Consider the following 58,773-nt stretch of genomic DNA (forward strand, 5'->3'; position numbering starts at 1 on the left):
CAGGGGCTTTCCTTTGAAGTGGAGAGGAATGCCTTTCTTAAAATAATTCTGCCCAGTAAATCAGCGCGCAGGAGCAGGGGCCCCAGAGCCATTGGCTATGCAAATACTGAGGGAAAGGGGGGGAGGGTTACTCACTTTCATTTAAAGAGATCCTTCCTTTCTCTTTCATTTTTCCAGTGGGCTGTGGACGTGTGTTGCACTCGTGGGAGGGACCCCCACCACCACCGTGCCTTCATTCGGGCAGAGATCTGACACAACTTCCAATACACGTTTTTCCTGTGCACCAGTCTGAGCTTTGTGTACACACAAAAAATATAAACAACTACAAAGGGAGATATCAGGACAGAAAGATACAGAGAAAAAACAGAAAGCTGAAAAGAGAAGAAATCTCAAAGAAAGACAAACGGAAAACTATTATTTTTAAAAGGTGGAGAGAGTACTTGTCTGGCGTGATTTCTAGGAAAAATTGTTGTATTGTTGCCACAAAGGTGTTAACATTTTATTTGCTTGTACTAGGAAAAGAAATCAAACAAGAGACAAGATCTTTTGTTGTACATTTGCAAACGAGTTAATTCAAAGCATTGTAATTTTCCTTCATACATTGTAGCAGCGTTTCTTTTGAGAAATACATTTCATTTTCCAAATGAGCATGGCGCGCTGATTACCAATCATTCCCTGAAGTACTTTCTTTACCACTTGAGCAAACTGTGGCACAAGGTAATTAGTAAGAGGGGATTCGCAGCAGCACTGACATATTACAGCAGAAGAAATGTTGACGTAGAGAGGGACCTTAGATGATTGACATAGTTAGAGTCAAAAAGGATTATTCTCCCACCCACCTCTTACAGAACTAACAGAGTCTTTTTTTCACCTCTTCTCCCCCGTCCTCGGCTTAACATATAGATAGAACCTTTGTACATTCAGAAGAAGACTTGTCTGCCTTTGACTTTACCAACTATATAGCTATGTGGCATCCAGGAGCAAAGTGGTGCAGTATAACAGTACTTATATACCAGAGACTTTGGGGGCCGATATTCAGACCATGGGAGTTAGTCAGGCTGCCTCCCGCGGTTGGCACAGAGCCCAGATACTCAATGCCAGGCCATTTCCGGTAACCGGCATTGAATATCTGGTTTATTTTTGGTTTCAACTTAACTGGCCAAGTCAATTTTCAGCCTTGGCCGGTTAAGTTGAAACCAGCCAAAGACTGGTCTGCTATTTTGGTAGCCCAATTTGGCTGTCAAACTTAGTCAGCAATGCACTGAATATTAGCACAAATGCTGACCACAAATATTCAGTGGGAATTAACCAGCTACCTCCTTTCCTGGCCAGTTAAATAGCGCTGAATATTGGCGGCCTATGTTTTAGCATAGCTGAGCCTTCATATAGTTCTGTAAGATCCCAGAGGCCACCTTAGCGAGGGAGGAGACGGAGGCTGTAATGGCGTGGCACTCTTGAAAAGCCACTCATTTCAGGGCTCAGGTCAATTTCCTTTAGGTCGACAACAGACTTTAAGTCAAAGTTCTGCAGGATGGTGGTGATAAACAGGAAGATCTCCATGCGGGCCAGACCTTCGCCAGGGCAGATTCGTCTACCTGTACATCAAAGAAAAAAAATGGTAAGAACTGTAGATAGTTTATAATTCATTTACATTTGATATACCACCTTTCCTAACATGCTGTTCAAAGAGGTTTACAATAAAAAACAAACAGAGCAGGAAAGGAACTACAATTTATAACAGAAAAGATGAGAAATTTTCACTCATACAGCAGAAGATAGCAAAACAAGCAATAAGGGGAAAAGCAAAGTCAGGAAGGGGTAAAGTGGCAGTCACCAAGGTAACACTCCTAGAGCATGATCGCAATCAGCCTATGAGCACCTCCTACCACCTTGCTGTGTTCCTTGCTGTTCTGGAGTCAAGCATCAGATGGGGGGGCCTTGGCTCCATGCTCTTAGGGTGGTTTACTTCTCTCTACTGCTCTGTCTCTGTTCCCTATGGCTGCCTGCTGCTATTGCAGATAGCTCCTCTAACCTTTGCTCACTAACACGCATGTCTACCCAAGCAGTGAGCCCCCAGGACACAAGGGGTTGGATTGAGAGCGGGAGACGGCATGGTGTCGAAGGGTTGAGGCCACGGAGGTTGGTCTGTGTTCTTCCCCCCCACCCCCCCCACCCCCGCACAGCCATCATCCCCATGCACATTGCTGCATCCACATTGTCGTTCTTTATTGTTGTGGAATTTTTGTTTGATCTCATTTGTGTCTTTAGGCATGCCAGCTTGTGCGGTATGCAGATGTACACAGAGGAAGTAGAGTTGTGATTTATTGTGAGTCATGATCAGTGTGTCATTTGGAAAGCCTGGTTGTGGGGACACCCTAGCATGTGTTGTATTAATATGGAGATTATTTTCTCCTGGTGAAAGGCCACTAAAGGAAACATGAGATTCAGGTACTTAACATTCAAAGTATCTATCTATCTATCTATCTAATGACTTATTTTATGACATTTTATGTATATAACAGTCAGAGATTCCAGTATTATGATTGGGAGTATTCATCTTGCGAGCAGGGTGGTATAAACCAAGACATGCACTAAGGGATATGAATTGGTTGAAACCTGGGAGTATTTGAATTCTTTTTTGTTTTCCTGTGTCTGGGTCAAGGGAGGGGGAATGGTTTGTGGGAACTTGCTCCTTTTGTTTTGTGGGGGGTGCAGTGGTATATTATAAAGGTGCACTTAATATTTGTTGCTGCTATTTAAGAGAGAGACATTGAGTGATGGGGCAGAGCTACCATCATACAGAAGTCAAGAATCAGTCTGTGTGTATCAACATTTTCCAGTTTTGTGGTTTATATTAATTTTGTCTTCAAATCTCTTTGGTCGTGAAAGGTATGTTTTGTATTGTTTGTTAGGTTTTTTTTTTTTTTGGGGGGGGGGAGGGGGTTAATCTTTGTCTCCCAGCTCTGTGTTTGTATATAGATGAGTACCAGGAATAATGATGACTAAAGGAAAGCAGCAGTAGAACAGTTGGAGCTGAATAACAATTTATGTTTTCCAAATGGAGATGCATAGCTTGATGGGATATTCTTGTTGTAAGACCAGAGTAAATCATTTCTTAACTTCTTGCTTAAAATTAACCAAGGAGGAACAACTGTATTATTCTGTCTCACTGTAGTTCTAGTTTTGGCATAGTATAAGTAATCACAAGGACAAAATATAAGAAAACCAGTGGACTGCATTAGGGGCTTATAGCCCATGTAGTTATGTTTAAACAAATGAGAGATCTGCATGAAAGAAAATATTTATTTTTATTATTTTGACTTATGAAAACCACTTGTCCCTGAAACATGCTCAAAACAGAATAATCCATTTGTACAGAAGAGGTGAGGTGAAGATGAGAGTCCGTGTGCCCCAATGAAAGAGTTTCATTTTAATTCTATTTAATTTTAGTATATTCCTTCTTTATAACACCAGACTTCCCAAGGCAGATTATAACAACAGTTAAGATGACCCAAAATCTCCAGCCTGAAACTGGTTAACTTGACATCTGTGCGGGCTGGTGCCAGGCCACAGAAGAATATCACATTTTTGGTCATTTATTCTAATGAGGGTTGATCTGTGTTCTGCATGTGACTGAGGTTAGAGATTCTGCTGGCATGTGGTTTGTGTGGAAATCTATATCAGTCTGACTTTGTTTGGTTTTTCCAATGGGACCTGTATTGCTGTTTTGTATATTCACTGCTGCCTTTTTAAGGTACTGTTAATGGTATTTGTGGGTTCAGAATTGGTGTTCAGGTTTGCTAAATAGGCTCTAAGAAGCGTCTTCATAAGATTTAGTGTTATTTAACAAAGAATCTGGCAGTGAATGGATTTTGTGTTACTGAGCTCCTACCAGAATTTGAATACATTTTTTTTCTATGGACAACTGTAAGAGGAAACATGTTAGCTGTGGCCTATGACAGATCTGCCAAGTAATTTTAGGCCGCTATCCAATTTGCCATTTTAGAAAAGGTGGTTTTTAACACAATTTAATCATACATTTAAGTTTCTTATAAAATAAAGTTTGAAGGATATGTGCTATTGCTGTAATTATTTTTGCAGGATACTGTGATGTGTGTTTAGCTGTTTGTCATTATAGTAGACTTATATCTGGTCAAGTTTAAGTGTTTCTTGTCTAGTAATTGACATGCAAACTTTTATGTATGTTCTATACACTATTAATCAGAGGATAGAAGAGACCAATTTAAATCACATGAGAAGAGACCTTTCCTAGGGGTGCCAGATAGAGCATACACTAGCCAATAGCACATTTAAAGCTGAGAATTACAGAGGTATGTGTACACTTATCTGTGAAAGTGCTGCTATTCTGTCCATTTACAGATACAAAGTGGCACATACTCAGAATCTGTGGGTGTGCAATTAGTTGGGTGGTGTGTGCTTTGGCTGGCACTTTTGGGAGAGGTTTCTTCTCATGAAATTTTATGTATGCAACAGTTGTAAGCTGCCTAAAATTGTGGCATAGTGCAGGATTGACATTTTAAAATTTACTTAAACAATTTCTGTGTTCCGTAAAGTATGTATGTTGATGCAGGACATCTGTTGGGTAGATAATTTTGTCATCAAGTGCACACTAAGGCATTATTTAGACTGTCCCATGAAACACGACTCATAGTTATACATAGGACCCACCCATATTAGCTCTGGGCCCATCCAAAATGTAAGATCTGGCTACGCCACTGCTTGTACGGACACCTAGACTCGTCCCATCACTGTACTCTCCTCCACTGTCAGCTCCACCACAGCTTGCAGTCAATGCGCCATTGCTTGCTGTTGTAGCTCACTCGCCAATTCTGCACTGCACCCTGCTAAGCCACTCCTGCGCTCTTTTATAGGGCAAATCTCCACATTCTCCACATGCACCAGTCTACTGCTTGGTAAACATGTGTGTGACATCACTCAGACCAAACGATAGCCGGAATGGTTAAAAAGTGAGGTGAAGGAAGCTATTAGAGCTATAAGAAAATCTTTCAGAAAATGGAAGAAGGAACCGACTGAAAATAATAAGAAGCAGCATAAGGAATGTCAAGTCAATTGGAAAGCGCTGATAAGAAAGGCAAACAGAGACTTTGAAAAAAAGATTGCGTTGGAGGCAAAAACACATGTTTTTTAGGTATATTAAAAGCAGGAAGCCGGTAAAAGAATTGGTTGGCAGGGGGGCGTGTCAAGATGGTGACGTGAAGGCGTCTGTTGAGCGACCGTTGTGCTTTTTCTGGGCTTTTAACTTTTTCTTCTAACTGCGATGCCTCATACTAAAAGAAAAGGAACATTGAGATTTGTTCCCTCGCCTACCTCAACCTCCTCACCAGTCCAACAAAGCCTCGATCACTACCTCGCCGGAGCCTCAATAAGTGAACTGGGGGTGGCAAGACCCATTGCGCAGTTAACCGAAGGAGCGGAAGCTGCACTGGGTCAGGAAACATCTTTGTCTCCGCCCTCAGATTCTAATATTCCGCCATGCCCAGCGTTAGCAGCGATGCTAGGAGATAGCTTCCAAACTACATGAAGTGTAGAAGGACAGTTGCCTGGCGTGGGCCCTGCATTGCGACAGAAGCACTTGGAAGACGAGGCCCGAGATTTAGTCGGAGCCTCGGGACCAACCATGGAGATAAGTCTTGAAAAAATCTGGATAAAACTGAATGCGATGGATAACACCTTACAAAAGTCTTCAGGTGAGATCTCAGTATTATCTCTTAAGTTTGAAGAAATGGCTAAAACAGTAGACATTGTGAAAGAAGATTTAACATCTTGTGTTAATTTGATGCAAAAAGATATTAAGCAAATACAAGAATATAATTCTGTTTTGGCAAAGGACAAAATGGCTATTCAAAGAAAAATTGAACAGATTGAAAACCACAATAGGAGACTTATCTTCGTGTATTGAATTTTCCAAAAGTACCAGGAATACTACCTCTAGAATTATTTTAAAACTTTTTGTCCGAAAATTTAAAAATTCCCTTCATCATTTTTCCCAGGCCTTTGAGGAAGATAACAAATCTTATTTATAGGAGGAATAGCTTTTAAGGGAATTTTTAAATTTTCGGACAAAAAGTTTTAAAATAATTCTAGAGGTAGTATTCCTGGTACTTTTGGAAAATTCAATACACGAAGATAAGTCTCCTGAAATTGACAATTTGGATTTAAACAATATTTCAGAAATTCTGGAACAATTGATTGATAATACATCTGAAAGAGCCACATTATTGGTCTCTTTTGTATTCGAACAGGATCTCAATAATATCTTGAGACTATACTTTAAACATTCTAAAGACCTGTTTGGAGGTGGAAAAATCTGGATTTATCCAAATGTTACCAGAGTTACTCTTAGAAATGAAACAACAAGTGTTTGATCTTGGAGCCACGTTTTTCCTAGCTTACCCGTGTAAATGCATGATAAGACTTGGAGACTCAAAGTATATATTTTATGTGCCAGAACAATTAAAAGTTTTTCCAGATTTGAAAAAAGTAATATTAGAGAATGTAAAAGTAGAGTCTCTATTCAGTGCCTTGATTTAATTTGTTGTTTTTTCCTATTTTACGCCTTTATTCCATAATCACCCCCCCCCCCCCACACACACACACACCACACACACACAAAATGTGGTCTAAGAAAGTTAATGTTTTAATTTCCTTTTTTTTTCCTTTGTAAAATTCTTCATTAATAATATTCCATACTGTGTTTCTGTAAACAAGTGTTTGACTTGTAATAATATATGAAAATTAATATAAATAAATAAAAAAAGAATTGGTTGGACCGCTAAATGGCCGAGGGGTAAAAGGGGCAATCAGGGAAGACAAAGCCATAGTGGAGAGATTAAATGAATTCTTTGCTTAGGTCTTCACTGAGGAAGATTTGGGAGAGATACAAGTGTCAGAAACACTGGTTCGCAGGCTTTTAAACAACAAGAACTTACCAGGTCTCAGTGAACTCGGTTACTTCTGATCCTTGGAAGGCCTCCTGTGGGGTTCCGCAGGGCTCCCCACTTTCACCTGCCTTATTCAATATTATGTTGATGCCTTTAGCTGCTGTTCTCGCAAAACTGGACCTTAACCCTTTCATCTATGCCGACGATATTACAGTCTACATTCCCTTTTGCACCACCGTGTTGGAAATTGTTCACCTCATTGATGCCTGCTTCTCCACCTTAGAACATTGGGCTCAGGTCTTCCATTTCAAATTAAACAAGGACAAAACACAGTGTCTCATCCTCTCGTCCGTCCACACTCCAGTAATTGACACGGTGCTCCCAGTATTGGGCTCTGCCCTTCCGATTGCCACAAGCCTGCGGCTCTTATGAGTGCAACTGGACACACCTCCAGCTGGACAATCATGTGCACTTGGTCACTAAAAAAATGTTTCATGCCATGTGGAGGCTTTGGCGTATAAGATACTTCCTTACTAGAGATTTGCTCCGCACACTTGTCCACTGGCTTGTCCTCTCCCACTTGGACTATTGCAGCGGAATTTACGCGGGCTGCCAGGCCTCTCTGTTGAAAAAGTTCCAAACAGTTCAGAACACTGCTGCGAGACTCATCCTAAGAGAGCGACGCTTTGCACATGCTGAACCCTTACGTTTCAAATTACACTGGCTGCCTGTACAGGAGCGCATTGCCTTTAAACTCTGCTCCTTGACCCATAAAATTATCTATGGGTTTGCCCCGGAGTATATGCACCCCTTGATCAACCTCCCGCCCAGGAATGCCAACCCTGCTGCTCGTTCCTACCTCCACCTTCACTTCCCAAACTGTAAGGGTGTCAAGTAAAAGAAAATCTTCACCTCATCCTTCCGCTATTGGAGTCCTAAGCACTGGAATGCTCTCCCGCAGCACCTTAAAACTCAAGCGGACCATGCCCTCTTCAAGAAGTTGTTGAAGACCTACTTCTTTGCCAAGACCTACTCCTCACTTTATACCGCTGCTTGATGCACCCTCCATGGCTCCTAACCTGCTAGTTCACCCTGTTAGATGTTTTTTCCCCCTGCATACTCCTTGTATACTCTTCTAAGTTTTCCTATTTTGTAATTTTATTTAATGTTTGTAAGCCACATTGTGCCTGCATGAGTGGGAAAATGTGGGATATAAGTGAACAATAAATAAATAAATAAACCTGGAGGATGTAATGGGGCAGTTTTGGCAAATTGAAGAGTAGCAAATCTCTTGGACTGGATGGTATTCATCCCAGAGTACAGATACAATTGAAAAATGAACTGGCAGAACTAATGTTAATAATATGTATTTTATCTTTAAAAACAAGTGTGGTACCAGAAGATTGGAGGGTAGCCCATGTAACGCTGATATTTTAAAAATGTTCCAGAGGGGATCCGGGAAATTATAGATGGGTGAGCCTGACATCAGTGCTGGGAAAATGGTAGACACTATTATAAAGGACAAAATTACAGAGCATATTCAAAAGCATGGGTTAATGAGACAAAGCCAACATGGATTTAGTGAAGGGAAATCTCGCCTCATCAATCTATTACATTTCTTTGAAGGGGTGAACAAACATGTGGATAAAGGCAAGCTGGGAGATAGTGGTGTTTCCCAGGGGTCTGTAATGGGACCACTGCTTTTTAACATTTGTAAATGATCTAGAGATGGCAGTAACTAATGAGGTAATTAAATTTGCTGACGACACAAAGTTGTTAAATCGCGAGAGGATTGTGAAAAATTACAAGAGGACCTTACGCGACTGGGAGACTGGGCGTCTAAATGGCAGATGACGTTTAATGTTAGCAAGTGCAAAATGATGCATGTGGGAAAGAGAAACCCGAATTATAGCTACATCATGCAAGGTTCTACGTTAGGAGTCACAGACCAAGAAAGGGATTTCTACGTCATTGCTGATACGTTGAAACTCTCTGCTCAGTGTGCTGCGGCTGCTAAAAAAGCAAATAGAATGTTAGGTATTATTAGGAAAGGAATGGAAAGCAAAAGTGGGGATGTTATAATGCCTTTGTATCAATCCATGGTGCGACCGCACCTCAAATGTTCTGTTCAATTCTGGTCACCGCATCTCAAACAAGATATACTGGAAAAAGTACCGAGAAGGGCGATGAAAATGATAAAAGGGATGGGAGGACTTCCCTATGAGGAAAGGCTAGTGTCTAGGGCTCTTCAGTCTGGAGAAAAAAAGGCTGGCCACCTTTAAATCTAGACTGAAAGCCCACCTCTTTAACATTGCTTTTGACTCGTAACCACTTGTAACCACTCATCTCCACCTACCCTCCTCTCTTCCTTCCCGTTCACATTAATTGATTTGATTTGCTTACTTTATTTATTTTTTGTCTATTAGATTGCAAGCTCTTTGAGCAGGGACTGTCTTTCTTCTATGTTTGTGCAGCGCTGCATATGCCTTGTAGCGCTATAGAAATGCTAAATAGTAGTAGTAGTAGTAATAAGATAGAGGTCTATAAAATAATGAGTCAAATGGAATGGGTAGACGTGAATCATTTGTTTACTCTTTCCAAAAGTACTAGGACTAGGGGGCATGAGATGAAGCTACAAAGTAGTAAATTTAATACGAATTAGAGAAAAGTTTTCTTCACTCAACGTGTTATTAAACTCTGAAATTTGTTGCCAGAGAATGTGGTAAAGGCGGTTAGCTTAGCAGGGTTTATAAAAGGTCTGGACATGTTCCTAAAGGAAAAGTTCATAGACGATTATTAAATTGACTTGGGGAAGATCCACTGCTATTTCTGGGATAAGCAGCATAAAATGTATGAACTTTTTCTGGATCTTGCCAGGTATTTGTGACCTAGATTGGCCACTGTTGGAAACAGGATGCTGGGCTTGATGGACCTTTGGTCTGCCCCAGTGTGGCAATACTTATGTACTTATGTACTTAACCAAGTAACAGTTCACATGATAGCATACAGTTATGATGGCATCTCAGGCTTGATCTTACAGAGACACAAGAGCAGATAACGTTTCCTTCTTGGGTTATGCATGTGTGCAAAACCCTTATGCCTGACCTGTAGCCAGATGGTGTTCCGCAGTCAGTTTCTCCGATATAATACCATTATCATCAGAGAGCATTACTGTCCTAGTCTTTCAGGGATTTACCCTTAAAGAAATCACCAGCCATGGGCATACAGTGTCATACCCTTGAGCCCAGTTTGCAGCAAGACTCCACAATCTCAGCCCACAGTTTGGCTCCTCTGTTGACTAAGGAGATTAACTGTCAGGGCTGTCTCAACAGGTACCTCCCTCCCTCTTTCCACTGGATCACTTGGTAGGGGTATAGAAGTTCTCAAACACAGGGTACCAAGGACAAATTCTACAATATTATCCTCATATACTAATTATCAGCTCTACCCCACACTGAGATTCCACAAATCAGGGTATTCTCAAGTGCTAGATGGACTCATGAATTTGCCCTGCTGAGCTCTTCCTGCCCAGGGCTCCATTCATAGGTCTCAATATAGCAAAGGGTTACAATAGCTTCCTTTAAGAAAAGTCCATAAGCCATTATTAAAATGGACTTGGGGAATATCCACTGCTTATTTCTAGGATAAGCAGCATAAAATGTATTGTACTGTTTTGGGATCTTGTCAGGTACTTGTAACCTGGATTGGCTACTGTTGGACACAGGATACTGGGCTTGATGGACCTTTGGTCTGTCTCAGTATGGCAACACTTATGTACTTATGTGCTTATATATATAAATAGAGTACCTGTATGGTAATAACTGCCTGAACCATCTGACAGACTCCTATGTCCACGGAGGCTCCACCAGGGCTCCAAAAGAGCTTACAACAGTTCTGGTTTGTCCTTTAGGGCACACCTCTTTGGCTGCTCCCTATAGCTGTATCCTGCAGCTATGCCACAGGGGTTGCTAGAATTTCATTCTAGAGGTCAGTCTGCAATGATGACATCAGCAGGCCAGTTCTCACTGGGCTCCTCTCAGTGGCTTCTCTATCAGCTGTTCCATAGCTAGCTTCTCACTAGGTATGCCTTCTCCTTTGTCTGTATAAATACTGTTTTATATGTGTAAAAGGCCTCTTATAACACTGACCCATGGGAAACAGATATAAAAGTACACATAATGACAAAAAGCATACACTTTTATGTGTTCTATGCATACACTTGTTTGGAGAAATAGTTTGGGTGAAACATGGGCAGAGTCATGTGGCACACACATAGTTTATAAAATACTAGTAAAAAAGGCCCGTTTCTGTGAGCAATGAAACGGGCGCTAGCAAGGTTTACCTGCGGCAGCGTGGGGAGGGCGCAGGACGGCAGCGTGGGGAGGGTGCAGGTGGGTATGTTTTTTTGGAGGGCGGCAGCTTCGGGGTCCCGGAGGATCAGGTATTCGGAGGGCACTCCTCCCCCTGCGTAGCTTGGTGTTTGTCGCTGTGCGTCGGGGGGGGGGGGGGTGGAGGCCCTGCGTAGGCCGCTGTTTCTCGCAGTGCGTTGGAGGGGGTAGCGTTGGAGGGCAGTGGAACTGGCGATTGGCTGAGTGTCATAGCCTTGCCCTCCACGTCATCACGTTGTGACGCGAGGGTGGGGGAGACACTCATGGGATCTTGCAACTACAAATTTACATTTAGAATGTTGTGGTTCTGAATTATGTGGATGGGGCGTGGGTGAGGGCAAGGCTATGAGTGAGAGTGAGTGGTGCTGACAGCCTAGAAGACTACAGGGCTTCAGTGTTTCCCTGCCACACAGTGAGGTTCAGAACGTTGGAGGTGAGAATTATTTATATAGACGTCTCTACACACAAGCTTCACCAAAGTACATCAGTTATAAAACAGGTGTAACTGTAAGTAGCTGCAATTATGGCACCTTTTATGAAGCAATTTAAATAAAGACACGAGGAGGGGCATTTTCAAAAGGGATGTCCAAGTTTCGATTTGGACGTCCTTGCAAAACAGCAAAATCTAGGGACGGGGAAACCCGTATTTTCGAAACAAGATGGACGTCCATCTTTCATTTCGAAAATACCATCAGGGACATCCAAATCCTTAAATTTCACCATCCCTAGATTTGGACACCCCTAGATATGGACATTTCTCATTTTCAGTGATTTTCGAAACCAAAGACGTCCATATCAGAAACAACCAAATGCAAGCCATTTGGTCGTGGGAGGAGCCAGCATTTGTAGTGCACTGGTCCCACTTACATACCAGGACACCAACCGAGCACCCTAGGGGGCACTCCAGTGGACTTCATAAATTGCTCCCAGGTACATAGCTCCCTTACCATATGTGCTGAGCCCCCAACCCCCCCAAAACCCACTACCCCCAACTGTACACCACTACCATAGCCCTTATGTGTGAAAGGGGGCACCTAGGTGTGAGTACAGTGGGTTTGGGAGGGTTGCTGTTTCCTCCACAAATGTAACAGGTGGGGGGGATGGGGCTGGGTCCGCCTGTCTGAAGTGCACTGCAGTACCCACTAAAACTGCTCCAGGTACCTGCATGCACTGTCATGGACCTGAGTATGACATCTGAGGCTCACACGACATATTTTTAAATATGTTTTTTGAGGATGGGAGAGTGTTAGTGACCACTGGGGGAGTAAGGGAAGGTCATCCCCGATTCCCTCCGGTGGTCATCTGGTCATTTTGGGCATCTTTTTGTGCCTTAGTCATAAGAAAAACAGGTCCGGGTGAAAACGTCCAAGTGTTCCTCAGGGATGTCCTTGTTTTTTTCGATTATGGGTCAAGGACGTCCAAGTTTTAGGCATGCCCAAGTCCTGCCTTCGCTACGACTCCAACATGCCCCCTTGAACTTTGGCCATCCTTGCGACGGAGTGCAGTTGGACGTCCTAAATTGAGCTTCGATTATACCAATTTGGAAGTCCCTGGCAGAAGGACGTCTATCTTCCGATTTATGTCGAAAGATGGATGTCCTCTTTCAAAAATGAGCCCAATAGGGATTGATATTCAAAGCAATTCAATACCTGCCCAGATATATCAATCTAACAAGCCCTAGAGTAAATATTCAGTGGCACCTAATGAAAAAAGCTGCTGAATATATGCTCAGAGTGATGGATCACTCTTCATTTAGTATTGAGCGGTCTGGGAAGCAGATTTGGGGGAGACCCAGACATTATCTGGGCTCTGTCGATATTCAATGGCACTGCACAGAGAATTATCCAGGCACCTAGAATAAAAAAAACAACAGTCCTAACTTGTCTAGATAGTTGTCAAAGTACCTGTACTGATATTCAGTGCTGGTACCTGGATTGGGTTTGATCTTTAATATGCAGGTCAAATTTAGACACCAGCTGAATATCAGCCCATCGGCATCAATGTGTCATTATAAAATCTGGATGTAACATCTAGGTTGAAAGTGGTCCATGGATGGTTGACTCAATACAGACAATAATTGATTGAATATTGATAAAAATAAGTTATATATGCTGTCTCTGATCGAGGAGTGGAATTGCTATTAACATTGTTGGGAGTCACTAACAAGACATCAAAACAAGTAAAAAACCTGGGAGTTTTGATGGATTCCATGTTCTCTTTTAGACCTCAAGTGCAGGTTTTAATTCATAGTGTGTATTTTAAGATGTGTATGTTATATAAATTGAAGTCTTTACTACCTTGGCATGATTTTTAAAAAGTGTTACAAGCTATGATTATTGGAAATTTGGCTTACTGTAATGTGATCTATTTAAATTTACCAAACCACTGTATTCAGTCACTTCAGGTGGAAAAAAGATTAAGCAGTTAGACTTTTGTTTGGCTTGTCAAGGTCCAAGCATGTGACAGTCCACCTCAAGCGATTGAAATGGTTACCTATGAGTTATCGTATACTGTATAAACTACTGTTGATTATTCATTGTGTGTTGTGCTATGACTCATCTCTATATTTAAAGAATGCTGTATTGTGGTATGTACCAATGTGCTCTTTAAGTTCATTGGAGAACTTTAATCTTGTACCTCCTTTTCAATGATTTATTCTAGAATTGACTAGGACTGGAGGTTTTTGGATTGCTGGTCCAGTAGAGTGGAACATGTTGCCATTGTGGTTGAAGGTTTAATCACAGCTAGCTCTGTTTAAAAAGCATCTAAAATATTATTTCTTATGCTTGACATACTTTATGCCTGCTTGAATACTGCTGCTCCTTTTGGACATGTAGACTTTATGCAAGTTATTATCAATTTATTGGAACTGCTTTAGTAGGTTTCTTACTGCTTGGAAATGGTCTTTTTGTTTGTGATTGTATCCCGCCTTGGATAACGGTGGTTCAGAAATAATAAATTCTAATTCTAGTTCTAAAATAGCCACAAGATTGGTGCCTACTTGGATTCCCAATTTAGGTGACTTGTTATAAAACTTTCCTTAGAGAAGACAGGCATTTCCGTGAGTGTTGTTTAATTTGGAGGAGTAAATTATTCATATGTAATTTAACTTTCAGTAATACCTATATAGTTTCTCTTTACAATTTTGCTGCTGAAACATTGCATAAAGTGGAAGGAAGCAAAAAGTTCCAAGAACTCCAAAAGTCCAATGTCTTCCAAATGTAAAAAGGGTTTATTCTTCAATAAAGGTAGCATAAACAGTCCAGACCCAACATGGACCATGTTTTGGCAACAAGCCTTCTTCAGGGGTCGTCACTTTACATTAATACAAAAGTGGTAGGAAGAGTAACCTTAATGCCAGCAATAATGTGAACGCTAACAACAGCAGCACAGTGTGCGAGTCAAAATTGGACTTCTGGAGGTCTTGGAACTTTTTGTATCCTTTCACTTTGTGATGGTTTGTTTGATTGCTGTGGAAGCATTCATTCCCCCTTTTCTAGCCTGAGTTATACTTTGCTGTTATGCATGTTAGTGAAAATTGCCACTAACACATGTAAGACCACCAGATGGCTTCATTTAACAGGAAAAGCTTATACAGTCCTGGTTCTACCCCGCTTGCACGTATGGGTGTATGGTTTGATTTCTCAAAGAAAAGCAGGGAATTCCAAATCCAAGTGAGGTAAAATAAATCTTGGTTAAAAATATGTAGTGAAACCTGAGGAGAGCAACACGTATAAGAAAGTTATGCATTCATAAAACAATGATATGAAAAAATGCATGGTGATACCTGAAGAGAATGGCATGAAGGCATCATTTTTTTTAAAGCAACCATTGGCATCCAAAAAGTGGTTGGGATCAAAAGATTCTGGGTTCTGAAACTGTTTAGCGTCGTACAGGACTGAGCTAATCATGGGATATACTGTGGTACCCTGGAAGAAAAAAAATCAGATCCTTTAAAATGAGGAAGCAGCTGTCAGTCAACAGAATGTAGAAAGAAAGATTAATGCAGGCATTGATAACATTGCAGGAGTAAGTGGGAGGAGCCACATATAGCTCTAATAGACAAAATGTTGAAAAAAGTTGGAACTGGTTAAAACAAGTGAATGATAAAATGTAAAAAATAATGGAATTGCTGTTTTGCTGTTTTTGATTTCAAATGATAAGACTCTGAAATAATCTGTCAATAGATCTAGCTGGCACACCACACATGGCGAATGTGACACAGGAATGGAGACTAGATGATGTTCACAGGAACAAAAATTTATTCAAACACATCCAAGACTCAACACAATTCATGTTTTGACCTATATATATTTTTTTATTTTTGTTACATTTGTACCCCGCGCTTTCCCACTCATGACAGGCTCAATGCAGCTTACATGGGGCAAATGGAGGGTTAAGTGACTTGCCCAGAGTCACAAGGAGCTGCCTGTGCCTGAAGTGGGAATTGAACTCAGTTCCTCAGTTCCCCAGGACTAAAGTCCACCACACTAACCACTAGGCCACTCCTCCGCTCGGCCTGCATCGGGAGTTTAAAAATCAGAAAATGTAAAATAAATACAATATTAAACAATAATATGCCACAGTAAAAACTATAAATAAATACACAAATAGCACAATAGAAAGCTATATAAAACCACAAATACACTTACCACCTGATTTTCAGTCCGTGGGAGATAGCCAGGCTGTCTCCTGCAGTTCACGCTGAACCCAGATATTCACTTTGGCCGGTCCGACTTTAACTGGCCAAGCTGATATTCGACACTGATCGGTTAAAGTCAAACCGGCCAAAGTTATTTCACCTATTGTAGCGCCAAATATGGCCACCAATCTTAGTCAGCTCAGTGGATCGCTGGATAACCAGTCATATTGCATGATATAACCAGCTATCGTTAAGCTGCTGACCGGCAATATTCAGTGCCAGATAGCCGGTGAAGTGCCCTATTTCCAACCAAATTGTTTTAAATATCAGCCCCTTAGTAATTATAATCAATTGGAGTGAATAAAAGTAGGACAAAAGGGGAATAAAAAAGTAAATTCGAATAAAACTGTAAACCTTGGTCTGGGACACTTCATAGTTAATACTTAAAAACATAAAAAATATATTGTAAGATAGACATGAGCATGCACAGAAGTAAACCCAACATAAACAATAAAAAGAAGTTTGAGGCTGCATAGTTATTAAATAAAAACATTTTTAAAAAAACATAAAAATATGTTGTAATATAAGCAGATACTAAACATGAATTAGAATCCAAAATGTAAACATATAAACCATATGAAATGTTTCAGAAAGCTCTCAATTAAATTATAATAACTTTCCACTATCAATAAGAACCAAGGAACAGCTACTTATAAAAAATTATCTACCTTCTGTAGGATGTAGTGAAACTTCTAGCTTCCAAATTAAGATCAAAAGCCTATAATGAGTCAAAGTATAGCAAAGCTTATCATAGTAACATAGAGGGCCGTAATCGAAGATGGCCGGCCGTCTCTAAGGCCGGCCATCTACGGGGCCGGCTCCGCAAAGGGGCGGAGCCGACTGTATTATCAAAAAAGATGGCCGGCCATCTTTCGTTTCGATAATATGGTTGGGGCCGGCCAAATCTCAACATTTAGGTTGAATGAAATGTTGAGATCACCGGACTTAGAGATGTCCGGCCTCGGTTTTCACCCATAATGGAAACCGAAGCCAGCCATCTCAAATCCAGCCAAATCCAAGGCATTTGGTCATGGGAGGGGACAGCATTTGTAGTGCACTGGTCCCCCTCACATGCCAGGACACCAAATGGGCAGCCTAGGGGGCACTGTAGTGGACTTCACAAATTGGTCTCAGGTACATAGTTCCCTTCCCTTGGGTGCTGAGCCCCCCCCCCCCCAAAAAAAAAAAACACTCCCCACACCTGTACAACACTACTATAGCCCTTATGGGTGAAGGGGGGCACCTACATGTGGGTACAGTGGGTTCTGGGTGGGTTTTGAGGGGCTCACAGTTTCCTTCACAAGTGTAACAGGTAGGGGGAGGTAGGAGCCTGGGTCCACCTGAATTCAGTGCACTGCACACACCACTAGACTACTCCAGTGACCTGCATGCTGTTCTAATGGACCTGAATATAACATCTGAGGCTGACATAGAAGCTGGCAAGTAATGTTTTGCATCACATTTTGGGGGTGGGGGTGGGAGAGGGTTAGTGACCACTGGGTGAATAAGGGGAGGTTATCCCTGATTCCCTCCAGTGGTCATCTGTTTATTTAGGGCACCTTTTTGTGCCTTATTCGTTATAAAAACAGGTCTAGCTCAAAACATCTTAGCGTTAGTCCTGGTTTGGTTTTGTTCCATTATAGCTGAAAAGTCTTAGGAATGCTCAAGTCCCGGCCTGAACATACCCCTGACACATCCCCTTGAGATTTGGACGCACCTCTGATCGACTTCATAGAAAAACGTCTAAAAATAGGTTTCAAAAATACTGATTTGGCCGTTTTTGTGAGAAAAACATCTAAATGCTACTACTACTACTTAACATTTCTAGAGCGCTACTAGGCTTACGCAGCGCTGTACAATTTAACAGAGAAGGACAGCCCCTGCTCAAAGAAACTTACAATCTAAAGGACGAAAAATGCTGCTTTATGCCACTTTTTAGACATTTTTCTGATTTGAAAATGAGCTCAATAGTAATATAGTAGATGACAGCAGATAAAGACCGGTATGGTCCATCCAGTCTGCTCTACAAGATAAACTGATCATATATGATACGAAGTGATACATCATATGTATACCTGATCTTCATTTATCTTTGCCATTTTTAGAACATAGACTGTAGAAGTCTGCCCAGAACTGGCCGTGTTCTAACATTTCTGAAGCTGTTGTCAGAGCCCCTGAAATGCTCCTAATCAGGATTCCTTTGTGTTCATCACATGCATTTTTGAATTCCATTACCATTTTCATTTCTACCACCCCATGGGAGGGCACTCCAGGTATCTACCACTCTCTCAGTGAAAAAATACTAAGAACATAAGAGTAGCCATACTGGGTCAGACCAATGGTCCATCTAGCCAAGTATCCTGTTTTCCAAACATTGGCCAAGCCAGGTCACAAGTACCTGCAAGAAACCAAAATTGTGGTAACACTCCATACTAGAAATCCCAGGGAAAGCAGTTCCTTCCCATGTCTGTCTCAATAGCAGACTATGGACTTTTTCTCCAGGAATTTTTTAAACCCAGATATACTAACCACTGTTACCACATCCTCTGGCAAAGAGTTCCAGAGCTTAACTATTCGTTGAGTGAAAAAATATTTCCTCCTGTTAATTTTAAAAGTATTTCCATGTAACTGAGTGTCCCCTAGTCTTTGTACCTCTAGTTCTACCACCTTCCCATCTCTGGAAAAGGCTTATTAATACCTTTCAAATATTTGAATGTCTGTATCATATCACCCCTATTTCTCCTTTCCTCAAGGGTATACATGTTTAGGTCAGCAACAGGCTCATTTTCGAAAGAGAAGGATGCCCATCTTTCAACACAAATCGGAAGATGGGCGTCCTTCTCACAGGGTCACCCAAATCGGTATAATCGAAAGCTGATTTTGGTTGTCCCCAACTGCTTTCCATTGCGGGGATGACCAAAGTTCCTGGGGGCGTGTTGGAGGCATAGCGATGGCTGGACTTGGGCGTGCCTAACACATGGATGTCTTTGACCCATAATGGTAAAAAAAAAGGGCGTCCCTAATGAGTACTTGGACGACTTTACCTGGTCCTGTTTTTTTTTTACGACCAAGGCACAAAAAGGTGCCCAAACTGACCAGATGACCACCGGAGAGAATCGGGGATGACCTCCCCTTACTCCCCCAGTGGTCACTAAACCCCTCCCACCCTAAAAAAAATCTCTAAAAATATTTTGTGCCAGCCTCTATGCCAGCCTCAAATGTTATACTCAGGTCCATCACAACAGTATGCAGGTCCCTGGAGCAGTGCACTTCAGACATGCAGACCCAGGCCCATCCCTCCCTACCTGTTAAACTAGTGATGGTAAATGTGAGCCCTCCAAAACCCACCACAAACCCACTGTACCCACATCTAGGTGCCCCCCTTCACCCGTAAGTGCTATGGTAGTGGTGTACAGTTGTGTGTAGTGGGTTTTGGGGGGCTCGGCACACAAGGTAAGGGAGCTATGTACCTGGGAGCAATTTCTGATGTCCACTGCAGTGCCCCCTAGGGTGCCCGGTTGGTGTCCTGGCATGTCAGGGGGACCAGTGCACTATGAATGCTGGATCCTTCCAGTACCAAATGGCTTGGATTTGGTAGTTTCTGAGATGGGCATCCTTGGTTTCCATTATCGCCGAAAATCAGACACGACCAAGTCTAGAGACGACCATCTCTAAGGATGACCTAAATTTCAGGATTTGGGGGTCCCCAACCGTATTATCGAAACGAAAGATGGACATCCATCTTGTTTCGATAATACGGGTTTCCCCGCCCCTCCACCGGACGTTTTGCGAGGACGTCCTCAGCAAAACTTGGGCATCCCTTTCGATTATGTCCCTCAAAGTCTTTCCATGTACATCTTGCTATGTAAACCCCTATCATTTTTGTCACTTTCTCTGAACCGCTTCAAGTCATTTTACATCCTTAGCAAGTTAAGGCCTTCAAAACTGAACACAATACTCCAAGTGGGACCTCACCAATGACGTGTACAGGGGCATCAACACCTCCTTTCTTCTGCTGGTTATACCCCTCTCTATGCAGCCTAGCATCAGTCTGGTCATGGCCATTGCCTTGTCTCAGTGTTTAGAAACCTTGATATCCTTGGACACCATCACCCCAAGGTCCCGCTCCTGAGCCAACCTTACGAACCTATCTGGTACATCACTCTGCACTTCTTGGCATTAAATGTTAACTGCTAAACCCTTGACCATCCTTCTAATGTTTGGGTTTTTACTGTCTCCAGGGTACCCACTCTATCTTCGGTTCATCTGCAAAAGGCAAACTTTTCCTTCTATCCCTTCAGCAATGTCTCTCACAAATATATTAAACAGAACTGGCCCCAGCAACGACCCCTGAGGCACTCTACTACTCACTATCCCTTTCTCTGAGCAGATTCCATTTACCACCACCTTCTGCCGCCTGTGAGTCAACCAGTTTCCAAACCAATTCAACACTTTGGGTCCTAAGTTCAGCCCTCTCTGCTTATTCTGGCTTTAGGCATATATCAGGGGCATAGCTAGATGAGCCTATGGGGGCATGGGCCCCCACAGATTTAGCCATGGCCCCCTCCAATTTTGACCCCCCCCCCTGCCACCGACCCTCCCCCACCGCCGCAAGGTACCTTTAATGGCGGTGGCAGGGAAGGGGCGGAGGCGGCGGCAGGAGGGATGTCGAAAGTGGTGGGGGAGGGGCGGGGGGTCAGCAGCTGGTGGAGGTGGGCTAAAATGTGCCCCCCAACTTGGGCTCTGGACCCCCCTCCCACCGAGGTCTGGCTACGCCCCTGGCACATATACTTCCTTCTATTACTTATTTTGAATTACTGCTTTTTTATTGTGACACATTTCAGATTATGAACATTGAGTCTGAATGTTTGTCTCCTTATGATAAGGTGCAATATTTTTTTTGACTCATTATCGGTTTTTTATCTTTAATTTGGAAGCTAGAAGTTTCTCTACATCCTACAGATGGTGCATACATTCTTTATGAGTAGCTGTTCCTTTGTGGCCATTTACACATTTCATATTGATAGTGGGGTTAAAGTTATTTTTGAGTGTTTTCTTATAAATTTTATATTGTATATGTGTCCACATTAGCTATTTTTGGAATATTTTTCATTTTTAGTATCTGTTTCCTATATGTTAGTAAACAGACATGCTAGTGACTGCCGTGCGCTAATGCCGACACAAGCCATTCACTGTGTTGGTATTACCACATGGCAGCCGTTAGCATGGATTAGTAAACAGGGTTTTTTGGGGTTTTTTTTTTTTAATGTTTTCAAGTACTAACTATGCAGGGTCTTAAATCTTTTTTTATTGTTTCATTTGGGTTTACTTCTGTGAACTCACATTTCTCTACATTACAATACATTTTTTTTTTTTGTTTTAAAGCATTAACTATGAAATGTGCCAGACCGGGGTTTACAGTTTTATTTGGATTTACTTTTCTGTTCCCCCTTTTGTCCTTCTTTTATTTGATCCAATTGATAATAATTACTAAATGTATTTGTATTTATGGTTTTATACAGCTTTCTATTGTGGCATTTGACTAACCTATTTATCCACATTGTGTCAGTTTATTTATTTATATTATATGTATTTTATCTGTTTTGATTTTTTTAGACTCCTGATACAGACCTTATAGGCCAGTTAACCTTTGACTGGATATTTTGATGTCTTACTAAAAGTTATCCATAGAAGATTAAAGGGCCAAGGGATATTCTAAGGGGTGGGGCTAAAAGATAGTGATGATATAGGCTAACCAGAACCAGCACAAATGGGAGTCCTGATGTCAAAGGATGTTATATATTTAACTTTATAACTGCATATTCTGCTGTCATACTGGAATGAAGCAGTTGAATATTGAGCATAAAAGATAAGCAGAAAAGTCAGGTGTTCATTCAGCAGCCAGGTGGCTCAATAAGTAAATATTTCCCCCAATGAGACCCATACCTTCGGAAAAACGTATTCCCTGAACTTGATATCTTGAGTTACAGCATGAGGTACAGCCAGTGGGATGATGTCTATGAACCTCTGGATCTCGTGAACCACAGCCTCAGTGTATGGCATCGCATTCCTGTCCTCAATAGAGGGGCAACGATTTTGTCCGATAACACGGTCGATCTCCTCATGAATTTTTGCTGTGAAGTGAATAGATAAATATGTAAACTTGATTACAGCTCCATTGGGCAGAGAGGAGAGAGATAATCTGTTTTATGTTGAATTAATGCAGAGTATGACAATGGAATTATATATAGCAGGGTTTATGAATTGTGACTCTGCACCTCCTATCGAGATTCTGGAAGTAACTTCCTTGTGAGGATCATGCACCAGGAAAAATCAAAAGTACAAAACAGGAGACTAAAAGACAGGAATCAGGACAGCAAACACCAGTGGAAACCCCTGAACTGTAGCAGAGATGGTTTGCTTAGATATAACACAGGATGATTTTCAGACTGAATTACACAAGTAGTTTATGTTAAGAGGCTATGTGAAACCTGCCCTCCAACAGTGTAGCTGCAAATACTTGGGGGGGGGGGGGGGGGGGGCAGCATGTTTAGGACACGGGAGGAAAAGATGGCTTTTCCAAATCTTTGATTATAGTTTTTAAGCAAAAACTCTACTCATAGTGAAGAAATCTAAATCAATTAAGAACTCACTCCTTTAATGTCAAATATTTACTATGTTCCAACAGGAAGATGAAATATACAATTAGAGGAGGTAGGACTGGATACTTTTATAAAGCGGTTGGTCTGCATTTGCCAAATTTTAAAGAGCTTCCAAGATTCAAGACAAGGTGTAGCTTAGCTTCAAAAACTGTACCCCTAATACTGTGGCCAAGGCAGTGATCTTTTGTTTTTAAACACCAGTTACTATGGGCAAAATATCAGCAACAACAAAAATCCGGATACTCTGCAGCAGTCTCTGGATAGTGGCTGTTGCGGAATATTTGGATGGAGTGGTAAATTGCTGGATAACTTGTGTCTCCATCCCAACTCCAGCGTTATTCCCGGATATACAATGCCCGCTTTCATTGGCCTGAAGGATTCAGGTTAGGCTCTGTAGTTAACACATAAGACTCTACACAGTGAAGCTCCTTTAATCATAGCCAAAACACTGAAGATCTATCATCTTTCAAAAATACTGAGATCAATGAAAAAATTTCTTGTGTATGCCGTCTTTTCATTTCATGAGCATACTTAATGCGAGATCTATTACCTTCTGAGTAACAGCTAAACAATTATGGAACTCTCTACCTAATGAGCTCAGTAAATTGGATCAATGCTATCATTTTTGTAACAGCTAAAGGCATATTAATTTAGGCAGGCCTTGTCATTAATAAAGGCAGAATAACATTTCCCCTAGATAACTGGTCTGAACTGTATGGATTCTAAGTGTAGATGACAGCAGGGTTGATACTACAATGTGTTGTAATTTGCTTTTAGTTTATATCTGCTTAGTATGATGTCTTTTAAATTTGTAGTTTATGTTTGTTTAGTGTGTTGTCTTCTACATTTGTATTGTTTTATTCCGTTATTCTAAAATAGTGTAATTGGATGTTATTTTTTCACTTTATATGTGCAGATTCTAATCTGCCATAAATTTCAGAATGGGTGGAATAGAATTTTTTGAATAAAATAAAATATAATTTGTGCATAAATGAGAGCCCTGCTTTTATCCTGCACATGCTCTGCCCCTGATGTACACCCCACTTGTAAATATGCACTATATAAGTTAAGTAGGTATTTTCAGAATAGTGCTTAGACAGAATATTGGCATTTATCTGCACATATCATTATTCTAGACATTTGTATACACATCACATGTGTAAATGTGAGCACTAGTTTACAGAATTGCTCTTTACATGCTTTTAACCAAATCTGGTTCTTAATATAGGAACATAAGTATATTCAGTAGTGACAGCTCTTTCTTTCCATTCCCTTTCCTTCTCATTTTCTTTTTCTGATGGATATTGTAGATCCTACTTCCTACTTGATCTTCAGTTCTCTCTCTCGTCACTGATATCCTTTTCTGCCATCTTCAGTTCCATCCGTCCACCACCCTGTTGACACTGGTGATCCTCTGTGCTTATCAGATCCTTAACTGTGGAAGAAGAAACCCCATCTGGGCAGAAACTTTCACATTCAAATTTATCCTTTTCATTTCATCACCTGCCTTTTCTTTCTCACCTTCTATTTCTGGGTGTTTCAGAAGAATCAGGAGGCCGTATCTTAGGGTCGTGCTGACTGTCTCTGTCCCAGCAGAGAATAAGTCAAAAGTGGTGGTTACCAAGGCCTCTGAGGAAAATTCACTCTGGGGGTTCTCTTTGTCCTAACATATACAAAAAAAAAAAAAATCAAAGATGAAGCTATTTAGAAAACAAAATGTTAATGATAAACTTCTGAGTTAGACCACGAGGAGAAAGTGATGTGGCGGAGGATAAAAATGGATAGCCATTGTCAAAGATAGAAATAGAATTGACTCATGGATAATCAGAGACACAGCTGGGACTCAAATGCACAGGGGTACCTAATCTAGTTAACATTCAGTACAGCAGAACATGAATACTAATCTTAAATTACCTTAAAACTATACAGTGCAAGTAAGCTTAACACTATCATGTTAGTATTGAAAAATATGGTCAGTTTTTTTTTTTTAACAGCAGCCAAGACATTTAATTTATCTGTAGATATGCAATGTTTAGTTTGTTTGTCTTTGTTTAATAACCTTTCAAAGATAATCACCAAAGTAGTGTAGAATAATCAGTGAATAAAGAAAATTACAATAGGTTAAAATATATAAAAATATAAACAATCTTGTCAATATTCAGCTGGCACTGGAGAGCAGGTTTTTTTTTAGTTCAATAACATTTTTGTTTAATTTTTTTGTCAGCAAATACAATCAGTACCATGCTACACAACCAATGCAATATAACAGGGACAAAGATGGACAAATAATACATATCATGTATAGGAGTAATATCCTCTTCCATCCCCCTCCATCCCCCTCCCATCCAACAATCCTGATCATCTGGGGAAAGAACAGCCATTCAAGAACATTCATTCTCAAACATACTAGTCCTTGTTCATAGAACACGTCTAACAAAAGGAACAGATGTAGCAAATTCCTGTAAAAGATGCCAGATCCTTTTAAATTGCTCTGTACCCCCTTTTTTCTCCATTATATATACCTTATATTTAGAAATTTTGCATACTGTATTCCACCAAAACTGGAAGCTTAGGTGTGACAGATTTTTCCAAACTTTTAAAACGGATTGTAATGCTATGGCTGTGAGAATGGATAGCAGTTTATATTGATCATTCATGAAATGCCAGGTCACCTCAAAAATGTTAAACAAGATTCCTCCGTAGGTAAAAGCCAGCAGTTTTCCCAAAACTTGTTGTATAAAGCTCCATATCTGTTTCCAAAATGCTTGTACCATATGGCATTCAAAAACCAAGTGATCAAATGTTCCATTGGCTGATCGACAATACCAGCATAAGGTACTTGCGATCAAGGAGGACAAAGCCGTAGCGGAGAAATTAAATGAATTCTTTGCTTCGGTCTTCACCGAGGAGGATTTGGGGGGGACACCGGTGCCGGAAAGAATATTTGAAGTGGGGGAGTCGGAGAAACTAAACAAATTCTCTGTAACCTTGGAGGATGTAATGGGTCAGTTCAGCAAGCTGAAGAGTAGTAAATCACCGGGACCTGATGGTATTCATCCCAGAGTATTAATAGAACTAAAAAATGAACTTGCGGAGCTACTGTTAGAAATATGCAATCTGTCCCTAAAATCGAGTGTAATACCGGAAGACTGGAGGGTAGCCAATGTTACTCCGATTTTTAAGAAGGGTTCCAGAGGAGATCCGGGAAATTATAGACCGGTGAGTCTGACGTCGGTGCCGGGCAAGATGGTGGAGGCTATTATTAAGAATAAAATTGCAGAGCATATACAAAAACATGGACTGATGAGACAAAGTCAGCACGGATTTAGTGAAGGGAAGTCTTGCCTCACCAATCTAATGCATTTTTTTGAGGGGGTAAGCAAACATGTGGACAATGGGGAGCCGGTTGATATTGTATATCTGGATTTTCAGAAGGCGTTTGACAAAGTGCCGCACGAAAGACTCCTGAAGAAATTGCAGAGTCATGGAATCGGAGGTAGGGTATTATTATGGATTAAGAACTGGTTGAAAGATAGGAAGCAGAGAGTAGGATTGCGTGGCCAGTATTCTCAGTGGAGGAGGGTAGTTAGTGGGGTCCCGCAGGGGTCTGTGCTGGGTCCGTTGCTTTTTAATGTATTTATAAATGACCTAGAGATGGGAATAACTAGTGAGGTAATTAAATTCGCCGATGACACAAAATTATTCAGGGTCGTCAAGTCGCAGGAGGAATGTGAACGATTACAGGAGGACCTTGCGAGACTGGGAGAATGGGCGTGCAAGTGGCAGATGAAGTTCAATGTTGACAAGTGCAAAGTGATGCATGTGGGTAAGAGGAACCCGAATTATAGCTACGTCTTGCAAGGTTCCGCGTTAGGAGTTACGGATCAAGAAAGGGATCTGGGTGTCGTCGTCGATGATACGCTGAAACCTTCTGCTCAGTGTGCTGCTGCGGCTAGGAAAGCGAATAGAATGTTGGGTGTTATTAGGAAGGGTATGGAGTCCAGGTGTGCGGATGTTATAATGCCGTTGTATCACTCCATGGTGCGACCGCACCTGGAGTATTGTGTTCAGTACTGGTCTCCGTATCTCAAAAAAGATATAGTAGAATTGGAAAAGGTACAGCGAAGGGCGACGAAAATGATAGTGGGGATGGGACGACTTTCCTACGAAGAGAGGCTGAGAAGGCTAGGGCTTTTCAGCTTGGAGAAGAGACGGCTGAGGGGAGATATGATAGAAGTGTATAAAATAATGAGTGGAAAGGATCGGGTGGATGTGAAGCGACTGTTCACGCTATCCAAAAATACTAGGACTAGAGGGCATGAGTTGAAGCTACAGTGTGGTAAATTTAAAACGAATCGGAGAAAATTTTTCTTCACCCAACGTGTAATTAGACTCTGGAATTCGTTGCCAGAGAACGTGATACGGGCGGTTAGCTTGACGGAGTTTAAAAAGGGGTTAGATAGATTCCTAAAGGACAAGTCCATAGACCGCTATTAAATGGACTTGGAAAAATTCCGCATTTTTAGGTATAACTTGTCTGGAATGTTTTTACGTTTGGGGAGCGTGCCAGGTGCCCTTGACCTGGATTGGCCACTGTCGGTGACAGGATGCTGGGCTAGATGGACCTTTGGTCTTTCCCAGTATGGCACTACTTATGTACTTATGTACTTATGATTTATCCATCTTATTAAGTTTAATATGTGTCCACACCAGCCAATAAAGAGATTGTCGCAATGATACTGAAACACAACAGTAAACCCTACGAGTCCAAAAGTAGCATCATTGTTCCTCTGTGAAATCAATTCCAGTTTCTCTGGCCCAGATTGCCTACTGCTGCCCATCTCAAACTTTAAAAAGATGCATGTTTTGTTCCGGGGGAAAAAGGTATGGATGTACCCAGATATAACCAAGCAAACACAAGAAAGGAGAAAACCTTTTTTTTTCTATGAGACCTGAAGTGTTAAAACTGGGAGCCTCCTTTTACTTGAACTACCCGTGTAAATGTGTCATCAAATACACTGGTTTAAAATATATCTTTTTTCAAACAGAACAATTGAAAGAATTTATAATTGTAAAGAAAGTTGGTTAACGTCATTTCCCACTATGATGGTATAAAATGATTTGATGGGACCGGGAAAGTGTGTTAAGCATATTTCCTCTGGGGCAGATATTATCGATTTAAGAAGTCTTCTTTTTCCTTACGCTCCCCCCTTGAGTTAGTGGTCTAAAGAAGAAATTATTATTGTTTACTCCTAAAGTGGTGTTATTGTAAAATTTTTCTTTCTGAATTTCCTGCCAAGTGTAATAGCTTGTTATTTAATGAAAATGAATAAATAATAATAAAAAAAAAAAAAGAAATTACATTGGCTCCCTGTCAAGGACCGAATCAACTTTAAAATCTTCTCCCAAGTACACAAAATTCTCTATGGTGAAGTTCCTGACTACATGATTAACCTAATCACCCTGCCACCCAGGAATGCATTAAGACATCCCGTTCATACCTTAACCTTCATTATGAGCTTAAATATAAATCCACATATGCTTCATCCTTCTCCTTCATCAACTCACAATTGTGGAATTCTTTGCCAAAAGCCATAAAAACCATTCACAACCATCTAAATTTCAGGAAATCTCACAAGACTTTGTTATTTGGAAACGCCTACCCCAAGGACTCAGCATGTGTCTCCACTGCTTGATTCACATCAATATAATTACAATTTTGTATACAACCACCCTTCCCTTCTCTCCCCTGGTTTCCCTAATCCTTTCGTCCCTTCCCCATCCTCTCCTTTATTTCTAACATAGGTTTATTGTTGCATTAGCTTAATTTACTGCTTTGACCTCCGCTTTTGCGGTGTGATGTAAGCCACATTGAGCCTGACACAGTTGGGAAAGTGTGGGGTATAAATGAGGTAATAAATAAATAAAATAAAATTTTGTGAAAAAATATTTTCTCCTATTTGTTTTCAAAATATTCATATGTAACTTCATGGAGTTTACCCTAGTCTTTGTACTTTTTGAAATAGTAAAAAATCGATTCACATTTACTAATTCTACACGACTCAGGATTTTGTAAACCTCTATCATATCCCTCCTCAGCTGCCTCTTTTCCAAGCTGATGTTAGGAGGCAATTCAATAAATAACTGCCTCCATCTAGGTGCCCCAAGGCTGTGTGGAAGGAGCCTCTTCTAATATAGAACCTGGTACCCAGTGACACTACAGAATAGGCTCTCCCCCCCACCCCCCATTACCAGGGTGGCTCTATGTAGCTACCCTGATGTAGAATTGCTCCCATAGTTGAGGTCTGTAAACATATAAATTCCTTTAAATATTGATCCACATCTATTCTTTTACAGTAGTATCCTTAATTATACACTATAGAAAGATATATTGGATATTCTGCTATTTCTCTTTTCTCATATGCACTCCACTCCCTACCCAGTTTCACAGTACCTGCTCCATTTTCATGAGGAAGCAGTCAATGAAATCACGAGGAGAGTTGGGATCCAGGGTTTCCTGGTGCGTCTTCACTTTCTCTGCCACAAAAGCCATCAGCTGATCACCATTTTTAACCACCCTCTTGTGAGGACCAGGCAGGTGCTCCATCACATTAGGGTAGAAATTATAGAGCTAGAAAGCAAGGAAACCATTATTTGACTAGGGCTACAGGTACAAGTTCAACACAGTGTTATTCCAAGGGACTCAAAACAGGAAAAATAGAAGAAGACTTAACAATTACAACTGGTTGAGCAGTGTTTGCAAACTCAGTTCCTTGCAGCATTGTTATCATTCACACCAGGATTTAATATTGCATCTGCAAAGTATGCAGAGTAAGAGATTCATGTAGCACTGGCCAGCCAGCTGATTTTTAAAGGGGAACTGTGTTTCCTCTAAGCTGAGCAGGTATTCTACACCTACGGTCCTGCCAGTGGTGGGGTGGTGTTTCACTATCATATGTTCAATAGTGAGGGACAGGACTCAAGGGAACTAGTCAATCCCTAGCAGTTGAAAACATAATACTGAAGCACCACCCCCTACTGGCTGCAATGCAGTTGGAGGACTACCGTTCAGCTTAGAGGGAACAGTGCCTTTGGAGACTTTCACTTTCAAAATCAACTTATAAGCCGACAAGTACTTTGCACGATCCCAAGGGCACTAAAAATAACAGTGTTGTATTTGGTTCCATATATCTGTAACTGATGTTAGATAAAATAGGATCAAACTTGACCAGGTAGGGCTCTCCTGTCTGCCTATGATCCCTCCCACAGCCCTTTGATGCATGTAGAAGAGCTTTCCTTTCTCAGTCATTCTTGCTTAAAAGTGACTCCAAAGCACACCTTTACAAGAAAACAAATTAAAACTTAGCATTTTACCTGCACCCAGACTGTGCTAAAAAGTCGAAAGAAATCATTTATCAAATTGAGTAAGATAAGGAAGTTCTTATCTTCATAGTCAAATCGGTTTCCAAAGACCACAGAGCAGATGACATTTGAGACAGAGCGACTCAAGAAGAATGTGGGATCAAAGGGCAGCTCTAGTATAATGAAGAGAAAAAGTAATATGTCAAATTTACTGCAACATGAGCATGGTAGAGATGCAGTGACTATATTTGGACACTAACCTGTTCATATCAATTGTAGAAGCCTTAATTTTGAGTTGCCTATACTATTGCAACAATCTATATCTGGGTTTATCAGCCAAGCATTATCGCCTCACCCTATGCTTGGAATAAACTTCCTGAGCCCTTACGCCAACCCCCCTCCCTACCCATCTTCAAATCTTTGCTCAAAGCCCACCTCTTCAATGTTGCTTTCGGCACCTAACCTTTATACCTTTCAGGAAATCTAGACTGCCCCAATTTGACTGACTGTACATTTGTCCTTTAGATTGTAAGCTCCTTGAGCAGGGACTGTCCTTCTATGTTAAATTGTACAGCGCTGCGTAACCCTAGTAGCGCTTTAGAAATGTCAAGTAGTAGCATTAAAGAAACTGAAGATAACACAAAATTTATTAGCTAGATACCTAACAAGTCATGAAAGAAGTGATAAAGCTGCCCCCTTTTATTTATTTATTCGTATTTATTTACCGTCTTTTTGAAGGAATTCACTCGAGGCAGTGTACAGCAACAATAGATCAAACACGAGCAATAGACAATTACAGCAGTAAAAATATTAAAAAACAATAAAATGTATGGCATGGTATACTACTTACAATGTTAACACAATAAGTAATAGAACGTTATAATTGATAGTGAAGGGTAAAGCAAAGATGTAACATATAGATAGGTAAGAAATTAGGAAGAGTTAGAAAGTAAGGTGATTGATTTAAAGAAAGTTGCACGTGAGGTCAGGGAAATGGTTAATTATCATCTCAGTTAGGGTAGGAGTGCATAAACATGTCCTGCTGCAACATATGCAGCCCGAGTCACTTCTTGTGGGTGTGAGTGAGACTGATGAGTTAGCTACTTCTTCCATTATAGGCCTCGTTGAAGAGCCAAGCTTTCACCTGCTTCCTGAAGTAGAGATAGTCTTGTGTTAAGCGCAGCCTTTCAGGCAGTGCATTCCAGAGTGTGGGGGCTACTCCGGAGAAGGCTCGCTTGCGGGTATCACATTGTGTAAAGTCTTTTGGAGAGGGTGTGATTAGTGAAAATCCTTGGGAGGACCTTAGTGTCCTTGGCGGAGTGTGGAGGATCATCGTATTTTTCAGGTACGCAGGGCCATTTCCTTTCAGGGCCTTGAAGATCAGACATAGAGTTTTAAATTTAGCCCTGTATTGTGCTGGTAGTCAATGAAGTTTTTGCAAAAATGGTGTGATATGGTCATGTCGCTTGCAATCTTCTATGAGTCTTGCTGCTGCAGTCTGAATCAATTGGAGCTGGTGCAGGCCCTTTGTAGTCAGACCATTGTATAGTGCATTGCAGAAATCCAGTCTTGATGTTATCATGGCATGTACAACTGGGATAAGATTTACCTTCTCGATGTAAGGGGAGAGGCAGTGCAGCTGTTGCAAATAGTAGAAGCAGCTCTTGAAGGTTGCTTGGATTTGGGGAATCAGAGAGTGTTGAATCTAACTGTATTCCAAGGTTCCTGAATTGTGATTTGAGGGGGAGTTCATACTTCCCAAAAGGGATTTTGATATCAGGTATATATCCACTTGGTTAGGGACTCAGAGAAGCTTGGTTTTACTTGGTTTTTACTCTGGGTTTTTTTTTTACCTTCCTTACACTGGCTGTCTGTTTAAAAAACACAGTTTCCCTCCCCCCCCCCGCCCCCAATATTCAGATGGCAACGGTCAGCATTTCTTAAAAACACTTACTGTCGCCAGCTAAATTAGCCCTCAATAATCAGTTGTGCGCTTTGTCCGGGCATTGGCACTGAATATTGGGGATTAATTTGGGGTGGGCTGGATGCCGGAGATTATGAGGGCTTGGTTAATATTCAGTCCATCTATGCATAAGAGAGTTATGTGGGTGCCGGCATCCAATATCGTTGCCATTAATATAACCCCGGGCTTCACCCCAGTGCCACCCCCAGTGCTTCCCCTGATCTGCCCGCATTTTGGTTGTGCGGTCTGTGGGGATATTCTGAATCACTCTCCAGTTAACTGTCACTGAATATCCCCATTTAGGCAGTGGGAAGTGATTTAAGCAATGAGAAGAGGCTCCTACCCACTTAAATTGCTTTGAAAATTAGTCTGTGTGTCTTTAAATTACTGTTTTTAACTTTTAAAGTGATACAAACTCAGAAGCCAACAATTCTTCTTCTTCTTCTGTACCTTTATGTTTATTGAGTAATTTCAAAGAGATACAGTACTGTCAAAGCTTATAAGAAACAATGAATTACCTATTTGAGCATCTAGAAAAATATATCCCAAATGGTCTGCTGTGATCCACTCAGTGTAACCTATTACATAGTAACATAGTAGATGATGGCAGAAAAAGACCTGCACGGTCCGTCTAGTCTGCCCAACAAGATAAACTCATATGTGCTACTTCTTGTGTATACCTTACCTTGATTTGTATCTGCCATTTTCAGGACACAGACCGTAGAAGTCTTGCCCAGAACTAGCCCCACCACCCAAACACCAGCCCTGCCTCCCAATCTCGGCTAAGCTTCTGAGGATCCATTCCTTCTGCACAGGATTCCTTTAAGTTTATCCCACGCATGCTTGAATTCCGCTACCGTTTTCATCTCAGCAGGCAGAAAGATAATGAAAAAAGAATCATGACATAGGACAGCTTTTAGAGAGTTTGCTGCAGAAAGGTGTGGCAAACTCCCTGATATGCTAAGAAAATGGCATCTCCCATTACTATCCTTCAAGAAAGGTCTAAAGTAGTTCTTATTCCCTCCAGTATTACACAAAATGATGTTGATAATCTTCTGGCAGATTAAAGTTGTACCCCATGCATCATTTACATGTCTTATCTCATGATCTTCTAAATTGTTTTCTGCTACTGTCTGTCTGATATACATATATTATACCTCTGTCTCAGACTCTACAAACTTACATTATGCATTCATGTTATCTGATACCTCCATTTCTATACTTTTTGACATATTAATTTGTAAACTGTCTTGACCGGGACCTACTGAGAGTGTATAAAGCTTTTAAATAAACAGATGGTCTGTTGGTTCACATCTGGAAAATGGCCTCATAATGAATCTCCTCTAGTGGTGGAAGGTAGCTACCATTATAGAACTGCTTCTACAGTTAAACCAACAGAAACCCCCTCCTATTGAATGATAGGTAGAGCTTCTGCATCTAGATCAACAAGTATCCAGTTCTAGTCTCACCTAACAAGTTTCCTCATAGTATGTCAGATGGAAAGTTCATGTGAAACATCTTTGATAATTCTTAACATCACCTCTTGAACATAAAATATCATGCATACTTCAAAGATTCCCATGGGAAGATTCATGCCAAAGACTCTTCTTCTATCCATCAGCTTATACTATAGATAGAAAGGTGAATAAGCCTTTTTAAATGAACTTACACTGCAGCCATACGTTATCATCTGGTACTAGTGAAAACCCAACAAAGAAAGGAATAAAGATCATTCTATAGTAAACTTGATAGCACAAACCTTCAGTTTTCCTGAGCTCCTCCACCAAGAACTGGGCCTCTTCCTGGATACGTTCCTCAATGCTTCTCTTCCCCATCCCAAAATTCCTCAGAGTCATGAGAGAAAACCGTCGAAGTTGCTTCCAGCGTTCTCCATTGCTGCTAATGACCCCTGTGGAGAGTGAATGTTAATGGATTCTTCTGAAAAGAATTGGAGTGATTAAAAAAATAATATGAAACCAATTTATTGATTAACACTGTGACTGCATTCACTCCACTACAGAAGTAGACTCAGGGACACTGTTCCCTCTAAGCTGAGCAGGAGTTCTCTAACTGCTTTGCTACCAGTGTGTGTGTGTGGGGGGGGGGGGGGGTGCTTCAATATTCTGTTTTCAATGGTTACAGACAGGCAAGTTTCCTGGAGTCCCGGAGAGCTTGCCTTTCCCTTACTATTGAAAATGTGATAGTGAAACAGCACCCCCTACTGGCAGGACTGCATGTGGTAGACTCCCACTCAGCTTAGAGGGAACAGTGTTCAGGGACCCAAGAGCAACAAGCAACCAAAAGAAAAACATTTGCTTATGAATCAGGAAGAAGAGTCAAATTCACATAAGTAAAACAAAGCAAATCTCAAATGATTCAGGAAGAAGAGACAAATTCAGGGGTCCTTTTACTACAGTACGCTGACAAATGGCCTGCACTAGTGTATATACATGTATTGGACACACAGAGGTCCATTTTTTAGTGCGCCTACAAACAAGGCCTTTTCTTGACCAAAAATGGACGTGCAGCAAAATAAAAATTTGTGTGCGCCCATTTTGGGACTGAGACCTTACCACCACCCATTGACTTAACGGTATGGTCTCACGCTTTAACCGTACGGTAATCATCTACACGTGTAGAATGATGATTACCACCAAGTTTCTGCTGCGTGCCAGAAAATAAAAATTGTTTTCCAGAGCACATAGTGGATGCTCATCAAAAATGAAATTACCACACGGGCCACATGGTAGCCGGGCGGTACCTCTGAATTAACATGCATAGGGCGGCTGGGTAAAAGGGCCCTTCACATATGTAAAACAAAGGAAGAAAATAGTTAAATAATTACATCCTTTGGAGGAAATCTAGAATTGTCTGTCAAACAATGGAAAAAGGATTAAAATAAAGAAAATAAGAAGCAACAACAGCACTGGCAAGTCAGACACAAAGCATTAATAAAGAAAGCTAAAAGAGAATATGAAGAGAAACTTGACGCCTAAAACTTAAAGTAACAACTTTTTCAGGTACATTAAAAGCAAAAAGTCTGTGAAGGAATCCGTTAGACTGTTAGATCACAAAGAAGCAAATGGGATGCTCAAGGAGCACAAGGCCATAGCGGAGTAAATAAATGAATTCTTTGCTTCGGTCTTTACAGATATGCTTCTGTAAAAGACATGCTTATACCGGAAATGGTTTTCAAGGATGATGATGCAGATCATGCAGTGAACCTGGAAATGCTTTGCTCAGTGTGCTGCGGTGGCTAAGAAAGCAAATAGAATGTTAGGTATTATTAGGAAATGAATGGAAAACAAAAGTGAGGATGATATAATGCTTCGTATTGGTCCATGGTGCGACCGCACCTAAAATATTGTGTTCAATTCTGGTCACCACATCTCAAAAAAGATATAGTGGAATTAGAAAAGATACAGAGAAGGGCAACGGAAATGATAAAGGAGATGGGACAACTTCCCTATGAGGAAAGGCTGAAGCATCTAGGGCTCTTCAGCTTGGAGAAGAGACGGCTGAGGGGAGATATGATACAGGTCTATAAAAAAATGAGTGGAGTGGAACAGGTAGATGTGAATTGTTTGTTTACTCTTTCCAAAAATACTAGGACTAGGGGGCATGCGATGAAGCTACGAAGTAGTACATTTAATACAAATCAGAGAAAAGTTTTCTTCACACAACGTGTAATTAAACTCTGGAATTTGTTGCCAGAGAATGTGGTAAAGGCGGTTATCTTAGCAGGATTTAAAAAGGGTCTGGACGGCTTTCTAAAAGAAAAGTTAATAGACCATTATTAAATTGACTTGGGAAAATCCACTGCTTATTTATGTGATAAGCATCATAACATGTATTGAGCTTTTGTGGGATCTTGCCTGGTATTTGTGACCTGGATTGGCTACTGTTGGAAGAAGGATACAGGGCTTGATGGACCTTTGTCTGTCCCAGTGTGGTAATATTTATGTACTTATGTAAGGGAAGTCTTGTCTCACTGATTTGCTTCATTTCTTTGAAGGCATGAATAAACATGTGGATAAAGGTGAGCCTGTTGATGTAGTATATCTAGATTTTCAGAAAGCTTTTGATAAAGTTCCTCATGAGAGATTCCTGAGAAAATTAAAGAATCATAGGATAGGAGTCAAAGTCCTTGTGAATTAGGAATTGGTTATTTGACAGAAAACAGAGGGTAGGGTTAAATGGTCATTTCTCTCAATGGAGAAGGGTGAACAGTGGAGTGCTGCAGGGATCAGTATTGGGACCAGTGCTATTTAACATATTTATAAATGATATGAAAATCAGAATGACGAGTGAGGTGATCAAATTTGCAGTTGATACAAAACTATTCAAGGTTGTTAAAACACGTGCGGACTGTGAAATATTGCAGGCGTCCAAATGGGAGATGAAATTTCAATGTGGACAAATGCAAGGCAATGCACATTGGATAGAATAATTCAATCATAGCTACTAGATGTTAGGGTCCATCTTGGGGCTCAGCACTCAAGAAAAAGATCTAGGTGTTATTGTAAATAATACTTTGAAGTCTTCTGCTCAGTTTCTGGTGGCAGCCAAAAAAGCTAAAGAAATTATTAGGAAAAGATGATGAATAACACCGAAAATACTATAATGCCATTATATCGCTTCATGGTGCAACTGCACGTTGAGTATTGCATTCAGTTCTGGTTGCCAAATCTCAAAAAAAGATACAGTGGAATTAGAAAAGGTTCAAAGAAGAGCAACCAAAATGATAAAGGGGATGGAACTCCTCTTGTATGAGGACAGGCTAAAGAGGTTAGGGCTCTTCAGCTTGGAAAAGAGACGGAGGAGGGGAGATATGATTGAGGTCTACAAAATCCTGAGTGGTGTAGAACGAGTAGAAATAAATCAATATTTTACTCTTTCCAAAAGTACAAAGACTAGGGGACACTCGAAGAAGTTACATGGAAATACTTTTAAAACAAATAGGAGGAAATATTTTTTCACTCAACGAATAAAGCTCTGGAACTCATTGTCAGAAGATGTAGTAACAGCGGTTAGTGTATATGGGTTTGAAACAGGTTTGGACAAGTTCCATAGTCTGCTATTGAGACAGACATGGGGAAGCAACTGTTTGCCCTGGAATTGGTAGCATGGAATGTTGCTGCTAAATGGGTTTCTGCCAGGTACTTGTGATCTGGCTTGACCACTGTTTGGAAAATAGGATACTGGTCAAGATGGACCAGTGTTCTTACCCAGTAGGTTACTCTTAAGTTCTTATGTTCTAAGGGAAAATGGGCTTTACAGAAACCACAAAGAGAAGGAAAAACTGGATAGAACTCCATGGATAGGAAGCAATAGCAAAACACAGTGGAGATAACCAAGGACCACTGCAAAGCCAAAATACAAACTTTAGTTAATGAAAATAATTGGCAAACAATAACAGGAACTCAATATGGGCCGTGTTTTGGCTAGAGTGCCTGCATCATGAGTCAACAGTACATAAGTCTTGATGAACATGTGGAGGGGCATAATCGAACGAGGCGCCCAAGTTTTCCTGAGGGCGTCCTCGCAGGACGTCCCCGTGTAGGGGCAGGGAAACCCATATTATTGAAACAAAATGGGCATCCACCTTTCGTTTCAATAATATGGTCAGGGACGCCCAAATCTCAACATTTAGGTCGTCCTTAGAGATGGTCGTCCCTGGTTTTCTACGATAATGGAAACCGAGGACGCCCATCTCAAAAACGACCAAATCCAAGCCATTTGGTCATGGGAGGAGCCAGCATTTGTAGTGCACTGCTCCCCCTGACATGCCAGGACACCAACCGGGCACCCTAAGGTGCACTGCAGTAGACTTCAGAAATTGCTCCCAGGTGCATAGCCCTCAAAACCAACTACCCCCAACTGTACAACACTACCGTAGCCCTAAGGGGTGAAGGGGGGCACCTAGATGTGAGTACAGTGGGTTTCAGGTGGGTTTTGAAGGGCTCACATTTAACACCACAAGTGTAACAGGTAGGCGGGGAAGGGTCTGGGTCCGCCTGCCTGAAGTGCACTGCAGTACCCACTAAAACTGCGCCAGGGACCTGCATATTGCTGTCAGGGAGCTGGGTATGACATTTGAGGCTGGCAAAGAATATTTTTAAAGGTTTTTTTTAGGGTGGGAGAGTGTTAGTGACCACTGGGGGAGTAAGGGGAGGTCATCCCTGATTCCTTCCGGTGGTCATCTGATCATTTCGGGCACCTTTTTGAGGCTTGGTCGCAAGAAAAAATGGACCAAGTAAAGTCGGCCAAGTGTTCGTCAGGGACGCCCTTCTTTTTTCCATTATAGGCCGAGGACGCCCATGTGTTAAGCACGCCCCAGTACTGCCTTTGCTATTTTTCCGACATGCCCCCGTAAACTTTGGTCATCCCCGCGACGGAAAGCAGTTGAGAATGCCCAAAATCAGCTTTCAATTATGCCAATTTGGGCAACCCTGTGAGAAGGACTCCCATCTTCCAATTTGTGTCGAAAGATGGGTGTCCTTCTCTTTCGAAAATAAGCCTGTAAGTGTCATCTGTATATAAAGCAGATAGGCATTTCTTGTGATTGCACAATGGTGAATGTCATGTTGGGAACTTTAAAAAACTCTCCCACAAAACAGGAAGAAAAGTAGTCAAACAAAATCAGCATTCAGTGGAATCAGTCCAGCAGAATTTCACCTCTACACAGTAGTTAGAGGAATCCAAACCTAGGGATAAAGGGAGTTTGGCAATGCATGATTGATAGGTTTTTGGGGATCCTCAAAAGAGCGTATAAAAGGGCCCTGTATACTCATCGTCCGTTGCTTCTGTCCACTGGGCAAAAGACCCCCCTTAGCCCTCTGGCCTGTGTTATCCCATATTCTTCAAAAGCATCTGGTATTTGTGCTATTATTCACAAACATTGGCAGGTTCTCTCGGTGCACCCCGAGTTTAGCTAGAGCCCCAGGGTCGCGTATAGACGTCAGGCGAATTTGGGTGAGTTGCTTAAAAGACCTAGCAGGAATATTGATACCGGCAGGCACTCTCCATGTGGAATGTGTGTATACTGCCGTTATCAATGGGACACTGCCATTATCCCTATCCCCCATTCTAACAGGCGGTACAGTTTAAGTCACCACACCTCCTGTTTTACTGAACGAGTGGTTTATTGTATTGTTTGTCCATGTGAGTTGTACTATATAGGGCATACTAAAAGACAGCTCAAAAGTAGATTAGCGGAACATATCAGTAACCTTTGGCACAATAAACAGGAAAACCCGTTAGTAGCACATTGGACACAATATAATCATTCTGTGGATCAACTTTGTTGTGCTGTAATAGCACACCTTCCCTCATTCCACAGGGGTGATGATGTCAGTGCCAGCTTGCTAGCTATTGAGCAGCGATATATTTTTTCGTGGGGACTGTTGCACCCAATGGCCTGAACCTTGAGGTCAAATGGGTGTAAGGTAATGTCTCTTTAATGCAGTGGGCGGGGCGGCATAGTTAGCCCTTTAAATTCGGGTAGGGACGTTGTGCGCAGTGACTCCTGGGGTGGCGGTCTGTGGCCCACTCCTGAGGAAGCTCCTATCTGGCGTGCAGCCGTTCAGATCATTGATTGTAAGTGTTATTTTGATGCACAGTGTGGCAGTGATATTAAAATGTGAGTAGTTGTGGTGATAATAATGATGATATCATTGACATGTTGTAGATGTGGTGGTGGTTCCTCTGAGGAAGACCTTGTGAAATGCGGTCCAGCATTGGGGAACCGATATGAGTAGGAGACACCAATGGTGAACTAATGAATTGGTCACCGATTTCTCAGTACCTGTACAGTGATTACAAGGACGCTTGTTGAAGTAGTGGGCAGCTTGGAAGCAGTCTACTGAGTATCCACATTTTAACTGGTTTTGTACATTTGGGACTAAATAACCAACATCTGTTTATTATGTGAGTACAGTGGACAAGTAGAAAACATGGCATTAACCACTGCGCTGGATAAAATGAGTTGTGTTCCTTTAATTGTTATCAGTGTAAAATGTAAATTAATTCAAAAAGTGAAAGATACTGTATGATTGTAATATAATTCATTGTAGTTAACATTATTAGGTACAGGGCGAGGGCGGTGAATGAATTAAATGAATGACAGTTTTTAGGTAGGTAATAGTGTCAGTTGTAGCAGGATGGCACTAAAGTACGATGAATAAAAGTTTTTTGTTATTTAAAATATACTGGAGTCTTTATGTGATAGGTTTTAAATTTGACTCTGGGTGTTGGGCTTTATCCCCTAATTAGTAGCATTAAAACTGGTGAAAAGCCAGAAGATGCTGGATAGACTGAAAAAGAACTTCAGAGCAAGAATATATACTTGGGAAAAAAATGTCTGAAGTCATGGAGGCAGGATAAGGGAGAGAAGTAACAATAGATAACAAGACTCCAGGACCTTTTATCTAAAGGATTTTCTTGTCTGAGGGTATCCATAGATGTAGTATTTGCTTAAAAACCTTGTCTGGGAGAAAATAAGGACTTGTGGCAATTGGTGTGATCCATTTGCTTCATAAGACATCTGACAATCTCTAAGCAAAACCCTGACTTTAGTTTAATGAAACATTCCTGAATGCTTGCGTTATAAAAGATTACTACATTGCAGTAACTGGACATGACCAATAGCTGTTGTTAAACATACATTGGCAACTGTTATTAATAATGATAGAACATAATCAAGAAAAAATATAGCATTTCCTCACAGTTGCAAATTTCACTTATCTACTGAGCAGTATAAGTTGGACAAATCTTATTGCAAATGTCAAAAAAGTAGCAGCCAAAAGAACCAACTAGTGGCAGCGAATACAGAATTTATTGTAAGAAGCCATCTTTAATAACAAGGTGTGTTATCAATTCCTATCATTGGGGTGTTTCAATCATCACCCAACATGTTTCTGCAGCTGAACAGCCTACATCAGGGACACATTAAGTCTTTATAATAGGAACAAAAGACACACCTTGGAACAAGATGTTCAATACAAAATGTTTGTTTATACTGGGGCTCCTCAAGGCCAGTGTGGTCTGATTTAAAGATGGAAAAAAAACGTTGTTGCACTCAATGTGTTTATAGCAAGGAATCAGTGCGCTTCTTGTGGGAAAATTGGCAAGATTGCTTATGGTTTCAGTTCTTAACTGTGCATTGGTCACTTGGAGAGCATAACTTATCATGGTCGAATGACTATTGATGGAAAATAACACCCATGATGGCCAAAGAACCATGCCAACCTTTGTGATTTTTACGTGGTCATTCTGCTTTCAAGTTTTTGTTTTATTGTAGACTAAAAACTATTTTCTGCTTTCAACTAATTTTTAAAGAAAGTTAGGTGATACCTTTTTTAATGGACTAACAATGCATGTTTTGATTAGCTTTCGAAGGTAACCCTTTTTCCTCAGATAGAAAATAAGTAAATATTGACAAATATCAACATATATGTGCTGATATTTGTCAACATTTGCTTATTTCTGATCTGAAGAAGAAGGATTACCTTCGAAAGCTAATCAAAAAAATGTATTAAGTTAATGCAATAAAAAGTATCATCTTATTTACTGTTCTATCGTTTGTGTTATTTCTATTTATTACCTTTAAAAATGGACTAACAATTTTACCACATCACTTCACTCAACTGATTTTTATAATTCTTATAAATTCTCATTGTAAATGTTTTCTCTAAAAATCTTGCCAATACTATAGTCAGCTACTGGCTTGTCTAACTGTGTCACTAACAGCCGTATAGGTAATGGTAAAGATGTTCTTTTTTTGCCTTTAAGGGGTAGAATTGCTCTGTAAGCAGCACCAATTCCCTAGAAATTTATTGCTGGGTACCAAAATAGTATTTATTTATTTATTTGATGCATTTGTATCCCACATTTTCCCACCTATTTGCAGGCTCAATGTGACTTACAATACGTCATGAATGGTGAAAGTATATATGTGCAAAGGGAGAAGCTAAATGAGTTTCCTCAGTTTATTTAAGGCCACAGTAATTAGAAGCCTCAGTTTCTGTGAAGGGTGAACCATTCTGACTAATCCAGACTGAAGGCTAATGAAAACAAAAAGGTTTCTTGTCCAAGAGAGAAGGACATTGAAGCTGGCTAGTCTTTTGACATTTTTCTGCCTTCCCAGCAACAACAGCATCCAGCAGTCTTGTGCCATCCAGGTCTCAGGACAGACTGAAAGGAGATGAACCTCTAGGAAAGGAGGATAGCAATACTAAAAACAGGTGCAAAGATGAAGGCTTAGTGCCAACTTTATAACGGCCCTTAAGCAACTCTGTCATTATAGAATATCAGCACAAACGTGCACCGATGCATCCAAATTTAGGTGCAACCACTTATGACAGATCAACACTTGGTGTAAGGTCCAATGCTTAAATTCACTATGCAACGCAGTCAACAGATAGTATTCTATAAGTTACATAAGTACATATAAGTACATAAGTATTTCCATACTGGGACAGACCACAAAAGGTCCATCAAGCTCAGCATTCTGTTTCTAACAGTGGCCAATCCAGGTCACAAGTACCTAGCAAGATCCCAAAATAGTACAATATATTTTATGCTGCTTATCCTTGAAATAAGCAGTGGATTTTCCCCAAGTCATTTTAATAATGGCTTATAGATTTTTTTAAGGAATCTAGCCAAACCTTTTTTTAAAACCCCGCTAAGCTAACTGCTTTTACATTCTCCGGCAACAAATTCCAGAGTTTAATTACATGTTGAGTGAAGAAATATTTTCACCGATTCATTTTAAATGTACATGCATCACTTTGCACTTGCTCATATTAAAGATGCCATGATAATATCTTGGAATGTTCATGGGCTTAGGCATCCTGTCAAAAGGAAGAAAATTATAATGTCAGTGAAAAAGTTGAAAGCTAAAATAATGTTTCTCCACAACACTCATTTACAAGATACCAAACAACTGACAAATGGGATTAATTGGGTTAATTACTACTATCAACCCCCAGCTATAGGTAAGAAAGGAGGTGTAGCTATTCTTTTTAGTAATGTTATTTCCTTTCAAATCAAGAAAGAAGTCGAGAACAGTGAAGGTAGTTTGTTGCTGCTTCACACACTAATCAACAATAGTGAATTACTTCATCTTAATTTATATGCCCCATAAGGGTGATCCTGCTTTCTTCCATGTAGTGGCAGAAGCAGAATGTCCTCCCATTCCTATTATCATAGAAAGTGATTTTAATCTGCCTTTGGATAAATGGCTGGAACATCAATGTAAGGTAGTTTACCATCCACCCAAAGAACACGCAGTGTTGGGTGAATGATAAACTACCTTAAATGCTCTCTGATTCAACATTACCTTAAATGCTCTCTGATTGAGCATGACAATTTAGTTGATCCATAGCAACAACTATTTCCAGAAACAAAAGACTACACTTATTTTTCAGCCACTCAACAGAGTTTCAAATGTATAGATTATGTTTTGATATCTAATAATCTTCTTGAACAATTAACTCTGCTGCATTAGAGCCCATTACCACATCACACATTAAATCAATATTAAACTCTCTTCCAATATTCCCACAAAAAAAACCTCTTTTTGAAGACTCAGTACACAATTACTAGCAATTGATAATTACAAATTTAAAATTCAAGAATTCATTTCAAAAACTTTACAATGAAACCAAACTCAGGATGTTCATTTATTTATTTATTGCATTTGTATCCCACATGTTCCCACCTTTTTGCGGGCTCAGTGTGGCTTATCCTGTAACTATTATTGTTCACTGCACATCAAACTAAAGATACATACAAACGTCTTACAGAAATAAAACAAGTTTAAATCTTTAGAACAGCAATATATTTGTTCTCCACATACCGCCCTCACTGCAATTTATCATCCAAAATGTCAATATAACAGAATTTGGAGTGTAAAGGTTAGCAATGAGATATTGCTTTGAAACAGGGCCATGTACGCTGAACAAATCAAGGTCCTCATTTACCAAGCTGCGGAAAAAGGGGGCCAGCATTGACATAGGCATATGTTTTATACACATGCCGAGGCCCTCTTTTACCACATCTGGTAAAAGGGAAGACTTGCTTTTCTACAGGAAATGACTGGGCAGCAAGTAAAGCTGCGTGGCCATTACAACCACCCATTGAGGTGATGGTAAGGGCTCCTGCATTAGCCTTACTGACGGGTAATCGAGCTAACGCGGTAATATATTTGTGTAGCATCGGAAATGACAGTATGCTAGGGGTGGGAAGTACCACTTGGCCGCTGAGGCAGACCAGCAGTACTTCCTGTACAGCAAGCAGTAAGCCCGCTTTGGGCTTACTGCCTCTTAGTAAAAGAAGCCCTAAAAGCAGTCGTATGCTAGCCAATTACTTAAAAAGAACAAAAAAATAAAAAAAATCAAATATTTATGATCAAACAAGACTCTTCTAATACAATTTAACCTCCACTAAATAAATGTTAAAAGCTTTCACTATTTTACACACAATTATATCAATCTGAATCCTCTTACTCCCCTGCAGATTTAGAAGCTTACCTGTCAAAAAATTCTCTGCCTTCTTGGACTGAAAAGAAAGTCAATTCTTTAAAGGGTCCTATTGCCAATCAAGAAATATTTAATACTATATCCCAGTTGAAAACCAATAAAGCACCGGGGCCAGATGGTCTACCTAGTGAATTCTACAAAACATTTTAAAAAGACTTGATCCCTAAATTGCATTTCATTTTCTTTCACTTGAAGATAAAGATATAACACATTTTTTAAAGCCGTTATCACAATACTTCCCAAACCAAATAAAGATCCCACAATAGTTTCTAATTATGGACCAATATCACCTTTAAATGTTGATTATAAAATATTTGCAAAGATTCTTTATAATCATCTTAGGAAAATAATTACTTCTGCTATACACCCTAATCAGGCAGGTTTCATGCCAGGTTAATTACTGATAATGCTAGATAATTTCACCAGCTTATAATTACTAATAACTACCTCACCCTTTCATAGCGATGGCCATAGAAGCTGAAAAAGCTTGTTACAGGGTGGAATGGAATTTTTGTTTATTTAAAATTCTGGAAATATTTGGTGCCCCTAAATTTAAAATACTTTATACCAATCCTACAGTGTGAATACTAGCCAATAACACTCTTTCAAATCATACGTCACTTAAAAAAGGAACACACCTGGGCTGTCCCTTTATCCCCACTCCTTTTAAATCTAGCTTTAGAACTACTACTTACAAAAATTAGAATAGACTCTGGTATACAGGGTATTACTCTCAAAAATATGGAGATTAAAACAGCAGGATACACAGAGGAGGTTGTATTATTTATTTATAATCCTATTTCATCTATTCCTCAATTTATGCAGCTGGTTGAAACATACACCTCTGGATTTAGATAAACAAACAAAAAACTGAAATACTACCATGTCACTCCAGATATAGGCTCAAAATTTGGTTTAATTTAGTCCTCTAAAGGGTTTAGATATTTATGTATAGATTTGTTACTTGATGTTAATTCCATTCGGGAAGTAAATTTAAAAAATATATATTTCTTGTGTTAAAGATTTGCTTCTTGCCTGGAATCCCCTACAGCTTACATGGTGGGGTAGACTAGAATCAATAAAAATGATAATTATGCCAAAAATCAATTTCATTTTAAGCATGTTACCAATACCTTTTCCTGTCTCCTTTTAGCACCAATTTGAAATTATTCTCACAAAATTCTTATGGGCCTCCAAAGTGCCTAAAATTGCTATTAAAACTGAAATTACTAAAATAATTAGCAGGTGTTTTATTTCCAGACTTTCTAACTTACCATAAAGCCTTTATCACACATCAAGCATGTTATTGGGTTAGCGGACCTATAACATACACTCCTGTTTGGTTTCAATTAGAAAAAGAATTATGGTCCGATTGTCTGTCACAAAATCTCCTTCCTTTTTTCCTACCCAGAACTCTAGCCTCAAATGCTATTATTACTATTTTTCATAAATGTTTAATAGAGCTGGAAATATAACATCTAATTGCTTAGCAGCCTTCTATTTCTTCTTTCATTGACAACATTTTTAATCTAGGCCATATAGAGGGGCATAATCGAACGCGAATGCCCATCTCCATGGACGTCTATCTCCGAGGACGGGTACGTGAAGGGGCGGGCCAGACCGTATTTTCGAAAAAGATGGGCGTCCATCTTTTTTTTCGATAATACGGTTTGTGCCGGGCAAATGCATCGCATTTGGGCGGATTTGAGCTGGGCGGTATCGTTTTTCAGCGATAATGGAAACTGAAGGCGCTCAGCTCAAAAACGAACAAATCCAAGGCATTTGATCATGGGAGGGACCAGGATTCATAGTGCACTGGTCCCCCTCACATGCCAGGACACCAACCGGGGCACCCTAGGGGGCACTTGTAACAATTAAAAAAAAATTAAAATACTTCCCAAGTCCATACCTCCCTTCCCTTGAGTGCTGAGCCCCCCAAATGCCCCCCAAAACCCACTGCCCAGAATGCTACACCATTACCATAGCACTTATGGCTGAAGGGGGGCACCTAGATGTGGCTACAGTGGGTTTTGGGGGCAGTTTGGAGCGCTCCCATTGCCACCACAAGTGTAACAGTTGGGGGGGAGTGGGCCTGGGTCCACCTGGCTGAAGTCCACTGCACCCACTAATAACTGCTCCAGGGACCTGCATACTGCTGTCATGGAGCTGGGTATGAAAAAAAAGGGTCAAGAAAAAGTGACCCAAATTCTCGCTTCTGGCACCCTTCTTTTTCCATTATCGGCTGAGCGTTCCTATCTCTCCTCGGCCGATAAACACGCCCCAGTCCCGCCTTCACCACACCTCCAACATGTCCCCATCAACTTTGTCCGTTCCCGCGACAGATTGCAGTTGGAGACACCCAAAATCGGCTTTCGATTATACTGATTTGGGCGCCTATGGGAGAAAGGTGCCCATCTCCCGATTTGGGTCGAAATATGGACGTCTTTCTCTTTCGAAAATAAGCTGAATAGCATCTCTATAAACTGTTTATCCTCCATGACAAAATATGTATTGGTAAAATCATAGGAGCTGGACACTGACATTGTAAATTATCTTCAGATCAATGGATGCTTTTTTGGTCTAAAATTAGTAGACCCTTATCATCTGCAAACATCATACAATCATTATTTCTTCATCATTGTGCTGTCTGGACAACTCAAAAGATGGCAGTAGCTCCTTCCCAATAACTGTTGCTGGTCTTTTACAAATCACCCTGGAACTGTTAAATACCTTTTATATGACTGTGTTGGCATGCAAGAATTTTGGCAACAGGTTTGGAAAATTATTTCCTCAATACTACAAATACAACAACCATTATCAACACAGTTTATTATTTTTGGCTCATTCTCAATAACACAGAAAATAGACAAATATGGTGCTAAATTACTGAACATCTTAATAGCTTTGACCTTTAAAGCAATACTGAGCAATTGGAAAAATAACTTTTTCCTGAATATTTATTTCTGGTAGCAATCAGCATTACAAGTGCATAAATTTGAAATCTCCCTAGCATATATATGCAGTTCAGTGCTATCTGTTTCTAAAGTATGGGCCACATTTGACAAATATATGATCCCTTTTCCCCATTCATAACTCACAGTAAGTTTCCTTTCTTCATTTTTCACTTTAATAATAACATGTAACTTCTTAAATATTTTTCAAAATTTAGTATTACTATCCAGCTTATTTTCGAAAGAGAAAGACGCCCATATTTCGACCCAAATCGGGAGATGGGTGTCTTTCTCCCGTGGGCGAACAAATCGGTATAATCGAAAGCTGATTTTGGTCGTCTTCAACTGCACTCCGTCGCAGGAATGAACAAAGTTGACGGGGGCGTGTCGGAGGCGTGGCAAAAGCGGGACTGGGGCATGGTTATCGGCCGAGGAGAGATGAGCGTCTTTAGCTGATAACCAAAACAAGAAGGGCGTTTTGGACCCTTTTTTCGGGTCCAAGTCCCAAAAAAGTGCCCCAACTGACCAGATGATCACCGGAGGGAATCGGGGATGACCTCCCCTGACTCCCCCAGTGGTCACTAACCCCCTCCCACAAAAAAAACCCACTTTACAAACTTTTTTTTCCAGCCTCTATGCCAGCCTCAAATGCCATACCCACTTTCATGACAGCAGAATGTGTTCTATCCTCTGACAGCCTTTACCTGGTTCTGATGTGGCTCTCAGGTGAGTGTGACACCTTTTCTGTTAAGGGCACTGCAGAGTTACATCAGCAAAACATTGTGGTGGAGGTAGGGTATTGGGCTCCGTGATTCCAGTAGCTTGTATTACATGCTCACGATGTTGGTAGTTGGTAGGCTCTACTCCCATGGTGCTTTTCCCTCTGCTTACTTGGTCAGAGTGTGCCCTGTTTTGTTTCCGGTAGTCCATGAGGTAGGTGCCATTTTTGTAAGCCAGTTTTAGATCCCTTTCATGTGTTAGCTACGTTACAGAACTTAGTTCTTACCTTGAATGTTGCTGAAAGAGGGCATTGTACACCATTCTGCCAGCTCTGACCTACTGCTAATCTCAGTACCAGGAAGACTCTTTGCCAGTGGGGCACAACCTCTGATCTGCAGTTAACTGTGAGTAAACGTGCTTATTCCAATAAAGGATGTTTCCAGAGATATTAGTCTTCAGGTGTCAACTGGTGTGCCAAGATTATACAGCAGCAACAAGTCCTAGAGGCCTGCGTGTATGCAGGTCCCTGGAGCACTTTTAGTGGGTACCGCAGTGAACTTAAGGCAGGCGGACCCAGGCCCATCCCCCCTACCTGTAACGTGCTGGTAAATGGGAGGCCTCCAAAACCCACTGTACCCACATGTAGGGTTTCACCCTTCACCCCTAAGAGCTATGGTAGTGTTGTACATTTGTGGGTAGTGGGTTTGTGGGGAGGGGGATTGGGGGCTCAGCACCCGTGGTAAGGGACCTATGCATGTGGGAGCGTTATCTGAAGTCCACCGCACTGATCTCTAGGGTGTCCAGTTGGTGTCCTGGCATGTCAGGGGGGCGAGTGTACTACGAATCCTGGCCCCTCCCATGACCAAATGGCTTGGAATGGGACGTTTTTGAGCTGAGCGTTTTTAGTTTCCATTATCGCTAAAAAAAACAAACGCCCAGCTCGGAAACGACTAAATCCATGGCATTTTGGTCCGTACAAACCGTATTTTCGAAATAGAAGATGGACGCCCATTTCTTTTGAAAATACGGTCTGTCCCACCCCTTCACGTACCCATTTTTGGACATAGACGCCCATGGAGATGGGCGTTCGCGTTCGATTATGCCCCTCCATGTCTTTTACTGTACGTGTTGTACTATTGTACAACTATTAATCGCTATGTTCTTTTTTCATTGGTATTCTTTTTCTTTTGGCTTGTAATTGCCATGTTAGGCCATGTTTCATTAACTATTTGTTAAACTTTTGCATTATTCATATAATAAAGAACTCCTCACTGGTGCGTGTGTTCTTATTTGGCAGCTTGACCCCCTAGCAGAAGTATTATAAGACTACAACTAGGGCTCAGAGGTGCCATTTTGAGCCAGCATGGTAATAGGACAGGAACATCTGGGGATTGCTTATGACATGCAATAGAAAATAGGGGCCCTCCAGTAAGAACCAGAGGGGTGATGAGGGACAGAGGGAGTACTCTGACTTATGTCTGAAAAGGTGATGGGGTGCACAGGGGTCTTTTTACCTCCAATATCTCTGATAACTGTAATGCAGGTAGTATGGATGCACTTACCATCTCCTCTTCATGAGGTGGTAAGTCCATTCAAACTATGTACAGCGATGACAATGAACAATAACTTACCATGTGTTAACTGCATGGTGCTGTAAATGTTCACAACCTGCCTCTTCGCCATTCATTTCCCATCCCATTTTGCATGTGAATTAGCATATGCTAAGTGTCAGGCCAGACAGTAAGTGTTACCCTATCCATATGCTAATTAATAGAGTAACTGCTTTCTGCTCTTTGATATACAAGCTTTCAAGTATTCTAAAACCTAGCATGTCAATAAGTATGGGGTCTAGGTTCTATATGGAACAAAAATGTATTACTGATAATAATGTCATTTTATAATACCTCTCAATAAAGTGGAGCAAATCTGAAGTAAACCAATTTTTTTTTATTTTTGCGGGGGGGAAACTAGCACAAGAAGATAATTATCTCCTCTGTATATAACACTGGTTACATAGCCACTTGTCTGCTGTTTCTGTGTTTTCCTCTTATGTCTTTTATGCTTTAAAATGTCCTTACCGTGACCTTGGGTGACTCTGTCCAACATAGGTAGGCTTCCCCTGCCGGCAAAATCCTCACCCCGTTCATTCAGTGCCTCCTTCACAGCTTCATAACCGCACAGCACCACCACTGGTTCTGAGCCCATGTGGATGGTGAACAGTGATCCATATTTCTCACTTAGCTAAGAAAACAAATCATGGACAGATCTTTATCTAAGAATCTAACAACTAGCAAAAATCTATTGCCAATATTTATCCAACATTATATATTGCCCCCATGCCCCCTTCCAGATCCTTTCATTTTCAAGAGAATGAACAAAGAAGCTGATATTATCGTATTCATTAACAGACTGTCTTTATCTGTAATTCAGAGTTTATTTCATATCACAAAGATACCCAGCTCTTAGGAGGGAACTAAAAGGGAGTGGGGTGGGGAAGAAAACTTGGTTTTGGGAATATCTGATTTAATGCATCTTATTACCATGGCCCTGCTGTTTGAACTGTTCAAGCTTTCACCAAGAGTTGGTGATCAACAGAGTCTGAGTAGATAGAATTTCTAAAACATGCTTAAAGATGCACAGAATAAAAACTGAATGATTAAAATTGCTGTGCAGTAGTGTCCAAATTCAGTAAATGCTGCCAAAAGTTAGACACCTTTAAAATCCACACTAAGGGGCCCTTTCACTAATCCACGTAGGTACCTAAGCACGCCCAACGTGCGCCAAATTGGAGTTACTGCCCAGTTACTGCATGGCCCTTGTGGTAATTTCAATTCTGGCGCATGTCCGCTACTTGCATCTATAAAATGTTTTTTTTTTAATTTTCTGGTGCGCGGCAGCTATGCGCATCAAGTGGCATTTGACCTGCATAGACCATTATTGCCCAGTTATCACGTGAGACCTTACTGCGTTCTGACTATCTGAACATAGACAGTGAGCAGCGAGTGTGTACCATGGCCATACGTTGGATCGAGGCTCGGCTGAGGGAGAGGGCACAGGTAGCACAAGAATTGCTCCAGTGTGTGCGCTGGCACCTTTTCACTGCCCAGGAGTGGCCGGCCTTAGAGGCACTAAAGATGAAAGGTTTTGTCCGCAAGCACTGTCTTTTCTATGTGCAGGGTGTTTTGGAGTCCCTCTATGGGCAATCACTGCCAGGAATACCCAAGAGCCTTCTCCCACCTAGGATTGGTATGCTGGCCAAGGAGATGGTCATATTCTTTGGGCAACGCAAAGAACCCTTCTTGTGCTATGACCCTTATTCTGGTGACATCTATACCAAGCCATCACCCCTTAATAGTCTGGCAAACATAAGGCTGTCATGGCATCTGCCATCTGTATCTGCCCAGACAATGACATCTATCTGGCAACGTAGCCCAGCAACCAGCCCTCTGAAAAACAGTTGGCAGCAGCTGACTAATAGGCTACTCTGCAGGGAGGGCATGGACTTGGCTTACCTCAATGGGTACATCTACATCCTAGGGGGCTGTGACCCTTCTTCAGGGGGCCAAGTTGAAAGAGGTTGAATGCTACAGTGTCCAGAGGAACCAGTGGACTCTGGTAGCCCCATTTTTGCACTCCTTCTGTTCCTTTGATCTGGTCACTGGAAACAACAGTGCAGCAATTTTCATTTTGCCGCAAGTCCGTTTTCGGCAAAAATGTAGGAAAGGCATTTTGTGCACGTGCGCTAAAAAATAATTCAGTGCCCACCCAAAACTCGCATCTATACTACCGCAGGCCATTTTTCAGTGCACCTTAGTAACAGGATCCCTAAGTGCCAATTCTATAAAGGTCTCTCAGTTCTAAGGGACTTTTATAGAATAGCACTTAGCATGAATTCCTGCGTCCAACTTTCAGCACGAGGACTTACGTCTGCTGAAACCTGGTCTAAATGGCCATTGGGTGCATAAATGATCCTTTTCTATAACACCGCACCTACATTCTTGGAACACCACTGACCCACTCATGCCCCTCCCATGGCTACACCCCCTTTTGATTTGCAGGCAAGAAAATTTAATCATGCAATGTTATAAAATAGTACATAGGCAGATCTGCTTGTAAGTCCTAATTCATGTCAATTGATTGTTAATGGCTTGTTAACTACTTAGTTTGTGTACGGATATGGGATCCATGCCCAAATTTGAGCAACCATTTTAGAATCTGGGGGGAAGGATTGGAAATCTTGTATTAAACTCTTATGGTTTGTTTTTAAAAACTTTTTATGGAAATTATACAAGCTGCTATGTCATTGGTTTTCTCTATATGCATCTACTAGATTTTTACATACCAGGAAGGGAAAGGGAAGGGAACTGGGACTTGATATACCACCTTTCTGATGTTTTTTTGCAACTACATTCAAAGCAGTTTACATATATTCAGGTACTTATTTTATATCAGGGGCAATGGAGGGTTAGTCCCAGAGTCACAAGGAGCTGCAGTGGGAATTGAACTCAGTTCCCCAGGATCAAAGTCCACTGCATTACCACTGGGCTACTCCTCCACTCTGAAAGAGAGCTGTCTTCAAAATTCTACTATGAAAATGGTTAGATGTCAAGATACATACAAAAAAACATATTATGTAAGGTAGTGAGCCACAATTTTGGAACTCGTTACTAGAGACTATTAAAGTTTCATCATCAGATAGACAATTTAAATAATCTTTAAAAACTTGGGACCCTTTTACTGCATGCAAATCTCTCTCATGAATATTCATTGTGGGTATCCTGAAACCCCTGACTGGCTGCGGTGCCTCCAGGACCAGGCTTGGGAACCACTACCTTAAAGGGCAGTTCTATCAAAGGACACCTATTTGGGGGCCTGTTCTATGAAAGAAAGCACTATCTTTTATAGTGTTCTGCTTTCCTTTATAGAATATGTTTAACTTGATATAAGTGTGTATTTAGATTTAGATGCCTAGCTTCAAGAGATATACATGCAACTTAAGTGTACCTTGCCCACATTCCACCCGGACTCCACCCATGTGATTGCTCACCTGCAAAGTATGCTCTATTAAAGATGCATACGTTCTTATGGGGGAATTAACCCACACCAGAATGTGTGGGTTAATTCCCCCATGTCTTTGTTGTTGGGATTGTATCTGCTATTCTGTGCTGGTTACTTTGACTAAGCTTTCTTTTAAAAAAAAGTGCAAAAGTAATTTCACAGCTACTTTGAGTAGAAGTACTCAGCACAACAGAAAGTCCTAATGTGCAGTGCAAAAGAAGGAAGGGGACATGGACTTGCTTTTTCCTCTTTATTTTTTCCTTTTTTTTTGGAACAGCAGGGTTCTCATTTCTTATGTTTCCTTCCACATGTAGACAATTCTACCCATAGACACCCAAGTAGAAAGCTGTAGACCCTATTCACCACTTCCCAAAATTCACCAGCATTATCAATACCAAAGATATCCAACATGAACCCACGCTGTCCCTCACAGACACATCTCACCCACACAGACATATTACATCCAGTCATTTGCTATTCATACAGTCACACACATACCCCATCTTGCATTCACTTATGTTCCAATTTGCACCCCCTGACCTCAACTACAGCCTCCATGTCCAAACTAGCCTCTATCCAAGAATCCCATGTACATCCATTTCCAAATGTTTAATTTAAGTACTTGAATTTAATATAGATGAAATTCTTCTGTGTCATGATTTGAGTGTATATTTGCCAATCTGTTAAGATTATTTATACATGTAAGTTGGCCATCTGAAAAATGCCCTCCCTCAGCATTTTTACTATATTTATCAACCTTTTCCTATATGAGCACACAATTCTGGAACGCGCTGCCGCGCAGCCTAAAAACAATCTACGAACTAACCAGCTTCCGCAAACTACTGAAGACTCATTTCTTCAACAAGACATATCACTAAGATCATCACATGTGAAATCCCCCACATGTACCCAGAATTATCTTAAAATGTTTTCTTGTTATTTCACTATTATGCTTTATCATTATCATGTAACCCAAAATCCTTCTGTAATACCAATTGCCTATTCTCTTCTCATTTCTACTATTCATGATGTATTGTAAGTCACATTGAGCCTGCAAAGAGGTGGGAAAATGTGGGATACAAATGCAACAAATAAATAAATAAATAAATAAATAAATATAAGCTTGTATTGTAGAACCACAATAAGAAGAAATGATCCTGATGGGGAGATTAACAAATAGCAATTCCATTCTGAAATCTCTGTTTGTAATTTTTTGTGGGGAAAAAGCTACTTTGTGTGTGTGTGTGTGGGGGGGGGGGGGGGGGGGTAAGTAGGCAAAATGTGTGTTGGTACTTTGCATCCATATAAGCATCAAAGTGCATACTTCTGCTTTGAAAATAGGGACAAAATACATGGGTAAAAGTAACCACACACTTTGTAACAAATACATAATTTGTATATTGCTCCTATTAATCTTAGGCTATGACACCTGCTTCTGCCTCACCATGCCCCCTTCGCTTGCAATAGGATAAGAGGATTATTTCTAAAATAAGATTCAAGATCAGTTTGTTTAAATAAAGCAACTCTGTGCTAGGCTTAAGCTACCACCAACTGAGCAGAAAGAAGTAGATGACGTACCTTACTGAGTGAGCGGTAGATATCTTTACTGTTCAGCTGCAGGATGTTGCCCAGGAAGGGGAGGCCAGTGGGTCCAGGGGGCAGCTTGCCAATACCTTGCTTCCTTCTCTTTTGGACTGTGCTTAACATTAGTAAGGAGAGACATGCTACCAGCAAGAAAATGCTAGCTCCCACCAGCTCCATTTTTGAATGTCAATCAAGGCTCTAGCTTTAGAGGCTGAGAGGTGCTTTTCGGTGGTATAGATTTATATATAGCGAGCCAGGGTGGAACCTAAATACTCAGATTACCTTTAACAGGATTATCATGGGGCTGTATTTGTCCAAACTTGTTGAACGACTTCTAACCAAGTCTTCCATATTATTTACTCAAGTGCCTTGCCAAATGATTATTCATGTGTATTGCTTGCTGTGCCAGAAAGTCCTGTCAAAGTATTGCTGAATATGAAATACAAACGGTTGTCATAAAAACAACCAAAACGTTCTCTGTTAATGGCACCCTTAGAGCCTTGTATGTTCCTATGGGCAACTTTAGCGTTTAGCGAATGCTAAAAATGCTAGCGTGCCCTTAGCGTGGCTTAGTAAACAGAGCACTTAGTGTTTATGTAGTTTCTTCATGGCACCCCTAGGCCTCACATTTCTTCTCAGATCTTCTCCCTCACCCCTCACCCATCCCAACAACTGAAGCAGCCTACTGCCTAAGCCCCATGCTCCATGCTGCCTGAGCAATGAGGAATTAATTGCCAGTTAGTGCATGGCAAATACAAGTCATAAGCAGATTTTTTTATTCTGTTGTTACTTTATTTATTTATTTGTTACATTTGTATCCCACATTTTTCCACCTCTTTGTAGGTTCAATGTGGCTTACATAGTGCCGGAGAGCAGTTGCAGACTCCGGTGTATACAAATACAAGGTGAAGTTGTGATAGGGTAAGGTTCATGTGGTAGGACCACATAGAGGAATCGTTCGACAGGAGAGTTTGGTGATGGTCATTACGAACTTTAGCGTTGTTGTGTTGCGGAGATCAGGCATTTACGTTGGATCTGTAGGGTATGCCTTTTTAAACTGGTGGGTCTTGAGTGTCTTCATTTTCAAGTCTTTTGGTAGTGTGTTCCATAGTTGTGTGCTGATGTAGGAAAAACTGGATGCGCAAGTTGTTTTGTGTTTGAGTCCTTTGCAGCTTGGGTAGTGTAGATTTAGGTACATTCGGAAATCCAAGATGGTGACCAAGCAGGTTGTGTGAGACAGACGCTCCCACTTTGCACTAAAATATAAACTTTTCTCCTCAAAGAAAATGCCAAAAAGGAAGGGTAAGCAGAAGGGACCACCCCTCCCGAAGCAAATACCCTCCTTACCGGGACAGTCGTCTATCTCCACATTTTTGGTTTCAACTCCGCATGTGGGCACTTCCACTACCAGGGCAGGGAAGAGCCACGGTCTGGAGAATGATTTATCACTTAGCCCTTTAGGACCCGCTACTCCCCCCATCCTCAACCAGAAGGAATTGCTGTTCCGAGTGTCGGAGACGACGAGTCATACTCAAAGGGGTGGCGTACTCCCTCCTCAGCCTACATGTCAGATCTGGTAGACCTGCCACCCAGGAATGCCAAAAGATCATCCCGCACTTTCCTTCATCTTCACTTCCCCAGTTGCAAAGGCCTAAAATACAAACTAATGCATGCGTCAAACTTTTCTTACCTGAGTACACAGTTATGGAACGCTCTGCCGCGCAACTTAAAAACTACTTATGAACTAGCTAACTTTCGCAAATCCCTGAAGACCCATCTCTTCAACAAGGCATACCAATAAACTCAGCGATTATAAATGTAATATATCGCCAACTTACCTATGACCAACACTGTTTTTGCTTACATCTGCTGTTTAAATTTTGATTATGAAATTCTTTATGGCATCTACACCCTACCTACAATCAGCACAGCTTTATACTTATATCCACTTGTTTAAATTTCGATTACGCTACTCTTTATGTAACAATAACTGTTGTCTCCCAATCTATTGTATACCAACAACGATACATTGTAAGCCACATTGAGCCTGCAAAAAGGTGTGAAAATGTGGGATACAAATGCAATAAATAATAATAATAATAATGTAGGTTTCTAATACTTTAATAAAAAGGGGTATGCTTGCCACTGGATGGTAGTTTGCAGGCAAAGTTACGTCTAGCTCAGATTCCTTCAATAGTGGAGTGAGAACAATTTTGCCCATGTCAAGAGGAAAATAGCCAGTTTTAACAGCTCACTGAGATTATTAAGCAGCCAGTTTACTGCTTCCTTAGGGATGGATTTGAGTAGGTGTTTTGGGCATTGATTCAGGGAGCAGTTGCCTTGAGACTATTTCAACAGTGTTGATCTTACATCCTCAACTGTTAGTGGTTGAAAAGATTCCCAGTTTCGGTCAGTTTGAGTCCTTGGGTTGTAGGATCTCCGGCGATTAAGGTTGAGCTACAGGTTGGACTATTTTCCACTGTTGGTGTAGGTTTATATAGTTCAGACCTAATTTGGAGGATCTTATTGATGAAATAATCATCTAGGTCTTGGGCGGTGGGATGTGTTTTCTGTGAACGTTCATTCTTACTAGTGGAAGCTAGTGTTTTAACTAAGGAGAAAGGTTTTTTGTTAAGATCATTTTGACCTATTAGTCTGCTATAGTATTGGTGTTTTGAGTCAGCTACCTGACTGTTTGGTTTTGTCTACAGTCATGACTCATTATTTTTTAAATTATCTGAAGCTCTGTGAATTGTGTCTGAAGTCCTCTAGCATATAAGATAAGTGCTCATTTTGCATTAAGTCCTAATATATTGCGAAGCAACAATTGTATTGCACTATAAATTTTGTCACTACAGTTATTTTTCTAAATTATTCATATTTATTAGTGAGAAATGAACAATATGTTTTTGGAGGGTTTTTTTAGAGCCAATGATGAACAGAGGATCAGATTAAGATCCGTTTCAGCTCCAATAGATGGTTACAATGTCTAGGAGCTCTGTGAGGCTCTTTTTTCCTCCATATTATCTTTGAATAATATACTGATTTTTTTGTATCATTTTGTTGAGTGGAAAATGTAGTATAGTGTTAAAACAATGTTGCACCATTTGAAACGTTTTGAAACATATTGAAACTTTTTGAAATTTAAATTGGATGCAGAATCAAATTCTAAATTTCAATTTCAAATTATATGCATGCATCTCATATTTGAAGTCAAAACAGATCTCTTGTTTGAGATATACAGTAAACAATGTATGTATAAACAACCTCCTAAACATAGGAGGGCCTACATACCAATTTCCTTTCTGTAATACTTATCTACAGTGGTGGAAATAAGTATTTGATCCCTTGCTGATTTTGTAAGTTTGCCCACTGACAAAGACATGAGCAGCCCATAATTGAAGGGTAGGTTATTGGTAACAGTGAGAGATAGCACATCACAAATTAAATCCGGAAAATCACATTGTGGAAAGTATATGAATTTATTTGCATTCTGCAGAGGGAAATAAGTATTTGATCCCGCACCAACCAGTAAGAGATCTGGCCCCTACAGACCAGGTAGATGCTCCAAATCAACTCGTTACCTGCATGACAGACAGCTGTCGGCAATGGTCACCTGTATGAAAGACACCTGTCCACAGACTCAGTGAATCAGTCAGACTCTAACCTCTACAAAATGGCCAAGAGCAAGGAGCTGTCTAAGGATGTCAGGGACAAGATCATACACCTGCACAAGGCTGGAATGGGCTACAAAACCATCAGTAAGACGCTGGGCGAGAAGGAGACAACTGTTGGTGCCATAGTAAGAAAATGGAAGAAGTACAAAATGACTGTCAATCGACAAAGATCTGGGGCTCCACGCAAAATCTCACCTCGTGGGGTATCCTTGATCATGAGGAAGGTTAGAAATCAGCCTAC

At 40.8% G+C, this 58,773-nt stretch overlaps 1 protein-coding gene across 1 annotated transcript; it reads right to left on the bottom strand.

The window, feature by feature from the left end:
• Window positions 1-487: 487 nt before the first annotated feature.
• On the bottom strand, window positions 488-55,076 carry LOC115481138 (cytochrome P450 2C11-like). Its single transcript, XM_030220175.1, has 9 exons — window positions 54,850-55,076; window positions 50,292-50,454; window positions 33,760-33,909; window positions 30,050-30,210; window positions 29,130-29,306; window positions 24,197-24,338; window positions 21,960-22,147; window positions 15,099-15,240; window positions 488-1,595 (listed from the first exon to the last, which is right to left on the bottom strand). Exons 1-9 carry the CDS (start codon window positions 55,030-55,032, stop codon window positions 1,414-1,416), a joined length of 1,488 nt encoding a protein of 495 aa, XP_030076035.1. The 5' UTR covers window positions 55,033-55,076; the 3' UTR covers window positions 488-1,413.
• Window positions 55,077-58,773: the final 3,697 nt, after the last annotated feature.

Source organism: Microcaecilia unicolor, chromosome 11 (assembly GCF_901765095.1).
Source record: "Microcaecilia unicolor chromosome 11, aMicUni1.1, whole genome shotgun sequence".
In the NCBI taxonomy this organism is placed as follows: domain Eukaryota; kingdom Metazoa; phylum Chordata; class Amphibia; order Gymnophiona; family Siphonopidae; genus Microcaecilia; species Microcaecilia unicolor.

Bases quoted from the DNA above. Each gene is read 5' to 3' on its own strand.
- LOC115481138 (XM_030220175.1), bottom strand. From the start codon at position 55,032: ATGGAGCTGGTGGGAGCTAGCATTTTCTTGCTGGTAGCATGTCTCTCC. The intron at 30,211-33,759 runs GTTTGTGCTATC...TCATTATACTAG, and splicing joins GGAGCTCAGGAAAACTGAAG to AGCTGCCCTTTGATCCCACA. The intron at 24,339-29,129 runs GTACTGTGAAAC...TGTATATGTTAG, and splicing joins TCCTCATGAAAATGGAGCAG to GACAAAGAGAACCCCCAGAG.